At 46.5% G+C, this 56453-nt stretch overlaps 3 protein-coding genes across 5 annotated transcripts; all 3 read right to left on the bottom strand.

Annotated features, from left to right (window-relative positions):
* Positions 1 to 28408: 28408 nt before the first annotated feature.
* LOC125509991 (DNA repair RAD52-like protein 2, chloroplastic) lies at positions 28409 to 32207 on the bottom strand. Its single transcript, XM_048675074.1, has 4 exons — positions 31684 to 32207; positions 29592 to 29629; positions 29055 to 29146; positions 28409 to 28788 (listed from the first exon to the last, which is right to left on the bottom strand). The coding sequence occupies exons 1-4, from the start codon at positions 31977 to 31979 to the stop codon at positions 28642 to 28644; spliced, it is 573 nt and encodes a 190-aa protein (XP_048531031.1). The 5' UTR covers positions 31980 to 32207; the 3' UTR covers positions 28409 to 28641.
* Positions 32208 to 34115: 1908 nt separating this feature from the next.
* Positions 34116 to 37938, bottom strand: LOC125509990 (hsp70 nucleotide exchange factor FES1). The gene is made up of 8 exons (XM_048675073.1): positions 37563 to 37938; positions 37079 to 37170; positions 36380 to 36530; positions 35863 to 35990; positions 35142 to 35300; positions 34884 to 35066; positions 34554 to 34754; positions 34116 to 34462 (listed from the first exon to the last, which is right to left on the bottom strand). The coding sequence occupies exons 1-8, from the start codon at positions 37861 to 37863 to the stop codon at positions 34439 to 34441; spliced, it is 1239 nt and encodes a 412-aa protein (XP_048531030.1). The 5' UTR covers positions 37864 to 37938; the 3' UTR covers positions 34116 to 34438.
* A 2189-nt stretch (positions 37939 to 40127) lies between these two features.
* On the bottom strand, positions 40128 to 44601 carry LOC125509989. Of its 3 annotated transcripts, none has more exons than XM_048675071.1 (5): positions 44147 to 44601; positions 43673 to 43751; positions 42030 to 42136; positions 41329 to 41478; positions 40128 to 40883 (listed from the first exon to the last, which is right to left on the bottom strand). In XM_048675071.1, the coding sequence occupies exons 1-4, from the start codon at positions 44399 to 44401 to the stop codon at positions 41377 to 41379; spliced, it is 543 nt and encodes a 180-aa protein (XP_048531028.1). In that variant the 5' UTR covers positions 44402 to 44601; the 3' UTR covers positions 40128 to 40883; positions 41329 to 41376. The 3 variants fall into 3 exon arrangements, 2 of the variants coding, with proteins under 2 accessions (XP_048531028.1, XP_048531029.1); XM_048675072.1 differs by having other exon boundaries at positions 41329 to 41469; XR_007284431.1 differs by lacking the exon at positions 43673 to 43751 and having other exon boundaries at positions 40162 to 40883; positions 41329 to 41469.
* Positions 44602 to 56453: the final 11852 nt, after the last annotated feature.

Below are 56453 nucleotides of genomic sequence, written 5' to 3'. Positions count from 1 at the left end.
CGCCCCATCTGTTCGGACCGTGCGGTTCGGACGTGTTTTGGTCTCGAACGTCCTTTCTCGCCCGAAGTGATCACCGCCACACTCATGCCGGCCCACAGCGAACGCGACTTCACACTGGAGCCGTCATTAAAGAGGCGCGCCGGCCCAGAGCGGACACCACCTTGCGCTGGAGCTGACATTGAAGAGGTGTGCCGCCCGAAAATGTCACCCTCGCCGTCTCCCCATGCACGCCTCCGCGTTCAAACGACAATTCGTTTTGTCCACCTCGCTCCAATAAACATGAGCGGTTGCCGAGGAACCAACTTCGGTGCCACCTGTTTGTTCCTCTACCGCGCACCATTAATCACCTTGCCGCCTCGCTTACCATCCATCCGCAATTTAAACACCAGGCCTAGCAATAGCTGCATCCAACCTTTTTCGCTCCCTATCTCCTCTCACACCACACCCGCCATGGCTTCCTCGAGCTCCAAAGCTCTGTGGGATCGTCCGAACAGAAGAAGGAGATCGCCGCCATTGCTATGGAGGAGCCAATGGAGGAGGCGGTCGACGACGAGCCGGCCCATGCCGACATCACCAAGGGGGAGGCGCAGCTCACTACACCGACATGGTACTAGAAGGGTGGCAGGTCGCATTCGGCATCGCATGTCGACCAGGCGTACAAACCTCCACCTCTTCGACAAGCATCGACGCGCGGATGAGAAACTCACTACTAGCACGGGCATCGTGGCGGACGTGGACGAGCTGAAAGTGCGTTATATCGACTAGAGGGGGGTGAATAGGCGATTTTTATGAAATTCTTCACTGAGGATTTTGCCTGTGAGGAAATTCCTTAGCGAAGAACTACTAGCAGCGGAATAAGTACTCAAAAGTAAACATAACAGAATAAAAGTATAGTCATCATGATGAAATGAAGACAGGCACAGAGTACAGGAAGCGTAATCACAAGATAACACAGGATGAAGACAAACAGACTGAAGAAATTGAACTGAGGAAATTGAGAAAGTCTTCAGTCAAAGTCTTCAAACACAGATATGAACAAACACACAGCACAGTTATGAGAAAATGAAAGAGTTGAGGAAATAGAACCAGTAAGCTTGATGAAGACAATGATTTGGTAGACCAGTTCCAACTGTTGTCTCAGTTGTACGTCTGGTTGGAGCGGCTGAGTATTTAAACTCGAGGACACACAGTCCCGGACACCCAGTCTTGAACACGCAGATCAGGACACCCCTCACCGTATTCTCCTTGAACTAAGGTCACACAGACCTCGTCCAATCACTCGTGGTAAGTCTTCAGGCGACTTCCAAACCTTCACAAACTTGGTCACTCGGCGATCCATAATTCCTCTTGGATGCTCTAGACCATGACGCCTAACCGTCTGGAAGAAGCACAGTCTTCAAAGGTAACAAGCGTCGGATCCACTCAGGATCAATCTCTACATTGATGCTCAATCACTTGGGGTTTGTAGGTGTTTGGGTTTTGGGTTTTTTGGTTTTTCCTCACTTGATGATTTTCGCTCAAAGTCCTCAGAGGATGGGTTGCTCTCAAATGACAAGTGTCAGTTTCTCTCGGAGCAGCCAACCAGCTAGTGGTTGTAGGGGGCGGCTATTTATAGCCTAGGGAGCAGCCCGACATGATAAGACATAAATGCCCTTCAATGATATGACCGTTAGGTGGATAGATATTTTGGGACAGCTGGCGCATAGCACAGCAACGGTCGGAATTTTGAGTAGTAAAATCCTCAGGGCTATCATGTTCCTCACTGTGTAGGCAATCCGCACTGGCGAATTCCTAACTCCTCAGTCAGGACAAATTCCTCATAGACCAGAAGAACTTCGTCTCTGTCACTGAAGAAATTGACTGAACTGTATGAGATTTCCAATGGCTTCACTCGAAGGGATTGGTAGATGTAGGATTTTGAGTTGAGCATCACATGGAAATTTTTCCTTAGTATTTCCTCGACCCCCTTTAACAGTACGGTGTTTCCTATGACTCAAGAAAGAGAAAATGAAACTTCGAAAACAAAAGTCTTCTCGCTTCATGTTCCTCAAAAGAATACCAAGTCTTCAAGGTCACACCAATTTCTTCACTTTCAAAGTCTTCAGAATACCAAAATCTTCAGTCGAAGATATTCATTTTTAGGGGTCGACTTTTCCTGTAAATATCAAACTCCTCATAGACTTATAGACCTGTGTACACTCACAAACGCATTAGTCCCTTAACCTATAAGTCTTCAATACACCAAAATCACTAAGGGGCACTAGATGCACTTACAATATCCCCCTTTTTGGTGATTGATGACAATATAGGTTAGGTTTTCAACGGGGATAAACATATGAAGTGTAACTACTAATATTGAGGAATTTGATTGCAAGATATAGAAGAACTCCCCCTAAAGATGTGCATAGTGAGGAATTTGCTTTTGAAGCAATGCACACTTGAAGAGTTGAATCATGGAGATCTTCCCTTATATCTTGTAATTCATACATGCATTTAACATATAATATGAAGAATTTGAAATGCATGATGAAGTATGGTGACAGATGAAATTCAGCATGCGTGCAATAATATTTAACGAGGAATAAGCATGCAGAATAGTGCATCAAAAGTATCAGAGCACAGTGCATCAAAAGTATCAGAGCACCATCGGGTTTAAGATTACAACTCGATCCAATAAAGTTTCAGAAGAACGAGAGTTGTAACTTAGCAAAAAAACGCCCATATAGTAGACCCGCTTGAAGACTAACTCATATTTCTCCCCCTTTGTCATCGAATGACCAAAAGGATCGAAAATGAGGACTAACGCCCCTGAAGATAATCATGTTGATGAAGGAGCACCAGCGTTGTTGGGGTCATTTGTTGATGTAGGGCCTGCCACAGTGTCGTCCAAATCTTCATGTTCATCAGTGTCGCGTGATGAACAAAATGAGCTGGCCACTAGAGAAGGAACTTGGACCTTCTTGAATTTCTTCGGTGGAGGTGCAGACCAGTCAAAATCTTCTTTGAGACCCATGTTCTTTAGATCTTCTTCACCATATAGATGTGACAGGATTGCCCAGGTGCGACCGAAGACTTGATGGAGGTAGTAATGGTTTTTCTTCACTACATTATGTGTGGCAGTCATGTTGTGAAGAAGTGAACCAAACTGACGCTTAACCCATTTGTGATTTCGATCCACCTTCTGGTGAAGACTAAGTAGAAGTTCACGGTCAGTCATCACGCGCGGAGCAGTGGCTTGAGGAGTGGACTTGGGTGCATTGACAGAGTCATGTGTGGCAGAGTCATCATTGGTGGAATAAGATGCAGCTTTACGAAACTGACCATCCAATGGACGAATGCCTTCATTATTACAGCTGGTGCCTTGCCCTTTCCATCAACTGAGGAATATGTCTGCTTGAGGACTTCAATTGGGGCAAGTAGCTGAGGTGATTCTGGAAATCAGCTTTATAGTTGAGTGAAGACCTTGTCCTGAGGAATCTCATGATCCAAGGTGCATAAGGCTTCAGCTCAAACCGAGACAGTGCAACATTGGCCATAGTCCTCATGAAGAAATCGTGATAATTGACAGGAATGCCATGAACGATGTTGAATACCAGATTCTTCATGATGCCAACTATTTCCTCATCAGATGAGTCGTGGCCTTTGATAGGACTGATTGTCCTCGTAAGAATACGATAGACAGTTTTGGGCACGTACAACAATTCCTTCACAAGGAATTTGGTTCTTGGTGCTTGACCTGGCTTCAAGGGTTTCATCAGCACCTGCATGTAATGATGTGTGAGCTCAGGTTCACTGTAGATGCAGCGAGCTTCTTCAAGGGGAGGACTGAGTGGTAGAGCACGAAGCAATTCAGAGGCTGGTGCAGTGTAGTGAGTGTTTTCAGACATCCAGTCCAGCACCCATGAATTCACATCTTCAGCATCTCCGGTGATGTGCAGCGTTGCATAGAATTGAAAAATCAGTTCTTCATTTCAATCGCAGATGTCAGAGCAAAAGTTTAGCAGTCCAGCGTCGTGAAGAACACTGAGGACTGGTGCGAAGCACGGCAGAGATTCCATATCCACGTGAAGAATATGCTCATGGTAGAAGATCTTCTCCTTGTTGAACAGCACTGAGGAATAGAAATTGGCTTGACTAGCAGTCCAGAAACGCCTCTTCCTAATGAGAGCAGAGTCATATGGGTTGTAGTCTTCGAAGAATACGTGCTCGCCGAAGAAATCATCAGCCTTGAACTTTTGCTTGCGTGAGAATGGATCCTTTGGCTTCGGCAGAGGAGTGTCAGTGAGTTGCATCACGACCTCAGGAATCTCAATCGCAGGTTCTTCAGGCTGAGGAATTTCTGGTTCCTCCTCAGTGGCAGTCTGCGTAGTTGGTTGTTCAGCAGCAGCAGTTTCTTCAGCGCTAGTGGCTGGAATTTCCTCATGGACAGATGCAGTGGGATGAGTTTTTTTAGAGCCCATGTGAACAGTTTGTGTGGGGGACTGAGGAATTTGCTGTAGAGGGGTGAATATTGGAGAATTTGGATGCTGACTTTCCCAGAATTCATCACTAATTACGGGTGTGGAGCAGCCAATGTCCACATCTTCATCTTCCATTTCTTCAACGCCAGCCTCTTCAGCTGTGAACTGAGGCATAGGTGAGGAGATGATAGGTGTTGAAGGGATCACATCCATTTTAATTTCTTCATCCAATGGTTTAGACGAAGCAGCAGAAGGAGTTTCTTCATCAGATCCACTGGGGATCACATATTCTTCATCAAAAGGAACAAGGTCCTTTGATGGCCTGGTTGAGATGGGAACAACATCAATCGGTTTTGCAAATGAGCTTGTCATAGGTTTCATTTTCTTCGGAGCTGAAGAATCTGAAGCAGCTGATGCTTTCCTTTTCTTCACTTCAGCACGCTCTGCAGCCTTGGTCTTCTTCACATCTGATGCAGATGGAAGGATTGGAGTTGAAGTTGGTGCAGGAGCAGCTGAGGAATCTGGTTGATTTTCTTCAGGCACAACTGATGCAGTTGCCCTGAGTTCTTCAGTTTCTTCAGGCACACCACTAGTGGGTGCCCTGGCAATTTCTTCAGCGGCTGGAATGCAGTCATCAGCCCTGGAACTCACATTATCTTCAGCAGCCTGATTTTCATCAGCGGTGCTGGTATTTTCTTCAGTAGGCTGAGCAGATGCTTCAGCCTGAGAAATTTCCTGTTGCGTTGGGGCCGCAACATTGGAAGTGAAGTTATCCGCAAGTTTCACAAAACGAACCTTGGCTCCAAGCCAATCAACGCGATATGCGTCAAAGTCATCACTGAGTTTCTTAATCTCAGTCTGAATCGTGACAAGTTCTTCAGTTGTCATAGAGACAACGTTTTTCTTCAGATAGCGTTCTTTCTTGTACTGCGCTTTCTTGATCTGCCTGGCCTTCTCAAATTTCCACTTTTCTTCTTGAATGAAGTGGGTCAGCATGTGACTCTGGCCAGGAGTCAGCTTGAAGTCAGGCAAGGGAGTGTTGGGGTCCTTGTGCCAATCATCAATGTAGTCGAGGATCAGCTTGGGATCCAAAAGCAGTGGTACCTCTGATCCTTTGGCTCTAGCGGCCCTGACTTGCCTGTCTATGATGATTTCTGCAAGTTCATCATCATCAGCTTCGTCTTCATCAGACGGCACTTGGAAAGCGACTTGCTTCTTTTGAGGACTTGGGCGTGGACCTCGTCCAGTAGTGGCCTTTGTCTTGAGCAGTGAGGGACCAGCTGAGGAACCTGGTGCAGCTGAGGAACTAGCTGAGACACCTGAGGCAATGGAGATGCCGGCAGTTCTTTGGCACGAAGCGATATGCACAGGTGCTGAGGATTTGGTCGGAACAGCTGAAGGCTTTGGCAGAGGAGCTGAGGACTTTGGAGGAATAGGAGCAGCATGAGGAATTGGCCGTGAGGGCTTTGATGATTCTGGCCATGAGGGCATTGCTGAGGAATTTGGCCTTGAGGGCATTGTTGGTGAAGCACTTGGCTTGCGCGCAGGCTTCTTTGACATAGCCTTCTTGGGCTTGACAGCAAAGGCCTCAGCAGAGGCAGCAGCAGCGGCAGAATCTTCATTGAATTTCCTCACTGCTTCTCTGGCTTGCTTAGCCAACTTGGTTTGGCGCTTGGCCCATTCATCAGGATAGTCCTCATCGCACTTGAGGTTGGTGGGATCTGCTATTTGTCCAGGTGCCAATGGAGCTCTTGGGCATGGAGGATTGAGTGCGAATTTCTTTATGTATTTAGGAGTGACATATCTGTACTCCCTTCATTCTCTTGCCCATCTCCTCTCTATCTTCTGAATGCGCACTTTGCGCTCATTCTTGGTTTCCTCAGTAGGTGTGCAGTACCCAGCATATATGTCATCAGGGATCTCAAACGCTGTATTTACCTCAGGCCTCTTTCCTCCCTTCTGTGGCCTTTTACCATCAGCCATTTTCTTCAGTTGAGGAATTTGAACAATCGAATTCTCTGAAGAAGTATGCAACTTTTCTTCAGGGAACGCTGCAAATGAGTTAAGTTGATGAGAACCTAGTGATTCAGCAGCTGACATGTGTACATGTGAACAGAGTATAGTTGCGAGGAATTTGGAGAGGTTATATGCGTTCTCAGAAGGTTTTTCAAAAAGAACAAGTTTGAGGAATTTGACCGGATGAGTCTTGAAGATTTTCACTAAGCATTCTTTGTCTTAGGTTCCAGAGTTGTATAGATCGATGATCCACACAATTGAGGAATCTTGAAGAAAAATGATGCTTAGAGAAACAAATCAAGAACAGATGACTTTGTGAGGTGTTCAGTGTGTGAAGATATGAAGAAAAACACTTTTGAAGATTTTGTAGATAATCATTCGAATCAACGAGGGTAGTAAAAGTAACTTTTATTTACCCTGGATGAAGAACACGACGAACTGGAGTGAGGAGATGTGAAGTTCGTCTGTGCAGATCTTCCACGCCCTAACTTGGCGGAGGAAGACGGCTACGGCGGCGGCGGAGTGAAGATGTCCGCGGTCGGCGCGAGTACGTCGGCGACGAGGTCGAGGCAGTGAAGCTCTTCCTCACCGGCGGCGATGAAGTAGCGGCGGCGCTAGGGTTTGAGAAGCTCGAGCTGGAGAGAGAGGTCGAGCGGAGTAAAAGAAGTGAGGAAGGGAAGGAGGGGTATTTATAGCCACGATGAAAAACTGCTCGCCCGAAGAAATTGGACGAACGTGCCCCTGACCCTTCTCATTCGCATGACATGTGTCACCCACATTGTGAGAGGTGGAGATCGTGTAAGATCGTGGGTGAATGAAAAATGTATCATGGGATGCGGAACGGTGTGAGCGGCAAAACCGAAAATTTTGATAAGATAGGTTTTAAAGTTCCGTTCGCAATTTCTTCAGCTGACAAGAACACAGTGAAAATTTTGAACGAGTTTCAAATAGAACGCACATGAAGAATTTATGAACAGATTGGGTTGAGTATAGCATAGATGGGAAGGGTCCGATCACATTCACTTAGCAGAAAACCAACTTGAAGAAATAGAAATAAGTGAGTGCTGTAGAGGACCTAAACTCATATATATATATAGCCAATGAAGAAAAATGACGGAACCAGTGAAGACTATGCAAAGTTGAAGAATATGAATAATTGAGGAATTTCAAATTTTGGTGGTGGCGTGACCCACCGTATAAGAATGATGATTTCAGACACTGCGTACAATTATCGTAGGGTTTTGAGAATCAAATTCTTCGTTAATTTCTTTACACTAAGAGTGTTATTCTTCATATATTGAAGAAAAACGTTTCTTCATGTGTTGCACATCTAAGTCATCAATTTTGCATAAGTGTTAGGATGAGTGTCCTTTTTCAAAGAACATTCGAAGATTCTAGGATATTTAGCTCACACCGCAACTTGCTAAATCTCTTCTCATCCAAGGGCTTTGTGAAGATATCGGCTAGCTGTTCTTCAGTCTTCACATGCTCAATAGAAATGTTGCCCTTCAACACATGATCATGAAGAAAATGATGACGAATCTGAATGTGCTTTGTCTTCGAGTGCTGAACTGGGTTGTGAACAATCTTGATGGCACTCTCATTGTCACAGAAGAGAGTCACATTCTTCATGTTGACGCCGTAGTCCTTGATAGTTTGCTTCATCCATAGCAATTGGGCACAGCAAGAACCAGCGGCAATGTACTCAGCTCCGGCAGTAGATAGTGATATGCAGTTCTATTTCTTCGAGGACCAACAGACCAAAGATCGTCCGAGGAAATGACATGTACCAGATGTTGACTTGCGATCCACACGATCACCAGCATAGTCAGAGTCAGAATATCCAACAAGATCAAAAACCGAGCCCTTAGGGTACCATAATCCAAGTGTTGGTGTGTGAGCTAGATATCGAAGAATATGCTTCACAGCCTTATGGTGTGATTCCTTCGGTGTAGCTTGAAATCGGGCACACATGCAAACACTAATCATTATATCTGGCCTAGATGCACATAAGTACAATAAGGAACCTATCATGGAGCGGTATACCTTATGATCAAAGTCAATACCATTTTCATCAGTGCACAGATGGCCATTTGTGGGCATAGGAATTTTGATGCCTTTGTAATCTTGCATGCCGAATTTCCTTAATACATCCTTGAGGTATTTCTCCTGAGATATGAATATGCCATTGTGTTGTTGACGAATTTGAAGACCTAAGAAGAATTTCAACTCTCCCATCCTAGACATTTGATATTCTTCACTCATCATATAGGCAAATTCATCACTATAACGTTGGTCAGTACAGCCAAAGATAATATCATCAACATATATTTGGCACACAAACAATTCACCATCGTAAGATTTAGTGAAAAGAGTAGGGTCGAGTGAACTGGGTTTGAAGCCTTTCTTCATGAGGAGTTCCTTCAAGGTATCATACCAAGCCCGTGGGGCCTGCTTGAGGCCATAGAGGGCCTTGTTGAGTCTGAAGACTTTGTCAGGATTCTTTGAATCTTCAAAACCTGGGGGTTGAGCAACATATACTTCTTCCTCAAGCTTACCATTGAGGAATGCACTTTTCACATCCATTTGATATAAAGTGATATCATGATGGTTGGCATAAGCAAGTAATATGCGAATAGCCTCAAGTCTAGCAACAGGTGCAAAAGTTTCATCAAAATCAATTCCTTCAACCTGTGTGTAGCCTTAAGCTACAAGCCGTGCCTTATTCCTCACCACAAGGCCATTTTCATCTTGCTTGTTGCGGTAGATCCACTTTGTGCCGATGATATTGTGCTTGCGAGGATCTGGACGTTTGACCAGTTCCCAGACATTGTTGAGCTCGAACTGATGTAATTCTTCTTGCATGGCCTGAATCCACTCAGGCTCCAGAAATGCTTCATCTACCTTAGTGGGCTCTGTAATAGAGACAAAAGCATACTTCCCACAAAAGTTAGACAAATGTGAAGCTTTTGAGCGTGTGAGAGGACCTGGCGCTTTGATGTCATTGATGATCTTTTCAACTTGCATTTCTTTTGCAATGCGAGGATGAGCTGGTTGTCGTTGAAGAGTTTGATAAGCGTTTTCTTCAGCACCATTTTCTTCAGCATTTTCTTTAGGTGCATTAGCTCGACGTTCTTCATGTTCTGGAATGAATTCTTTAGCAGATTCTTCAGTAGGAATGACATCCTCAGTAGCCTTGAACTTGATAGTTTCTTCAGGTGCTGGTTCATCTATCACAGTAGGTAGGTGCTCTCTTTGCGAGCCATTAGTTTCATCGAACCGCATATCTACAGTTTCAACAACTTTGTGAAGAACGTTGTTGAAGACTCTATAGGTGTGCGAGTCCTTTCCGTAACCAAGCATAAAACCTTCATGTGCTTTCGGTGCAAATTTTGAGTTGTGATGAGGATCTCTAATCCAATATTTAGCATCGAAGACTTTGAAATAACTTACATTGGGTTTCTTATCAGTGAGGAGTTCATAGGCAGTCTTTTTGAAGAATTTGTGAAGATATAATCTGTTGATGATGTGGCACGCAGTATCAATTGCCTCAGTCCAGAAATGACGAGGCGTTTTGTATTCATCAAGCATAGTGCGAGCCATCTCAGCAAGACTCCTGTTCTTGCGCTCCACGACGCCATTCTGCTGAGGAGTGTAGGGAGCAGATAACTCATGAGTAATACCAAGTTCATCAAGATAGTCATCGAGACCAGAATTCTTGAACTCAGTGCCATTGTCACTTCTTATGTGCTTGATCTTCACACCAAAGTTGGTTGAATCCCTCGAGCAAAATCGTTTGAAGACTTCCTGCACTTCATGTTTGTAAGTAACAAGGTGTACCCATGTATAGCGAGAATAATCATCAACAATAACAAAGCCATATTGAGATGCTTCATTTGAAATAGCAGAATAATGATTAGGACCAAAGAGATCCATGTGAAGCAATTCAAACGGGCGAGTGGTGGTCATGATAGTCTTTGCTGGATGCTTGGCCTTCGTCATCTTCCCAGCTTCACAGGCTCCGCATAGGTGATCCTTGAGGAATTTGACATTCTCGATGCCAATGACATGCTTCTTCTTCGCAAGCGTGTGCAAATTCCTCATGCCTGCATGACCAAGTCGTCGATGCCAGAGCCAGCCTTCTGAAGCTTTTGCAAGTAAGCACACGGCTGGTTGTGGTCCTATAGAGAAATCAACAATATACAGATCTCCTCTCCTAAAGCCTTCGAAGACTTTGGAATTGTCAGCTTCCATAACCACAACACAACGGTACTTTCCAAAGGCAACAACCATATCAAGATCACAAAGCATTGAGACAGACATAAGGTTGTATCCTAAGGACTCAACAAGCATGACTTTGTCCATGTGTCGATCCTTTGTAATCGCAACCTTACCTAGACCCAATACCTGACTTTTTCCTTTGTCAGCAAAAATGATATGCTTCAGATGCGATGGAGATAATGGAGCATCTATCAATAGATTCTTGTCACCAGTCATGTGGTTTCTGTCGTGGATCTAAGACTGACAGTAGAATGGGGGGGGTAGGTATGAGGAGGCAAGATCCTAGCTATGGAGTAGTTGTACGCACGAGTTTTACGAGTTCAGGCCCTTCTCGGAGGAAGTAACAGCCCTACGTCTCGGTGCCCTGAGGCGGTCGACTGGATTATACGTGTGTGTGTGTGTGTGTGTTTACAAAAGTGCGAACCCCTGTCCCAGAGGAGGGAGGTGGCTTATATAGAGTGCGCCAGGACCCCAGCTCCCCTCCGTTACACAGAGTTCAATGCTCATAAAGGAAACGCGTTATAGGTAATGTCTACAGTAAATGTCATAAATGCTCATAATGCTATGGTTTAAGTCTTAACCCTTGCAGAGTGGAGGGTTCCTCATCTTCTAGTGGTCGAGTGTCTTCAAGGTGGTCGAGTGAGCGCATCTCCACGGTCGAGTGGATGATGATTTCTCTTCGACTGCTTCTGATTCTTTGTAAAGATGTCATTGGGGAGGGTATGCTGGATAGGTCCATGACCCTACCCTAGGTACATAGCTTCATCATTAGCCCCCTAATGGATTAGGGTTTGAGTGAGGAAGGGGTCGAGAACACTTCCGACCCACTCTTTGTGCCATGAATATGCCTTGTCCTGAAACAATGAGTTGAGGAGACGACATCGACTCCTTTCTCAATCGCCTTGGTCCATTCTTGGTTGTTGTCGAGTGAAATTTCATGGTTGAATTCCGAATGATGATGTAGAGGGTGTTTGTCTTCAGTCTGACAGGTTGTTCCGCTCTCCGCGGATCTCGCAGGATTCGAATTTTGGTAAGCGCGCCCGACGGGAGGAAACGAGGTTATCGGGACGGATTAGGTAAGTCTCCTCGATCCCTGCGCCACCTTTTTCACCACGTACTGCACGCGCGACTGTTGCGGGATTTGTTTAGATCGCTTGGGTCCACTAGTCAGCCACTCGGCGGAAGGTCTTATAAAAGGTCTCGGGCCAGGCCTCTGCTCCGCACACCACCATTCTCTTTTCTGTTTCTCCCGATCCCTCCGCCACTCTCGCTTCCGCCTCGTCGCCGGACCTCCGCTCGAGCTCGATCCGCCACCATGGGGAAGGACAAGACGGTGGCGTTGGAACGCGCGAAGAAGGCGACTGCAAAGGCGAAGGGCAAGCGGACCAGCTGGGGCGGATCCTCGTCGAGGTCCGGCCTATCGGCGGGCTGGATCCAGCGTGACTAGATCCGCTCGGCAATCACGCAGGACGACCTCGACGACCTGGTGGAGGGGGGATTGATCCCCCACAAGTCGGCTCGGCTCTCGGGGGACGAAACTGAGCCGCAGCCTAGAGAGGGTGAGTGTGTCCTCTTAACAACCCATGTAGATCGCAGATTCTCGCTGCCTCCCCACCTTTTCTTCCGGGGTTTTTTGAACTTCTTTGGGGCTCAGCTCCACCATTTCACTCCGAACGCTATAGTCTATCTGGCCGCTTTCGTGTCTATGTGCGAAAACTTCTTGGGCTGTCGACCGCACTGGGGGCTGTTCAAGCACATCTTCACTTGCCGTTCCCAGACGGTTAAAAAGGCCAAGTCGAGTGACGAGAGGACGCGGGTGATCCAGATGTGCGGTGGTCTGGGGATCCAGATGAGGAGCAAGAGTACTTTCCCAGCGATGATCCTTCCTGACTCGGTCCGGGGATGGCAGTCGACTTGGTTTTACTGCAAGGATCAGCCAACCCCTGGACAGTCGACTGGACTTCCTCCTTTCTCCTTGGCTCGAGTGGAGAAGCCTGCTCCCCTGAAGGTAGTTCCAAAAGAGAAGGCGCAGGTCAAGGAGCTGGTCGAACGGGTTGTCCAGCTTGTCCGCGACGGAGTGACCGGGATGGATCTGCTGGAGGTCTTTCTCGGTCGACGTATCCAACCTCTTCAGGCGCGCGACCATCCTATGTGGATGTACTTTGGGCTCGAAGATACCACTCGGATCCACCCGGAGGAGGTCAGCGAGGATATCTTGGAGAACTGGTTGAGGGGAATCACTGGCAACAAAGACAACCCTCGGGGATCCAGGAGGGTGATTCCATTCGACAACTCGCGCCAGCCGGAGCAGGTATATTTCTGTTTTATCAAGTATCTTTCCGATTCACCACGTGATGTCCCGTTTGTGGTCAACTGAATGTCTTTTGATTGTTATCCTTTCAGGCCCTCATTGAAATGTACTCGATGCCCAACGGAGTGCAGGACCCCGGCGCTGAAGAAGGGAGCGGGGGCGAGAGCGGCGAGGAGCATTCGGAAGCCGAGGAGGACGAGGAGAGCGATGAATCGACCGATGAGGAAGAAGTCGACTCGCCTCCTCGCAGGGAGAGGAGGTCCAAGCACACTCATGACCCGACATGCGCTCTGGACTTGGTGGCTGCGCCGATCGGGCAATCCTCGAAGCGCCCCAGGACGTCTTCCCCGACGCCGACTGAGAAGCCTCCAAAGCAATCCAAGGTCGCGCCGCTTCCAGCTCCGAAAGGGCCAAAAGCCATCTCTTCCAAACCGCCCAAAGCTTTGCCTCGGATCAAAGTGACCGTTCCTACTATCTCCGGGTAATCATCTGACTTGTCCTTTATGTGGATTCAATTAACTGGATGTAACCGATTGAATGCGGGCCTTTGCAGTGCTGCTACGTTAGGGACCTCTTCATACCAGTACCGGGACGAGGAAATGGAGGATGCGGTGACCTCTAACCCAAGTATGAACTCTTGCGATTTCGATTCTTGATCCTTTTAGGGTCGAGTGGTTCACTTGGGGATCGAATGTTCTGTCTTGCAGCTCCACCCAACATCATTGACCTTCCGGACGACGACGAAGATGTGGCTCCTAAGCTTAGGAAGAGCAAGAAGGTAACAACTGGCAGGGTGGCTCGGCAGGAACCAGCTGCAACGCCTCCCGTCTGTCAGGCTGAAGATGCGGGCAGGGCCGCTGTGACGTTCGCTGCACCCTTGCCGAGTGGGCATCCCACACGGTCGACCGCGCCTGTGGTTCCTTCAACTATCCATCTCCACACCGCGGAGCCTCAAGCAGCTGCACCTGGGTTGTCTGCACATTTTTTTACCAGCTACCCCGTCCCAGACAACCAGTCGGAAGCGGCTGCAGAAGCCATCCGACAGGCTGATATGATGATGGAGCGGGTGAAGATAGTGCACGAGAGCATTCAGGCTTCCTACGATGCTAGTGCCGCTCTTCGGGCCAACGTCGAGGTGAGTAGACTTTCCGACTGTTTTTGTTTTCGAAAAATCTTCTTCTGCACAATCTCATGTTGTTCGCGTTGAATTAGAGCACCCACTGGGTGTTGCTGTCATTTTTGGTAGTTTCGCTCTTCCACTCGGTATGGGCGAGTGGGGTCAGAACCGGTGGGGGCACGCCAAGTGCACCCACTGGGTGTAGTCCCCGAGACCGCGGTCGACTGCTGGCAGTCGACTGTGGTCTGAGTTCTTCTTTTCTTGACGGTGCAATTGTTCTTTCTCTCTCTTTTTTACTCCTTGCACTCGACTCCGGCGGGCCGGGCGAGTGGGATCAGAACCGGTGGGGGCATGCCAAGTGCACCCACTGGGTGTAGTCCCCGAGACCGCGGTCGACTGCTGGCAGTCGACTGGGGTCTGAACAGCTTGTTGTCCACTTCTTTAGGTTTTATTCATTCGGAAATGAACTGCTTTCGAACCTATCGATTCACCTGTCTCTTGCCTCTTGCAGAAGTCTTGTACTCTTATCTCCAAGTTTGCCGAACTCGAAGAGAAGCGGAGGCAACTCAACTTAGACTTGGAATTGGGTCAGCAAAATCTGAAAAAAGCTCAAGACGAGGCCGCTGGTATGGAAGGTAACTGATTGCCTACTAAATTTCAATATATCTCTTTGATTTCTTTTTTGATTCAATTATTTCTTTTGCAGAGAAAATGAAGTTGGCTCTGGACAAGAAGGACTCGGACCTCGCCGCCGCGCAAAAAGCAGCCCAAGCCAAAACCGCTCTCACAAAGAAGAAGCTTGCTTCGGTCGGAACACTTGAAGGAGAGGTGACTAGACTGACATCTTGTCTTAATGAAGCTAACCGCGAAGTGACCAGCCTGAAGAAGGATAAGGTCGTCCTGAACGAAAAGTTGGAGTCTGCGATCCGCAAGAGGAATGGCACAGAAGCCTATCTGAGGACCCTCGCCAAGAAGCTTTATCTCGTGCTGGGAGGTATTTCTTTTAATCCGACTGTGTTGATGTTTGCCATCGGATTTTGCTCGGTTGATTGAACTGACTCTTGGCTGCAGAACTTTGTCAAGACTTTGACGAAGAAACTGGGAGGGTCGAGACGGGCCTGGACCCTATCGCTTCCCCGGTCTGCGACGAAACTGCGATGAACGTGCTCCGACTGGAGTCCCGTATCGCCAGCGCCACAAGCTACCTCGCACGCCTGAAGGAGGTTGTCTCTCGAATCGACTCGACGCTTTGGCCGGAGGCGACGCTTCAGAATGATCTGGAATCTCTGATGACTCGACTGAACGAGATCCCTGACCGAGTGCAAGAATGGAAGAAATCCTCCGCCCAGTGTGGTGTTGACGTGGCGCTGTCCCTGGTGCGAGTCCATTGCAAGGAGGTTCGGAGGACAAGCTGGCTGCGATCAAAGTCGCTAACACCAAAAAGCACGACTTCCAGTCCTTCATGGAGACTTTCATTGCTGCTGCCACTCGGATCGCTGATGGGATCGATCTGGACTAATTTATGGAGCCTGCCGGTCCTCCTCCGGCTGAGTGAACAATCTTATGAAACTTGGATACACTTTAAATTTGCCTCGGAATGCCGAGTGGTTTCTATAACCATTAAACTCCTTCGGGCTTGGTGCCCGAGTACTTTTGATTCGCTGCTTGGAACCTTTTAGTATTTATCTGAATTTGGTTTATCTCCGAATGTGCTTGTGTTTGCCTTCGGACGGACTTTGCTTTCTGCACCTCTTCGTCCTTGCGGATAGGGATGGAGCGGACGTTGTATTTGTGCCGCAGCTCCGAAGGAGAAGGTAGCAGTCGACCTGCACCTCGTCGTCCTTGCGGATAGGGATGGAGCGGACGTTGTATTTGTATCGCAGCTCCGAAGAAGAAGGTTGCAGTCGACCTGCACCTCGTTGTCCTTGCGGATAGGGATGGAGCGGACGTTGTATTTGTGCCGCAGCTCCGAAGGAGAAGGTGGCAGTCGACCTGCACCTCATCGTCCTTGCGGATAGGGATGGAGCGGATGTTGTATTTGTGCCGCAGCTCCGAAGGAGAAGGTGGCAGTCGGCCTGCACCTGATTGTCCTTGCGGATAGGGATGGAGCGGACGTTGTATTAGTGCCGCAGCTCCGAAGAAGAAGGTTGCAGTCGACCTGCACCTCGTCGTCCTTGCGGATAGGGATGGGTCTCAAACTTAGGCGAGTACTGGACTGCAGCTAAGCCCTCGAGTGGGAGGATTGCTCTCCACTCGGTAGGATTTTTCCAAACTTAGGCGAGTGCTGGACTGCCGTTAAGCCTCTCAGTGAGAGAACTTAGGCGAGTGCTCGACTACAGCTAAGCCCCCGAGTGGGCGGACTGCTCTCCACTCGGTAGGATTTTTCAAACTTAGGCGAGTGCTCGACTGTAGCTAAGCCCCAGAGTGGGAGGACTGCTCTCCACTCAGTGGGATTTTTTCAAACTTAGGTGAGTGCTGGACTGCCGTTAAGCCTCTTAGTGAGAGAACTTAGGCGAGTGCTGGACTGCCGTTAAGCCTCTTAGTGAGAGAACTTAGGTGAGTGCACGACTGCAGCTAAGCCCCCGAGTGGGAGGATTGCTCTCCACTCGGTAGGATTTTTCCAAACTTAGGCGAGTACTGGACTGTCATTAAGCCTCTTAGTGAGAGAACTTAGGCGAGTGCTCGACTGCAGCTAAGCCCCGAGTGGAAGGATTGCTCTTCACTCGGTAGGATTTTGTTCGAACTTAGGCGGAACGGATTCGCGACTAAGCCCACCCACTAGGGGATTTCAGGAGTGAATAAGAACAACACAATCGAATGAGAGAACCGTAAGCTCTTGTCTTTGATAAACGAATTACAAAAGGTGTTGCTTATTACATTTTATTCGAACGAGTGTTTAAGTATAAAAGGGGCGGAGCAGCTCCGCGTTCCAAGCCCGTGGCTCGTCTTTCTGATGCTCGATACTCTAAAGATGGTATGCTCCATTGTGGAGAACTTTGGTGACGATGAAGGGGCCTTCCCAAGTTGGAGCGAGCTTGTGTGGTTTCTGCTGATCCACTCGAAGAACCAAGTCTCCTTCTTGAAAGGCCCGACCCCTCACATTCCTGGCGTGGAATCGACGCAAATCTTGCTAATAAATGGTCGAGCGGATCAAGGCCATCTCTCTTTCCTCCTCTAAGAGATCGACTGAATCTTGCCGGGCCTGCTCTGCTTCTGCTTCGGAGAAGAGTTCAACTCGGGGTGCGTTGTGGAGCAAGTCACTTGGCAGGACAGCTTCAGCTCCATAGACTAAGAAGAAAGGAGTTCTTCCAGTCGACCGATTAGGAGTTGTCCTTAAACCCCACAGAACTGACGAAAGTTCATCAACCCAAGCACCTGCTGCGTGTTTGAGATCACGCATCAGTCTGGGCTTCAGTCCTTTGAGAATTAGGCCATTGGCTCTTTCTGCTTGTCCGTTCGACTGCGGGTGAGCAACAGAAGCATAGTCGACTCGAGTGCCCTGAGAGGCGCAGAAAATTCTGAACTCATCGGAATCGAAGTTCGATCTGTTGTCTGTGATGATGCTGTGTGGGACTCCATATCGGAACATCAATTCTCTGATAAAACTGATAGCGGTGCTAGCGTCAAGGTTCTTGATGGGTTTGGCTTCGATCCATTTGGTAAACTTATCGACTGCAACGAGCACGTGAGTGAATCCGCTTCTGCCGGTCCTTAGCGGTCCAACCATATCCAGTCCCCAAACAACGAAGGGCCAGACGAGGGGGGTCTGGTCTTCAGGGCTGACGCTAGCTTGTGAGACATATCGGAGTAAAATTGACATCCTTCACATCTGTCGACTATATCTTTCGCCATCTCATTTGCTCGTGGCCAATAGAATCCAGCTCGGTATGCTTTAGCCACGATGTCCCGAGAGGAAACATGGTGACCACAGGTCCCCGAGTGGATTTCATTGAGGATCATTCGACCTTCTTCTGGTGTTATGCACTTTTGACCGACTCCAGTCACACTTTCTCTGAACAGCTGCCCTCTTATCACAGTAAAAGCTTTAGATCGGCGGACGATCTGTCGAGCTTCTTCTTCATCCTCTGGGAGCTCTTTCCTGAGGATGTACGCAATGTAGGGCACCGTCCAGTCGGGAGTAATGGCCAAAACCTCCATGATTAGGTCGACCACAGCTGGGACCTCGACTTCAGTCAGATCCGTGGCGCTCTTGGGTTGTGGGGGCTCTTCAATGAAAGGGTCTTCTTGAACTATCGGCGTGTGAATATGCTCCAAGAACACATTGCTGGGAATGGCTTCTCTCTTGGAACCTATCTTTGCCAATTCATCGGCTGCTTGATTTTTCAATCGGGGGATGTGGTGGAGTTCTAATCCCTCGAACTTCCTCTCAAGCTTTCTCACCGTGTTGCAGTAACCAGTCATGGCTGGGCTTCTGACGTCCCACTCCTTCATCACTTGATTAACTACCAAATCTGAGTCGCCATAGACCATGAGGCGACGGACGCCGAGTGAGATGGCCATGCGCAACCCATACATGAGTGCTTCATACTCTGCTTCATTGTTGGAGGAATCAAAGTGAATTTGGAGGACATATCTGAGCTTGTCTCCTCGGGGGGATACCAGAACTACTCCAGCACCAGAACCGTTCAACATCTTGGATCCGTCAAAGAACATGGTCCAGTGCTCCGAGTGAACTTGAGTAGGCAGTTGCTGTTCGATCCACTCGGCGAGGAAATCTGCTATTACTTTGGGACTTGATAGCTTTCTTTGCCTCAAACTTGATATCCAAGGGAAGGAGTTCAATCACCCATTTTGCCACTCGACCAGTTGCATCCCTGTTGTGCAGAATCTCTGACAATGGAGCGTCGCTGACGACTGTAACAGAGTGATCTAAAAAGTAGTGTGCAACCTTCTTCGTGGTCATGTAAATTCCATAGACAAGCTTCTGGTAGTGAGGATATCTCTGCTTTGACGGGGTCAGGACTTCAGAAATATAATAAACTGGGCGTTGAACTTTGTACGCTTTTCCTTCTTCTTCCCGCTCGACCGTAAGTACTGTACTGACGACTTGTCCAGTGGCTGCTATATAAAGCAAAAGAGACTCTTTGCTGATTGGAGCAGCAAGCACTGGCTGGGTGGAAAGCAGGGCTTTTAGCTCTGCAAATGCTGTGTCAGCTTCTGGAGTCCACTCGAATGCATCTGATTTCTTCATCAGTCGGTAAAGAGGCAGGGCCTTTTCACCGAGGCGAGAAATGAATCGACTTAGGGCGGCCAAGCAACCAGTAAGCTTCTAGACATCATGCACACGCACAGGGCATTTCATCCGAAGTATAGCGCCTACTTTCTCTGGGTTAGCATCGATTCCTCATTCGGAAACAAGAAAGCCGAGTAACTTTCTGCCTGGAACTTCAAACATGCACTTTGATGGATTGAGCTTGATATCATACCTTCTGAGGTTGGCAAAGGTTTCGGCGAGGTCGGTCAGCAGGTCAGAACCTTTACGTGACTTGACCACAATGTCATCCATGTATGCTTCCATATTTCGACTGATCTGAGTGAGCAGACACTTCTGAATCATTCGCATAAATGTGGCTCCGGTGTTCTTCAAGCCGAATGGCATTGTGACATAACAGAAGCACCCGAACGGGGTGATAAAAGCTGTCTTTATTTCATCGGGTCCGTACAGACGGATCTGGTGGTACCCGGAGTAGGCATCCAAAAAGGACAAACGCTCACACCCAGTAGTCGAGTCGACTATCTGATCGATGCGAGGGAGAGGGAAGTGATCTTTCGGGCAGGCCCGATTGATATGCTTGAAATCGATGCACATGCGGAGTGAGTCATCTTTCTTTGGGACCATGACAACATTGGCTAACCACTCAGAGTGGTAAATCTCTCAGATAAACTCAGCTGCCAAAAGCCGAGCCACCTCTTCGCCGATTGGTTTTCTTTTCTGGACGGCGGACCGTCGAAGATGCTCTTTGATTGGTTTCACCTTCGGGTCGACTCGCAAACGATGCTCAACCAGTCCCCTGGGAACACCTGGCATGTCAGAAGGCTTCCATGCAAAGATGTCCCAGTTCTCACGGAGGAACTGGATGAGCGCTTCTTCCTATTTGGAGTCGAGTGTGGTCGAAATGTGGGTCGGAGCTGCATTGGGGTCCGTTGGGTGAATGTGAACAGACTTTGTCTCGCCAGACGACTGGAATGTTGAATACGTGGCTGGCTTCTTGGCTCGCAACAAGTCACTTGGGTCTGCATTTTTCTGGTATTCTTGCAATTCTGCCACGGCCATCTGGGCATCGGCGATCTTTAAGCCCTTCTGGAAACACTCTTCCGCCTTTTTCCGATTACCAGAGATAGTGATCACTCCTCTAGGACCAGGCATCTTCAGTTTGAGGTACACGTAACAAGGTCGAGCCATGAATCGTGCATACGCTGGTCTGCCCAGAATTGCATGATACGCACTCTGAAAATCCACGACTGCAAACGTCAACTTTTCTTTGCGGTAATTTTTGGCATCACCGAAAACCACGTCGAGTGCAATCTGACCGAGTGACGCAGCCTTCTTGCCTGGGATGACACCATGGAAACTCATGTGTCTTTCACTGAGTCTGGACATCGCAATGCCCATTCCTTTCAGCGTTTCTGCGTACAGAATGTTCAGGCCACTGCCACCGTCCATCAGGACCTTTGTCAGTCGAGTGCCTTCGACCACCGGGTCGACCACCAGCGCTTGCCTCCCAGGGGTGGCGATGTGCGCTGGGTGATCAGACTGGTCGAACATAATGGCAGTCTGCGACCATTTCAAGTAATTGGGTGTCGCCGGAGCGACCATGTTCACTTCTATGTTGATGACTTTCAATCGACTCTTGTTTTCAACATCAGCAAAAATCATCAGAGTGGAATTCACGTGAGGATAACCATCATCATCTTCCCCTTCACTCTCAGCCTTGTCTGCCTCCTTCTCCTTTTCCTTGGGCTGTTTCTCTCGGAACTGTTGGATCAGGAGTCGACACTGTCGAGTGGTATGCTTTGGGTAAATGAAATTACCTTCTTCGTCTTTTTTGGTGTGGATATGGCACGGCAGATCCAACACGTCATTTCCATCTTGATCTTTTACCTTCTTGGGGTTCCACGGCCCTTTGGGCTTCCCCTTGAACTTTCCTTGAACCACAACCAAGGCCTCACCTGGAGTAGCTGGTTCGGCCTTGCGTTTTTGTTTCCGACTGGAGTTTCCTCCTCCAGCTTCGTGGGCGACTGCCTTGTGCTTGCCGCTCCGCAGTCGCTCCTCCTCTTCACCATTGGCATACTTGGTGGCGATTTCCATCATCCGAGTCAAAGTCATGTTCCCTGTCCGACCGAATTTCAGATTCAACTCTCGGTACCTGATGCCTTCCTTGAAAGCACAAATTGCCTGATGATCACACACATCTTCCACCGTGTGGTGCAGGATGATCCACCTCTGGATATAATCTCTCAAAGTTTCATTCGGTTTCTGGACGTAACACTGTAATTCCGTCAAACCCGCTGGCCACTTGCAAGTACCCTCAAACATTCTGACAAACACTCGGGCGAGATCTTCCCAAGTATAGATACTGCCAGGCACCAACTGATTCAGCCACGCCCTAGCCGAGCCCTCCAACATCAGAGGAAGGTGTTTCATGGCCACCTCATCATTGCCGCCACCAATTTGGACAGCCACTCGGTAGTCTTCGAGCCAGGTGTCACTCTTGGACTCTCCGGTGAACTTACTGACTCCAGTCGCCAACCTGAAGTTGGGGGGAATCACTGCAGCTCTAATAGCTCTGCTGAAGCACTCTGGGCCAGAGACATGCACCCTGTTGCTGGTTTGCGGGCCTCTGTCATGGCCATCTCGGTGAGCTCTGTTTCTGTCGACCAAGCCTTGTACGAGAATAGATCTCGCATCAAAGCCTGGCTCCCTGGGGTCGACTGGAATACCTCTTCCGACACTGTTAGGCCGCCTGTCTTCATGTGGCCGCGGCACGTACGACCCACTCCTTGGAGGAGGCGTGGGCACTCGACGGCGACCATCGCGATCGGCTCGACGATCATACTGCTCCTGATTTCTGTACTGATCATGCCGCTCTCCACGTCCCTCACGCCTCGAGGGCGATCTCGGGCTATGGGCCAAATGGACCATATCTGCGACCACATATCTGCTATGGATCCTATCCCGCGACTGAGACACGGCTGTATTCTGCTCTCCTGCTGCCCGGAGCAAGGCCCTGATCTGCGCCAGACCTCGGCCAGCTTCTGACTGGAAAGGTTGAATCGACTCTGCTATCCGGGCCGCAGCTGTCAGGTTTTGGATCGGTGTTCGGTATACCTGAGCCGGAGGTGGAAAAAGTTGGCGTCGGCTGGACTTAGGAGCACGTTGACGTGCGCGATCGTCGAGTGCGCGTTGTAGGTTCTCCAGCCGAGTGCGCTCAGCCAGATTGGCCAAGCGAGCTTGTTCCAAGGCCTGGGCCTCGGGCGTTTCTCCAACTATAGGAGTATGCAGGGCATCCGTGTTTCGGCAACGAAGTTCTTCTCTCTGCTGCGAGGAGAGAGGCTCGGGGCGGTACTCCTCGGGAACGCGCGACGGATCGCCGTTCCCGTCACCTCCGTCTTCACGATCGAATCTAGGAGGACCGCGTGGTCCATTGACCATCAGGACTTCCGTTGTCGAGTCATTGCTGCCGCACTCGGATGCAGTCTCTACGGAGCCAGTCGACAGATCGAACAGGCCGTAGAGAGACTCGTCGGGCTCGAGCGCCGCGACTTGAGGGGTGGCCGACTGGCGGGCCATCGCATGCTTCACCCACCGTTGAACCCTCGACCGGCCAGTGCTCCTATTCCGGCGGGTCGCAGGGAGGGGGAAAGCCATAGGAGTCGACTGGTACTGGGTCGACGGTTGCCGCAGGAGGACGCCGCGGACGCACGCGTGAAAGTGCGTTGCCCCACGGGCGGGGAGCGCATCGACGTCGAGTGGTGCCTCCTGAAGCCAAGCGGAGTCGTCGGCGACAAACACAAGTGCGCCGAGACGGATCTCGCGGCCCTCAGCCAAACCTCCGCCTGGAACCATGATGATGGGGATCGGAAAAATTGCAACTTCTGCAATAAGTCGCTAAGACACCTGCCCCACGGTGGGCGCCAACTGTCGTGGATCTAAGACTGACAGTAGAATGGGGGGTAGGTATGAGGAGGCAAGATCCTAGCTATGGAGTAGTTGTACGCACGAGTTTTACGAGTTTAGGCCCTTCTCGGAGGAAGTAACAACCCTACGTCTCCGTGCCCTGAGGCGGTCGACTGGATTATACGTGTGTGTGTGTGTGTGTTTACAAAAGTGCGAACCCCTGTCCCAGAGGAGGGAGGTGGTTTTTATAGAGTGCGCCAGGACCCCAGCTCCCCTCCGTTACACAGAGTTCAATGCTCATAAAGGAAAGGCGTTACAGGTAATGTCTACAGTAAATGTCATAAATGCTCATAATGCTATGGTTTAAGTCTTAACCGTTGCAAAGTGGAGGGTTCCTCATCTTCTAGTGGTCGAGTGTCTTCAAGGTGGTCGAGTGAGCGCATCTCCACGGTCGAGTGGATGATGATTTCTCTTCGACTGCTTCTGATTCTTTGTAAAGATGTCCTTGGGGAGGGTACGCTGGAAAGGTCCATGACCCTACCCTAGGCACATAGCTTCATCAGTTTGTACATCCACTATCAAGGACCCACTCAGTGGCTTTGGGTTGATCATCCTGCAGATGAATTAGTGCAGCTTACAAACTCATATACTTCATCGGTGAAGAATATGACATCAATTCATCAGATCAATTTCATCAAGTAAAAGAACTGATAAAGCGATATGAGGACGTGAGAAATGAAAGTTCATTTCTTCATGATTAGCCTGCGTCCTATCAGGCATGCTCAGGTCTGCAGCAAATTCTTCAGACAATTACGTGCGTCTGGAGACCTGACCCTGCAGAAGAGATTAGTTCTTTTTCTTCACCACCCACATCTGAAGGGGTGGCAAAGAGTTCATCATTCTGCGAGCTCCATACAAAAAGGATGGCATAGAAGCCAGTCCATTTCGTTTCACATAAGAGGGGTTAGAGTAAGCATAAGAGTATGCAGAGAAATTCTTCGAGGACTTATGGACATAATGATTTGAAGAATAATGCACATATCCATAATCCTTAGATCTTCCCTGCGAAACAGACGGGTTAGCACGATGATGTTCATATGAGGACTTTGATCCTTTTGAGGAATTTGATCCATGTGAGGAGTTTGGTCCATATGAAGAATTTGATCTGGGGTTCCTATTCTTCACAGGTGGCGTCATGATGACATTCACCTAAAGATTTTCAAGGCATCTTTTGGGAACCCAGATTTTCTTCATGGGGGAGTCGTTCCTGCAGTTAGTGCCAACATATCTAGCAAATACTTCACCATTCTGATTTTTGAATAGCTTATAGTTGGAGTCAACTGACTCATCATCGGAATGAGGAGATTCACATGCAAATCCAGATAAGTTAGATGGATCAACTGGAGGTCCCTTTGCAGCAACCCATGTAGTTTTGGGGTACTGCTCAGGCTTCCAATATGTACCATCAGCATTGAGTTTCCTCTCAAAGGCAATACCCTCTTTCCTAGGGTTCCTGTTGAGAATCTGCTTTTTAAGCACATCACAAAGAGCCTGATGCCCTTTGAGGCTTTTGTACATGCCTGTCGTGTACAATTCCTCCAGCCCTGCATCGTCAGTGATACTAGCAATGTCCTCAGATGAGGAATTAGTGATAGCAGAGGCATGTGAAGAATTTAAAACATTAGCAGCATTTGAACATTCAGGTGAAGAATTAGCAGATTCACGTTCAATGCACTTCAAGCATGGAGGAACAAATTCTTCCTGAGAAGCGCTGATTTGTTGAGCAAGTAATGAATCGCGCTCCTTCTGAAGATCTTCATAACTCACTCTTAGCTTTTCAAGATCTTGCTTTCTTTGAAGAAATTCATAAGAAAGCTTCTCATCATCAGACAAGAGAGTGTTATGTTGATCTTGAAGGGTGTCATACTTAGTATGAAGTCTCTGAAGACTTTCAGCCAAAACTTTTGACTGATCCATTTCCTCACCAAACATATCATCGCTCTTGTTTAGCATATAGTGAGCTTTTTCTAAAGCTCTTTGTTGTTTACTAGCAAGGGAAGCAAGTTTGACATAGCTGGGTCCAAATTCATCACCAGATTCATCATCACTGGACTCGGATAGGTAGCATTCAGTTACCTTAGCATCTTTTGCCATAAGGCATGATGCAGAAGATGATGATTCTAGTTCGAATGTCATCGTTTTGAGAGATTCCTTGAAGTCCTCAAACCAAGGATCATGACAGGTTCGATGACCTTCATAGACCTCAGAGAGACGGTCCCAGATGAGCTTCGCATGATCGAGATGCATGATATTCCTGAACTGATTTTGTGACAGACTGGAGCAGATGACATCCTTCGCCGTGAGGTTGAGAAGAGTATACTTGCGAATGTCATCAGCATCCGCCATCTTGCACAGATCAGTCAGGCCAATCTCATGGACCGTCCACAACTCGCTGTTCATCGCCATGAGGCGTTTCTTCATCATGGCCTTCCACTTGGGATACTCGTGACCGTCAAAGATGGGGCATGTCACCTTCGTCATACCTGCGGTCGACATAACTAAAACTCCAGGCGGATAAACCAAAATCACACAGAACAAGGGAGTACCTTGCTCTGATACCAATTGAAAGTGCGTTATATCGACTAGAGGGGGGTGAATAGGCGATTTTTATGAAATTCTTCACTGAGGAGTTTGCCTGTGAGGAAATTCCTTAGCGAAGAACTACTAGCAGCGGAATAAGTACTCAAAAGTAAACATAACAGAATAAAATCATAGTCATCATGATGAAATGAAGACAGGCACACAGTACAGGAAGCGTAATCACAGGATAACACAGGATGAAGACAAACAGACTGAAGAAATTGAATGAGGAAATTGAGAAAGTCTTCAGTCAAAGTCTTCAAACACAGATATGAACAAACACACAGCATAATTATGAGGAAATGAAAGAGTTGAGGAAATAGAACCAGTAAGCTTGGTGAAGATAATGATTTGGTAGACCAGTTCCAACTACTGTCTCAGTTGTACGTCTGGTTGGAGCGGCTGAGTATTTAAACTCGAGGACACACAGTCCCGGACACCCAGTCCTGAACACGCAGCTCAGGACACCCAATCCTCACCGTATTCTCCTTGAACTAAGGTCACACAGACCTCGTCTAATCACTCGTGGTAAGTCTTCAGGCGACTTCCAAACCTTCACAAACTTGGTCACTCGGCGATCCACAATTCCTCTTGGATGCTCTAGACCATGACGCCTAACCGTCTGGAAGAAGCATAGTCTTCAAAGGTAACAAGCGTCGGATCCACTCAGGATCAATCTCTTCAGTGATGCTCAATCACTTGGGGTTTATAGGTGTTTGGGTTTTGGGTTTTTTAGTTTTTCCTCACTTGATGATTTTCGCTCAAAGTCCTCATAGGATGGGTTGCTCTCAAATGACAAGTGTCGGTTTCTCTCGGAGCAGCCAACCAGCTAGTGGTTGTAGGGGCGGCTATTTATAGCCTAGGGAGCAGCCCGACATGATAAGACATAAATGCCCTTCAATGATATGACCGTTAGGTGGATAGATATTTTGGGACAGCTGGCGCATAGCACAGCAACGGTCGGAATTTTGAGTAGTAAAATCCTCAAGGCTATCATGTTCTTCACTGTGTAGGCAATCCGGACTGGCGAATTCCTAACTCCTCAGTCAGGACAAATTCCTCATAGACCAGAAGAACTTCTTCTCTGTCACTGAAGAAATTGACTGAACTGTATGAGATTTCCAATGGCTTCACTCGAAGGGATTGGTAGATGTAGGATTTTGAGTTGAGCATCACATGGAAATTTTTCCTTAGTATTTCCTCGACCCCCTTTAACAGTACGGTGTTTCCTATGACTCAAGAAAGAGAAAATGAAACTTCGAATACAAAAGTCTTCTCGCTTCATGTTCCTCGAAAGAATACCAAGTCTTCAAGGTCACACCAATTTCTTCACTTTCAAAGTCTTCAGAATACCAAAATCTTCAGTCGAAGATATTCATTTTTAGGGGTCGACTTTTCCTGTAAATATCAAACTCCTCATAGACTTATAGACCTGTGTACACTCACAAACGCATTAGTCCCTTAACCTATAGATCTTCAATACACCAAAATCACTAAGGGGCACTAGATGCACTTACACGAGCAGGACACACTTCTCCTATACTACATGCCGCCCACGACATCCGTCGCGAGCTTTGATGCTAGCGCATCCCGCGGGCGAAAAAAGAAGCTGCCTTGGCGAAGATCAACGAAGCGGCGACAGAATTTGACTAGGGCACGGATGACATCGCCAGCTTCGTGCCGACCACGCCCCGACGGCACGACGAGGAAGCGGGCACGTCCACGGGCGCTGCCGCGCGGCGAGGAAGAGCAGAGCATGGGAGGCCACCGGTGCTTGGGTGCCACAAAGGCCACCACTCCCCCCCCCCCCTCGTTGAAGCTAGGCTTGGCGGGCTCATCATCGTCGGCCGATTAGCCGCTTGCCTGCTTTGCAGAGGTGGAGTTTCACTTTCCGTGGCTCATGGCCGGTCAACCATCATTTAGACTAAGTTCGAATAGGGTTTAATTCATATATGTCAAAAATCATCTGATTTTATGTAAAAATTATCCAAATTTGAATGAAATTCTTCTAATTTATTTAAATTTGCATTGCTTATCTTTGTCAAATTCCATTAGAAATGTAACCAGACATTTGCTGCTACAGTTGGATGGCATGTTGCGCTGTCTGATTTGAGGGTAAGCGTAGGAGTTGCCCTAAGTTTCTAGATGATTCATGTGATTATACTCAATCCTTTAAGGAACCTAAATGAAAATCAAGATGCAAAATGTGAAGCTAAACATGAAGATTTAAAATGAACTTTGTGTACTTTTGGTTTTACCAGATATCTTTGTTGTGCAATAAAATCATATCATTTGCAAAAAGGAAAAATGGTTTATATATGTAAAAAGGGTGGCAACAAAAAATAAACAATTTCTGTCAATGTGGTGTTGCCTATTCAAAAGATCATAAGTGCTGCAAGAGAAAACAAAAAAAAAATCTCCAAAAACTACATGAAGGCAGAAAATGCACCAGAGAAGTAACAGCACATTATTCCATATGTTCTTTTCCTTTCTCTAGCTGGATAAATCTTGCGAGCCTACACCGACAACAACAACAAAAACGTAACAGAAGGAACAATTTACAGGCTTCTTGCACAAGAATTAGGCACCAGCGAAGCATTTCCAACTCTCCATGGGCGTGCCTACCCACGTTATGACCAGCTCCATTGCTGAATGAATCTCAAAGTTGTCGTTCCTCCTACGGGATCTCACCCTGGTGGTACAGGTACAGGCCGAAACCAAACCGGGCGCAGGCCTTGCTGAATGCTGCCTCCTCCGCAGCCGCAACAGCGTCGTCGTTACGTCCCTCGTGCACCTTTGCCGTGCCTGTGGCATCTCTGAAAGCCTATACCATGCAGTTACGAGTGCTGAGTTTAATTGCAAGAAAATGAGAAGTAAAATGAAAGGTTGTTTCAATGAGTCCATAATGATGATCGACTAAATAAAATTGGTACAGAGGGTTCGACTCGACTCTCCATGAGTTGATGTATTACCTCACCAATTTCCACTCTATGTTAACTCAAAAAGTTGACATTCGAAAGCTATTAATCGAGAATATATGCTGGACAGATAGATGCTAGTTCTGCCAAAAAGAAAGAAGAGAACATACACCTCTCCATCCGTTCCTTTCAGAATCACTCGATAGACCACGGTCACAGTTCCACTGTTGGAATAAATAACATCACGAACTTCACCACACCAACCTGAAAATATAGTAATCATTGATCACTTCTCTTTACTCCACCTGGTAATTTCTGTATTTGATGTTTCACATTTGTTTTCCTCCTATTTTACTATGTGGGTATCTTCAAGTGTTGATGTATGATCACAGTAGTTCAATTATCAAATCTAACGAAACGCAAAACTTTTAGTAGCTGAAACACGGCACCGTCACCAAACACAATGTCAGAAGAGTATAACGAGCCATCATTCTGGTTCTCTATAACAAACTAAAAGGTAAGGCATGATAAAAGCTGGTCACGTGTTCTTGATAAGATGGTATTTCTTAATATGAAGTTTGTGAGGACAAGTACATGAACCCAAATACAGACTTGGAACTAAAGTCCAATTGAAACAAATAGAGAGGAATTTACAAGGAAAGTAAATTTTAATCGCAAATTGGCATTTGTAATTTTAACGAGAAATCACCTGGTGCATAAAAGCTGAGCATTCTGTTGGCATGGTACCTGCACAATCAGAGATTAAAAAAAAACTGTAAGGGGAAAGGCATCACCTACATATGTTTCTCTATCAAACTTTGTTAAAAAAAAGTAGCCATAGTAGAAATCAGAGTTATGTCAGTAAAATTATTGCCAATGACTGATATTGTACGTCAGTGTTTGTCAGGCTTACTTCCACTGTATCCATTAATAATAAAGGGTCACTGAATCCAAGTAATCATCGCAAGCTTAACATGGGATATGTAGCTACAGCCTTTCTTATCAAAGGACTAGGAGCAGCAAGTTAATTATTCCACCCTTCATCCAACAAATCCAACCCATGGCAAAAGAAATGCCCTAAAGTAATCATGTTAATGAGTGGACAGGACAAGCTTCAAGATCAGGGGATCTAGATAGGAACAATCTTTTATCAAATGGAAAAGGTATCTTGGTTGAATGTTTTAGCTTAAGAGGTCTTCAGATAGGCTAGACACGTCACTCTTCTGACAAGAGGTACATGACAAAAGTAACTCATACTTGAGCTGCACTCTACTCTCCTATTATTTAACCTCAGAATAGTTTCTCCACTGGCTAAGATAGGCTAATATCATGGTGATTTATTTGATTTGGCATAAAAAGCATACAGACACCACTGTATTATTTTCTCTTTACAGAAAAGGAGACCAAAATGATGTAAGTCAGCTGACAGCGGCCGAATTTAACAGTCACGAAATGATTAGTAACCGTATAATGTTCCAGCTAAAAAACTATGTAAACTTCATTGTTTTATCGAAAAATATACAATATTTTGTAGATTTAAAACCAGAGGCCCACGCTCCATTTTAAAAGCAACATAGGCACGGTGGTGTTACAATATGACGATATGCAGCGAACACATAACTGCAGCTGTTATCCTCTTATACAAAGTCCAAAGTACCAGAGCTCTTCTGCTAAAAGGGCTGTATACGTAAACTTTAGTGTTTTATCCGAAAAATTACAATAGTTTTTAGATTTAAAACCAGAGGGCCACGCTCCATTTTAAAAGCAATATCGACGGTGTTAAGAAAAGATGACATGACAGCATACACATAACTGCTGCTGTTATCCTCTTACAAAGTCCAAAGTACCAGAACTCTTCCGCCTTTTATTTAGTTAGATAGATTAACAGGAGTGTCCAACCTGTCCTTGTCTAAGACGCATCACTTGATCAACAACACCAAATAATTGACCACTGACTTTTAAATAACCTTATCTACCAAACCCTGAAAGTGGAACAGAAGAAAAGTGGCTCAAGTAACCTTCCAGTCTATCGGATGTTTCGGACCTACCAACAAAGCAAGCAACAGCCTAAAGTTGCAGAACATTAAACTATCTAATCACAAGTATGGTCAATCTAGCAAACTTATTTTATTGGCCAAGAGAAAGTTATGGATTCAGACAGATGAAATCATGCAAAGCAGGTCAGGTCTTCTTCACAGCCATCCTATCTTCATTTGCTCGTCTGTCAAATCTAGCAGCTCCTAGTTGGATACTTGGTTTTTTTCGAGGACAACAGTGAACCTACTATGCAAGAACGACTAGAGAAGGAGTGAACTGAACTACTGTGCGAGGTGGAACTTGGATGAGCTACCAAGGTATTAATCCTGCAGTAGAAAAGCTATGCCACCACCAAATGCGTTTGTCCGGACCGTTTCAATTTGTCCAAATCCAATCCCACCACACGAATTCAGAGGGTAAACAATTAGAGAATGAAGAGGCAGTACTCAGTAGGCGCGGCCTTGAAGTCGCAAAGTGCAGCAACTAAATCCTAGCAAAACTCTGCGCTCACAAAACTCCCACGAAACTGTGGAGCATATTTTGAGTGAAACGGATTGATAATTAGGCGCCCACGGTGGGCAAGGTCGGGTCACGCCTTCGTCTCTAGAAGGTAACCAACGCCCAGCGACCGGCCATGGTGGCTGACGGCGAACAGCAGTAGTAGCACGCAGGCACGCAGCTAGGACGCGGAGGAGCAGATCGAATCGAGCGGAGAAACGAGATGGTGGCTGGGGTCCGGGAGTTAATGAGTCGGGTGGGCGTACCATGGGACGGTGTTGGTGTCGGGGTCGATGATCTTGTCGGGGACGCGCTTGTTGAGGTCCCTGAGGATCTCGACGAGCGGGCGGGTCATCCCGGTGGGCTTGTCGAGCGGCACGACGTAGTTGGTGGTGGGCACCCCCTTCCCCACGCCCCCGTCCAGCCTCGCCGCCACCCGCGCGCCCCGCCCAAGCCGCCGCCGGCCCTGCCCGGACCGCCAGCCTGCGCCCGCGCCCGCCCCCCTCGCGGGCCCGAGCGGCGCGGCGAAGGGGCGGAGCCCCGTGGCCGCCGCGGCCTCCATGGTTGACTCTGCGGAGGAATGCGATGCGCGGTGCGTCCGTGGTCGATCGTGCGAGCGGTGGGAGGGGCGGAGAGGAGAGGTCAGAGGGAGGCGGGTTCTGGAAGGGGGGGGAGGGGAGGAGAAAAGGACCGGGGGTTCCGGCTCCTGTTCCGGGGATGGGAAGTGGCCAGCCGTGCGCAAGCGGAAGCGGAAGGTTTGGTTGCGGCGACAACAGGAGCAGCCGGGGAGTGGCTTGGCTACCTACCCGTGCGCCAAGGCTAGTGGGCGCGCCCCGTGCGCCGCGCCTGCCAACTAGAGTACTACTACTACCACCGCTTCCGTTAAGAGCAAGTATAATAGTCCTATTCAGCAGGCTACAAGGGATTTCACATCAGTAAAATTCTGAGCTGGAGGAGAGTAAAGGCAAGAGAGAGAAGAGAGCGAGCGCTTCGCTAGTCGCCTGGCTGCAGCACAAGACGCGAGAAAGTTTCGCCCGCTTGCAGCCAGAAGCCAGCGACAACGCCGCTGCTCCCAATCCACTGTGTCCCATCGTCCAATCAACTTTTTTTTCTTTCTGCCCATGCATGCAAACATTGATTACCCTAACCATCCAACAACTTGTACAAAGCCAACCTTACTATACCAGACTTTTTCTATGAAGGCTATTGCTGATATGGCACTCATATAGAGCCCGTTGCCGGCGTTTCTATTAGAGCAAGTACAATACGATGATGTAGGCTGGCTATAAGACATTAAATATTATATTTTTGCTTAGTTGAAAGAAAGAGAAGAGGAGAGAGAAGAGAAGCAGACTATTAGTTAACAGCCGGCTGCAACACGTGCTCCTAGGCACTTTGTGAGAGAGTGAGGTGAGCCATGTATTAACAAAATAATACATATTTATATCCAGCTATTGTACTTATTGATTATAAGCTTGGCTATATATAACGTGGCAATGTCATATAGTCAGCAGCGGGCTATATTATTAACCATGCTCTTAGCCATGCTCTAAAGCGTCAGAGGGCCGAGGCCGGCGCGGGGTTGGTGAGCCGCGCAGGTGGGGCGTACGGGGACGAGACGGATCGGCGTCCCATTCCGTGGCACGTGCTCCGCTGAAGGCTGCGAATGCCATATGTGCCCGTTGAATCGCCGCAATTCTGGGACCCATGCCATGCCAACGACAGCGTGTATTTTTTGAACGGACACGCGACTGTTTCCAGCCGCAGCGTGCGTGCGTGCGTGCGTGCGACCAGCCGGGTTCATGGACCCAACAAAACGTACCCACCCTTCCTCTGTGCCCAAGGCCAAGTCTACTGTTAGTAGTACAGCACTACATCACCATCTCAAAATGCAGGTGACAGCACATGACAATGATGGTGTGTTCCACTAAACCCATTGCAAGAGCTTAGGCCAACTCCACCGCACCACCCTAAATCTATATTCATTTTGTCCAGATTTTGTCCGTATGGGGTAGAAATAGGGAGAACAAACGCCGGACAGAGGCCGCACAAACTCGCTGCACGCAACGCTACTACCCCATTTTCACCCCATACGTGGTGGTCGTGGGTGCACGTGGTGGGCCAGGTACAGAAAAGGAGAGAGTGACATGTGAGGTCAAGGCGGACACAGACGGACGATGAGGACGCGAAGACGTCCGCTTTCTGTCCGCTTTGGCCCCAAACCGAGAACAACTTTGGTCTGGAAATGGGACAAAAGCGGACACGGGCCGGACAAAACGTCCGTATGCTCCCATGCGCTTGGTCGTTTGATTTGGCCCCAAACCGAGAACAACTTTGGTCTGGAAATGTGGGACAAAAGCGGACACGGGCCGGACAAAACGTCCGTATGCTCCCATGCGCTTGGTCGTTTGATTTGGCCCCAAACCGAGAACAACTTTGGTCTGGAAATGGGACAAAAGCGGACACGGCCGGACAAAACGTCCGTATGCTCCCATGCGCTTGGTCGTTTGATTTGGCCCCAAACCGAGAACAACTTTGGTCTGGAAATGGGACAAAAGCGGACACGGCCGGACAAAACGTCCGTATGCTCCCATGCGCTTGGTCGTTTGATTTGTCCGTTTTACCCCAAACGAACACAAACGGACAATTTGGGGTAGAAATGGGTCACGCGGTGGAGTTGGCCTTACTACCTCTGCAGCTAAATATAAGACGTCTTTGCACTTCTATAACAGGAGGATCATCGTGTCTTCCAGTAAAAAGGATATCTTCCAAGAAACACAGGGGGGTGTCATAGCTTGCTGTGCAAATGGGAAAACTAACCCATATCATCATATCAAGTGTCTCTAACCTATCGTCCCATCGAATCCTACAACACTATAACCCTCCGGCAAAAGTAAGAAGGGACTCAGCTCAACAGCCAGACTCTTCTGAAAACAATCTACTCTTTCAAAAGTTTGGCAGCCAGCACTGATTCACTGGATCGGAAACGCCTGCCTGTTTCCCTTGCGTTCATCCGAGTGTCTATAACGCCGCGGTAGCCGTACCCTGTAGGCCACCACAAGCGAGTTAGCCAGGATCGCACAGAGTCACAACTGTCAAGATAAGTATAAAGAACGCTTGTAAAAGTTAAATTTACCGGCTTGAGCTTCTGTTGGAAGAGCATCTCTACTTCTCTCCGGAGGGCATCAACCTCCCCGGCGTACTCCTTCTGCTCCTCTGATGGCAGCTCCTCCAGCTGCACCCCCAGTCTGTACAGCACACTGTCTAGGCCGCATGACTCCAAGTCTGTAGCGTCCGTCGAGGGAAGCTTCAGTAGACTCCTAATGGCCAACAAAACCTGCGGAAAAAGCCATTGTCAGTCAAGAGCACACAAGGAACAACTGTCATTAAGAGTGCAGACTATGAGCTGGTAACCAATGCTAATCATAATAATGGTCCACAAAACTGAGGGAGACACTCATCTTACCTTTTCTTGAAGGTCAAGGTCAAACTTTGATAACATATCGGTGACTGACTTCAGCAAAACGCGTTCACTTAAGAAAGTGAGCCCTGAGTTTCCAGAATTTAGCTGAAAGTCCGCCAGGTCTGTTATTAGAAACACCGCCTTCTTCTGAAGCCGAAGATCAACGCTGTTGCTTCCCAATATGTGCTGCAAAAAGTGGGGAAATTTCGTCACAGCTGAACCAGTTATGTGCTTGTATTTCCAAGATAGGATTTTCAATACCTGCAACATTGCGTTCCCATTTTCCAAAGCGAATGCCTCCTGACCATTTACGTTATTTCTGATCAAAGCCGATATGGCATACATTGCCTTCGCAGCTTCTTTTGCCGAAGTGGAATAACCCATCTTCACTAATCTTGCCAAAGCTCCATAACCAAGAATCTGACCAAGAAAGAAACAGTCAGCACATGTTACATGGCTAGAACAGAAATTGATTATAACAAGTACTCTCTCCGTCCGGAAATACTTGTCATCAAAATGGATAAAAGGGGATGTATCTAGACGTATTTTAGTTCGAGATACATCTCTTTTTATCCATTTTGATGACAAGTATTTTCGGACAGAGGGAGTACTTCAACAAGAGGCACCCCTGTGCTTTGTGGGGAAACACACAAGGGAATTGGCTCTTAATAAAATGATATACACAGCTGACAATCAGTTTGAAAAGAAAATAGAAGAAACTACCACGAGGGTATAGCAATGGTGAAATAAGAGACATATAAACATCATTTTCAAGCATATTTAATGAAGTTAAAAAAGAAAAATCTACAGTAGCATTAATTCACTTATTTTAACAACACAGAAACTACACATTTCACTCACTAGAAAAGAAAATTTACTGTCGAAATCTGCATAATACTATTATAATGAAGCGGACACTCTCCAGAAACAATATACATCATTGAAATCAAAATACTCCTTTGTGCACGATTAATGGCATTACCTGGCTTTGGACAAGGGCATTATTCTGACTGGCTGTACCCAGGATCCATGCAGAGGTGATCCGTATTTCTTCATTTGCATTGTTAAGATCTTGAATCACAGGAACAAGGCCCCCAATTTTGTCAAGGTCTGGCCACAGATATATGAGCAAGATACAGTTTCAGGAAATCTCCGAAAAGGTCACACACACACACACACACACACACACACACAACTCTAAGCCTTTGTTGCATCTAGTTCTGGCTCTCCTTTTCTTTCTTATGCAAAAGCTGGTAAACTACATATACACTTGATACACGGAGCACCCTAGTAAATCACTACAAAGTCTACAACAGTTGTTATGCCAAACTGTAGATTATTTCCTTGGCATAAACCCTAAATGTTATTAAAAGTTAGATGTTTCAGTTATACTACAGAGTTATAGGCACTTAGGCAGATAACTCTGGTTGATTTGCACAGCAGTGAGATACTCACATAGTCACATATTGATGCACGAATAAAAGGAAATATAAATTTACCATTGGCATTATCAATGGGCTCAACAAGAATTAAAAGCTCTTGCAATGCACGCTGGCGATCCTCCAGTGAAATTGACGCATTGTTTAAGTCAGCAATTGCAATCTTCATTAAGTCAGCATCTGATGGCATCTTTAACTTCTCCATCAAGTCCTGTTAGAAAATCGATGAGATTTAGCATAGCGTGCAATCATGCTTATGCTTTGTGTCTCATCTATATACCATGTACCAGCTGTCTTCCTAATCATAAAACTCAGTTCCCAAAAGAATGCATGCCTATCTTATCTAGTTAGCATAGGTTTCTCGGGAAAATTAACATATGTATTACATAACAATGTTTTATCTTTTGTTTGACATATAACAATTGTAACGGAAGGCATAATGAAACCTTGGAAAGTTTAAACATGAATACGTCAGTGGTGAGTGGTCATTAAAGATATTAAGGCAAATACACAATATGACAATAAATAATAAGTTTGTTAAATTGACATCAGAGCAAATGTGATGATCATCCAAATCACAGCAAGCACACATCTGAAGCTATAGAAAAAACACTTCAACAACTAGGTATACTGTACAATGCAGCTGACCAATCCAGGAAAGCACTACTAAGTTCTGATGTTAATACAAGCAGACATTGCAAGTTTATACATACGACACAACAAAACCCAAAACATGAATCCTGAAGCAGCATTTCTCACCTTAATCTCATGCCGCCGCTTGAGCAGCTCATCCTCAGATAACTTCTGCACATCCGCCGCCTCTTCTTTCAGTCTTCCTGGATCTGAATTTCCTGCCTCACCAATAACAGATAGAACTCAGTAAAATGCAGCAGTGTCTCCAAAACCAACCAGACTTACAAGTTTACAGTGCAACTGCAGCCTCAAGCTGCAAGTTCCTACATCTTAAATTAACTTCAGCTTATCCACTAATAAATGAAGGATAGATTGCCAATTTTCATGGGACTAGCTACTGTATTCTGTATTTATTTACAACGTCAAAAGCCTGACTAAAAACCAGTAACACTTCGGGAGAATTCGTTGCAATCCAGTTACTAAGCAACAACCAGCAAGCAACACTACAGCTGAGAAGTCCCGCTACTCATAATCCAACATTTTCCAAAGCGGATCGAAACAATTGATCGTAGAATCTGATTATCTGAGGGGGTTTGGGGACTTCCCGTACCGATGGCCCACTGCAGCATGCTGTCGAGGGAGCCGAAGCCGCCCGCGAAGTCGTCCTCCACCACCGAGCCCCCGCCAGCGGCCTCCCGCTCCGCGGCCAGCTCCCCCTCGTCCTTCCCCGTCGCCCACTGCGTCGCCGCCCCCCGCGACCTGTTCTCCCCGTCCCCCTCCGCCGCCGCCGCCACCGCCGCGGAGGCCATCGCCGCCGGAAGGAGCAGAGCCGCCGACAGGAGAGCAGCTGCGAGGAGGAGGTTGCGGCGGCGGTGACCGGATCGCCCCGAGTGCGGCCTCGCCTTCGCCATGGCCACGGAGCAGCAGGAGTGGGGAGGGAAGAGGGTTCTTCGTTTTTTCTGTTTGGATGGAATTTTCGAGATGTGTCGAGGTGGTCTCTGCATTTTGTACGGTTCGGTAATTGCGTGGTTTCTCGTGAGTTCGTGAGGAACACGGTATTCGCGCTGGACTCCGATCGCAGCGGGTCGAGGGACGGGTTTGTGAGGACTGCAGTTGTTTAGGGGGGAATCTGGATAAACGCGACTGCGTGGAGCCCCTGGTTCGGTGTTCGGAACACTCTCATTGGCTCGGTGACATCACGCCGGCGAAGATACGCGCTGACCGTTCGTTCGGAAGTGGACGGCGCGATGACGCATCGCGTTCGGGCTCGCTTTTACTGTACGATTTTGCGCATGCTAGTGTGTTTAAAACTGTTTTCACGAGAAGTACATGGATGAACTCGGGTACATATGAACCCATTTTGGAAAACACATTTTGCAATGTCAATTTTTTTTGAAAAAGGGTGCACCCGAATATCTCCATATTCCATGTGTGTGCAGAAAGTTTCACAGAAAAATAACTTTTTTTTTAGCCTATGCAAAAAAGACAAAATTTTGTGCCGTGAAACGCTATTTAGAAGCAGTAAAATTTGTCTTTTTACTGAGACAAAACGAAAATACTTTTTTACACAAAATGTTGTGCCGTGGACGTATCTTTGCCAACATGTATGCATAATTTATTTTTTAGAATTTTTGAACATTACAGAACACGTAAAAAGTACATTTTTGAAAAACGGGTGCAGATGCCCCCGTGTGCAGATCGCCCACTCTCTTTTCACACCTTATTCAATATCTTTCTTTTTGCAAGGAAAGAGATTATATATTACTCCCTCTGCTTTATAATATAAGACGTTATTACATCTAATATGTGACATTATGGGACTGGGACGGATGGAGTACGTAGCTAGCGATAGAGTTACACTCATAGTTCATAGCGTCAGCAATTTCCGGGGCAAAATTCTTAAGCCAGACAACACTTTGTTTCCATCGTGGTCTGCTCCGGCTGTCGGACGGGTCGCCTTGTCGGTTGACAGGTCATTTGCCTCAGACGGGTCAGCGGATGCAGGAATGATTCCCAGAGACTAGGATGGACATATGATTTTTGCTGCTTACTGATATCTCTTTTTTGTAATGACGCTTTGGAAGCGGAACTACATGCAATAAGATAGGCCTCGCGTTGGATTTGGAACGATCAGACCTTCTGATGATTATCCAATCTAATTCTTCGTTGGCGCTTTGTTCCTTATCCACATATAGTCTTGCTAAATCGACATAGTCATTTAGTTTCAGAGATTAAGCATCTACTTATTGGTAGAGAGTTTGTTCGTTTAAAATTTTCTATAGCTCAAAACAAAGTAGCTAGCAGATCGTCTGACGAACTATGGTAGAATAGAGTGTAGTATGGCTTGTTGGCTACAGGATTGCCCACCTTGTATCGCTGAGCTTTTGTCAGCTGGCTGTAACTCTGCATCTATGGAATAAAATTCTTTATCCTTGCAAAAAAAAACACTTTGTTTCTTTTTTTTCTTTACCTAGCTTTGCCACACCGTGGTTCCACCATATTGGCATCACGGCTGACCTTTAAAATTCTTACATCTTTTTCCACGATTTTCCCACTGGGCGGTACTCGAAGCGTAATGGGGTGAGTTTGGTGTCTTGACATTCACTAGCCCGAGGGCTTCCATGTCATCTGTATCTACCTCGATCTGCCGGGGGAGGGGGCATACAACGCCAGACTGAGGCCCTCCTCCATGGTCGCTATTTGGGCCTCAACCGCATTTGCAATATCTTGGAGACGAGGCGTTATCTTATACTAGGACAACACCCATGCGTTGCAACGGGACATGCCTATTCTGTGCAACACCAATCAGTTACAAATAAGAAGTAATTTTGACAACATGACTTATCTCCAAAATAAAATAAAATGCAGTAGTCATAATAGTCCTGCGGTGATGGATAAATGAGGAAACTGACTTTGATTTCCTGCCATAATCGACTTACACTGGCTCCAGATCGACATACAAGGCCCTTGAAACGTGTTGAATGCATCCGTTGCAACCCGGCCCAACACAGCTATCACTACGAAAGGATGGCACAACTTAGGATTGGGCAACATAAAGCAGGACTTTATCGTTGTTACAAACCAAGACACTTGTTAGTATGAAATCCAGAGAAGATTGTTTTAGGAAAGTAAAAATAATACTGGGTGCACTATCAATTCATAAAAGTACCCAGATGCCTACTAAAATTAAACTGGATCAACAAATCATCTAGCAAAAATCCCTGAACATTACACCTTTTCATCATTCGCCAATTCAATTATGAAAAAACAAATCATCAATCAATGATATGAAATAGTAGCAGTATGCTGCATTTGGGCTATAGTTTCTGCAGCTGATGGAGCAAGTGCAAAAGATACCCAACACTCCACACGGCAAGGCACATCTTATTCCCTATTTTAGCTTTTGGACCAAGACCACACAGAGAGACCCGTCGTCCATGGCAAGAACTGTCCTGGCAAGGATTGAAAAGATTCAAGGCCCTACAATGGCGATGGATCCCAGTGCTAGCTAAATATGTCTTCTAATCTACTGAATGCCTGAATGCAATGCCCTAATCACGGAGCGGTGACTTTTGAATGTGATGCACTAATCTCACGACTCCTCATGTGGAGGCGGCAGATTAGCGTGCCAGGCCGCCACCGACGTCCGAGCTCTATGCAAACTTGTGGGATCCTGGGGGAGTGAGCGCCCAGGATAGTACAGCACCTATGCATACACACACACACCAGTACAAGAAGTTCTCCGAAACGTCGCAGAACAGCGGATCAAGCCACCGTGTCGACCGCCGAGCCCTCCTTCCACGCTGCCGCAGATCAGTCGGTCGCCCCGTCATCGTTGACCGAGCTCTCCATTAGTGCCACTGTAGAGCAGCCTGCCACATCGCCGCGCCAAGCTCTCCATCCGACCCACCACATAACTTTGCCTTGTACTCTAAGAATATAATAGTTAGCAAATCAATTGGTTGTCAAGAAATAAACAAGCGACTGTCTTCTGTATATTAATGTCAGTTGTTCAATGAAGATGGCTGTGCATTGTGGAATTACTCCACTCAAAATACTGGAATGCCCAAACTGAAGACCTAGACACCTAACAACTATTTTATAGAGAACCCCACATAGTTCTTTTATAGAGAACTTCGCAAACCTCGACTAATATATATCATGCAGGGAAAGTATCAATCATATATATCTTCAGAATCCCCATACACATCAAGAAGCATTATATCCCTTTTCTTACTGTTAAATCATTCTTATTTCCTCCTTGAACCAAACTCGCCATGCCTATATCCTTCGAGCCAAGGGAATATTGTACTATGCAGAGGAGAAGATTAACACTCCATATTGAGAGAACAAATCAAGTTTAGTATAGGTGGTACCAGTGCCATGTTTGAGATCATGTCGTTGCTGCTGAACCTTGTACTATGTCATCTAGCAGAACACGTAATTCCTTTGCCTCGTATATATTTCCCTTGATGCATGGATGGAGCTGAACATGCCCTGAACTCTGCTCTCCTTTCCTGTTTTGACTTCAATAAACTTGAGTACATAGTATTCACACTACTACTACTGTACAACATATAATTGATATTTTACTGTGTGAAAAGAAATTAAGTCAAGACCCTGAAGAATGCTACAAAAATATCTAAATGTCCACAGCGATGTTCTTAAATTCTGGACAAAGCTTGTAACCCAGATGTAGATTTCAAGCTGGAAGTTTTATGCACAATCCTTCATATTTGGCAAGAAAAATAATATCAATGAGCTTCTAGCTTCTGCACCAACGAATATATACCAGAATCTAGCCTTTTGTAGCCAACCAAACCTAGAAAACAAAGTTTAGAGGGGGGTGGGAGGGGGAAATAGTCTGTCCACTTGCTCTGTAACATTAGGAGCCATGATACGCCAGTTTTCTGCTCAACTATTCGAAGTATAAACCAGTTTTACTACTGAGTGCCAACTCGAGAAACAAAATCGCATATGTCATCTTACAACGTAGCAGTAAGCGTTAATTAAGAAGCAATATCTCATATTGTGTAGCTAGAGGAAATGAACATATCAGTCATGAAAGTTGACTCACAGTATTCTTCCTGGGGGCATCCAGCCCTAGTTGATAGCAAGAATTCTTCATGCAATCTTCTCCTTGTTGGTCACCTTTCCGCACGTCACCTATGACATAGTCATAACCTGCACGGGCGAGTGCCAAGAACCCAAAGTTCAAGATCAAATTAAATTAATCGCCAAATAACAACTTAGAACTTGTGAAGAAGCACAAAATGCTAGAGTCCAGAAATAGAGGCAGATTAATTCTACTAAAGTTTTAAGATATTGAAATATTTTTGGTTTGATAACATGTGAATAGAAATTTCGAAAAAATGGTGGCAAGTCATACAACAGACAGATAAATTTGTCCAAGAACTGATCCTCCATGTCCGGAGAGAACAATCACAGCTACATGGAAGATTTCAACATGTTTAATTGAAAAACTTTGAGCATATTAACATCCTCCGAAGTCTGAATCTCTCCACCTTCCACTCTATGGGCATTGTCTTCCATGCGATAAATGTAACTACTTCGCATGAAAGGTATAATATAAACTCCCAACAGAAGGTCAGAATTAACATGTTCAAATCCTGCACTTGTATTGATGGACAAAAGGTTCATGACTTGCACACAGACAACTCTTGTGGGCAAGAAAGGGACCCATTCGTTGCTGCTTCTTTGTTTCTCTGATCAGCTTTTGCTAGGACTGAACTAAAGAAGAGGTCATTTAGATTCAGAACCTAAAACCTTGCTCGTTGTAGAATCCTTCTCTGAATTCCAAACTTTTTGCAAGAGCAGTCATTGTAGATCATAATTTACCATGTGATTCATCGGAAAAAGAAAAGGAATGGAAAAATGCCATGCTACAAACATAATATAACTGAATATCGCATTGTCATATACAGTATTATATTTAGAGAAGTAGTACATAAATAAAAGGGAAGCAATATACATAAATAGCAAGATATTCTATGATACACACACATACACACACATCAGGTTTCTGATGGTCCACACAATATCAGAAATAACAATATATATCTAGAAAAGAACTATGTAGGGTTCTGTTTTCTGATCAATTGAGAAAGCCACAGCCTCCTTCCCACGAGAGAGCATGATCCATGAATTGCAGCAGCTAGCCACTACAACATGAGAGGATCATAGTAGCTCGGCAACCGTCGGTGACCCAAGTGCAATGTAACTAACTGCTTGTGTGACCTTAATATGATTTAAATTGATGTACCCAATATGTTTGTCAAGAAAAATCCGAAAACAAAACTGCTTGTGCGACCATACGGATTAAATTGCTGAATCTCAGTATAGTGGAAAAGATATTAATAACCTACAGGGTAAGATTTCCAATCCTAATGTTTGCTAGCATGCATAACAATGTGACTCCCAGCATGCACCAACAATACGAAAAGATTAGAGCTGGAAGACATCTGAATTCCTAATACAGAGAACATGATGAGCAAAAACTAATTCAAGTTGAACAGAACCAAATCCTACAGCTCACCCATCTTATGAGGTAAGGGTTCCTGCTTCCAAAATATAATTTTCTTTGCAAATTCAGATGACCATTATAAGAATAATTAATACATGGCATGGCCATAAATTATATCCGGAACAAAATTTGTTGAAGCAAGAACTTGAGCAACTATTTCCAACTGTGTGGGTTACCTCTGATCTCTGTGGGGATGAAAAGGTCCTCAGTGAAGGACGAAGCGGCCACAGTGGATCCATGACCTGAGATGGCATCCTGTAGATGCCAAACCATAGAATATAGAGCATGTTTACCAAAAGATCCGCAGCACCTCCGATAGCTCAATTTGGTCGGATGAAGGTAAACAACAATTAAAACTAAAAAGGCGCAGCAAAGATAAACGGAAAAAAGGTGCATGGAGGTGCTGTGTCTAGGCAAAAAAAAAAGGTCAACACCTAACTGTAACTTCTTCATACAATTAAAGAAAATCTGCAGATATACATTTGTCAAGCAATAGGAGTCGGCGTACCCATGTGTCTTGAGACTCCACATGATGTAAATTAATTAGCAAACCATTATTCTAGTAACCTGGTTCACTCCCACCATCATAACATGCTTTGAATCATATGGAAGGAGATTTAGTCTCATGATGTATTCATGTGAGAGTTTACCTTAAGGATCTGTGACTGAAACTGGCTCGGACAAACACACAAACACCTTGTGTGCAAAAAATAACTGAGAACATACACAAACACATGCTCGTCCAAATTTGAGGTGGAGGGCGGTGCAGAGGGGACGGCCAGGTCGCCGGCAAGTGCAACGACGCCCAGCTCGCGGTGGCTCTGGTCGAGCGGCGAGCGCAAGCCCTCCTGGGCGGCGCACAACAAGGAGCTCGGGCGCGCGGGAGAGAGGAGGAGCTCGGGCATGCGGACGCGGGGCAGAGGGGGAGCTAAGGTGGAACGGTGGTGCAGGGTGCTGCCATTACCGGCGTCGTCCGGCGGCCGGCGGTCACCGGATCGAGCGCCGCGCGGGCCGCGGGCCTCCTGGCGGCTGGGATCAGGAGGCGAGGGAGAGAGGAGAGCCCGTGCAGCCGCGCTCGTGTCTATTCACTTTTTTCATTTACAACCCCGGATGAAACGGTTTTTCACTTTAAAATAGGGATTGCGGGTTGATTTCTTAGAAACAGAGGGACTTTGATGCAAAATTACTGACATACGACCAGAAGCAGTATCTGCTTTATTAGTAGGGAAAGAGGGAAAGAAATATTGGTAAATCGGGGCGACTGTTTTTGACATTTAGGACATCCACAATATATGGCCAAATACTAGTTCCAAATGGCAAAAATAGTGTTTGGAACCAACTCTCATTGTTCTACAAGCTAAGAGCATCTCCAGCCGTTCGGTCTTCCAGGGGTTTGAAATAGCGCCATCTCGGGGCGAACCGGCGATAAATTTGGCGTGGGGGCAGTTGGTTTCGCAGCCGCCGCCCCAAGGTCGCCCCAGACACCGTTTTTGTTAAAACCAAACTCGGCCGAAAATTGGGCAAACACGACACAAATTCGGGTAAACTAGACGATTTCATTGATATTTGTACAAAAAATAAAAAAACATAATTTAAAAACAACTAAAACGCCAACTGAAGCGCCGCCGCCCGCTTTCTACATGTCGAGCAGCCCGTAGAACTTGGTGTAGTCGCCGCCGCTGTCCTGCGTGCGGCCGCCGTCCCTACTGCACCCCCAACCAGAGGGCGTGGGGGGTTGGACGGACCGGGCGCCTCGTCGTCGCTGTCGTCGAGGACGACGACGCCGTCCTCATCGCGTCCGCGGCGTCGAGCGGTGATCTCCTCGAGGGCGCGGCGCTGGCGCGCCATCTCCTCGCGGACATAGTCCCCCCGCGCCCATTTGAGGGCGGTCTCGTCGGCGGCGGCCATGGCCTCGTGCTCCTACTTCACGGGGAGAAGACCCGGCTCAGTCTTTGGCCTGACGCGGCGGGAAGGGGAAGGAGAGGAGCCATGGCCGTCCTCGTTGATGACGAGGGCACCGCCACGGGTGCGGCGCCTGATACGTCTCCAACATATGTATAATTTTTGATTGTTTCATACTATTATATTATCTGTTTTGCATGTTTTATATGCATTATTATGCTATTTTATACTTCATTCGTCCTAAAATTCTTGTCTTAGATTTTTCTAGATATGGATGTATCTAAAACTAAAATGTGACTTGATACATCTGTATTTAGACAAATCTAAGACAAGAATTTTGGGGCGGATGGAGTATTATTTTTGGGACTAACTTATTAACCTAGAGCCCAGTGCCAGTTTCTGTTTTCCCTTATTTTTGAGTTCTCGGAAAAAGAATAACAAACAGAATAAAACTTCACAATGATTTTTCTTGGACCAGAAGACACCCAGGAGACTTGGATTCCAAGTCAGAAGAGCTGCAAGGCGGCGGCAAGGGTAGAGGGCACGCCCTAGGGGGGACGCCCTCTACCTTGTGGGCCCCTCGGGACTCATCTGACCTAGCCCTTCGTCCTATATATTCACATATATTCCAAAACCCTTCAGGGGAGTCATGAAACCACTTTTCCACCGCCGCAACCTTCTGTACCCATGAGATCCCATCTTGGGGCCTTTTTCGGCAATCTGCCGGAGGGAGATTCGATCACGGAGGGCTTCTACATCAACCCTATTGCCCTTCTGATGAAGCGTGAGTAGTTTATCTCAGACCTACGGGTCCATAGCTAGTAGCAGATGGTTTCTTCTCTCTTTTTGATTCTCAATATCATGTTCTACTCGATGTTCTTGGAGATCTATCCAATGTAATCTTCTTTTGCGGTGTGTTTGTCGAGATCCGATGAATTGTGGATTTATGATCAGATTATCTATGAATATTATTTGAGTCTTCTCTGAATTCTTATATGCATGATATCTTTGTATTTCTCTTCGAATTATCGATTTAGTTTGGCCAACTAGATTGGTTTTTCTTGCAATGAGAGATGTACTTAGCTTTTGATTCAATCTTGCGATGTCCTTACCCAGTGACAAAGTAGGGCTAGTGAGTCACGTATTGTATTATTGCCATCAAGGATAAAAATATGGGGTTTTCATCATATTGCTTGAGTTTATCCCTCTACATCATGTCATCTTACTTAATGCGTTACTCTGTTCTCTTGAACTTAATACTCTAGATGCAGGTAGGAGTCGATCGATGTGTGGAGTAATGGTAATAGATGCAGGCAGGAGTCGGTCTACTTGATACGGACGTGATGCCTATATGCATAATCATTGCCTTGGATATCGTCATAAATTTATGCTTTTTTATCAATTGTTCGACAGTAATTTGTTCACCCACCATATTATTTTCCTTCATGAGAGAAGCCTCTAGTGAAACCTATGGCCCTGGGTCTATTTTCCATCATATTAGTTTCCGATCTACTACTTCACAATATTTTCTTTTCAGATTTATAAACCAAAAACCCCAAAAATATTTCATCTTTTGTTTAGTTTTATCTATCTCTATCAGATATCACATTTGCAATTGATCGTGAAGGGATTGACAACCCCCTTATCGCGTTGGGTGCAAGTGTTTGGTTGTTTGTGCATGTGCATAGATTGGGGACTTGGTTGTACCTCCTACTGGATTGATACCTTGATTCTCTAACTGAGGGAAATACTTATCTCTGTTTTGCTGCATCACCCTTTCCTTTCCTCTGCAAGGGAAAAACCAACGCAAGTTCAAGAAGTAGCAGCGCCTGAGCGGCGTCTCCCGCGGCTCCGGCTTGAAGGGGCGGAGCGCCGGCGAGCCGGAGGAGAGGGAGCCCGACGACGAGGATGTCGTCGTCTCCATTCGTCGCGGCGTCCAGGAGCTGCCATGGCGATGAGAGAGGTGTTGGGGAACGTAGTAATTTCAAAAAATTTCCTACTCACACGCAAGATCATGGTGATGCATAGCAACGAGAGGGGAGAGTGTGATCTACGTACCCTTGTAGATCGACAGCGGAAGCGTTTGGTTGATGTAGTCGTACGTCTCCACGGCCCGACCGATCAAGCACCGAAACTACGGCACCTCCGAGTTCTAGCACACGTTCAGCTCGATGACGATCCCAAGACTCCGATCCAGCAAAGTGTCGGGGAAGAGTTTCGTCAGCACGACGGCGTGGTGACGATCTTGATGTACTACTGTCGCAGGGCTTCGGCTAAGCACCGCTACAATATTATCGAGGACTATGGTGGCAGGGGGCGCCGCACACGGCTAAGAATATGATCACGTGGATCAACTTGTGGTTTTCTGGGGTGCCCCTGCCTCCGTATATAAAGGCTCAAGGGGGGGGGTGCGGCCGGCCTAGAGGTGGCGCGCCAGGAGGAGTCCTACTCCCTCCGGGAGTAGGATTCCCCCCCCATCCTAGTTGGAATAGGATTCGCAGAGGGGGAAAAGAGAAAGGGGGCCGGCCCCCTCTCCTTGTCCTATTCGGACCAAGGGAGGGGAGGGGCGCGCGGCCCATCTTAGGCTGCCTCTTCTCTTTTCCACTAAGGCCCACTAAGGCCCATATAGCTCCCGGGGGGTCCGTAACCTCCCGGTACCGGTAAAATCCCGATTTCACCCGGAACACTTCCGATATCCAAACTGTTGGGGAACGTAGTAATTTCAAAATTTTCCTATGCACACGCAAGATCATGGTGATGCATAGCAACGAGAGGGGAGAGTATGATCTACGTACCCTTGTAGATCGCAACGGAAGCGTTGACACAACATAGAGGAAGTAGTCGTACGTCTTCTTCCCGATCCGACCGATCCAAGCACCGTTACTCCGGCACCTCCGAGTTCTTAGCACACGTACAGCTCGATGACGCTCCCCGGGCTCCGATCCAGCAAAGCTTCGGGGATGAGTTCCGTCAGCACAACGGCGTGGTGACGATGATGATGTTCTACCGACGCAGGGCTTCGCCTAAGCACTACAACGATATGACCGAGGTGGAATATGGTGGCAGGGGGCACCGCACACGGCTAAGGAACGATCACGGATCAACTTGTGTGTGCTAGGGTGCCCTCCTGCCTCCGTATATAAAGGAGCCAAGGGGAGGGGCGGCCGGCCAAGGTGGGCGCGCCAAGAGGGAGTCCTACTCCCACCGGGAGTAGGACTCCTAGTTGGACAAGGAGAGAGAGGGGGGAAAGAGGAGGAAGAGAGGAAGGAAAGGAAAGGGGGGGCGCCCCCCTTCCCTTGTCCTATTCGGACTAGGAAGGGGAGGGGCACGCGGCCACCTCCTGCCTCTTTCCCTCTTCTCCCTCAAGGCCCATGTAGGCCCAATAAACCCCCGGGGGGTTCCGGTAACCCCCCGGTACTCCGGAAAAATGCCGATTTCACCCGACTGATCAAACTGAAGGAAATATGCCCTAGAGGCAATAATAAAGTTATTATTTATTTCCTTATATCATGATAAATGTTTATTATTCATGCTAGAATTGTATTAACCGGAAACATAATACATGTGTGAATAACAAAGTGTCACTAGTATGCCTCTACTTGACTAGCTCGTTAATCAAAGATGGTTATGTTTCCTAACCATGAACAATGAGTTTTTATTTGATTAACGAGGTCACATCATTAGTGAATGATCTGATTGACATGACCCATTCCATTAGCTTAGCACACGATCGTTTAGTATGTTGCTATTGCTTTCTTCATGACTTATACATGTTCCTATGACTATGAGATTATGCAACTCCCGTTTACCGGAGGAACACTTTGGGTGCTACCAAACGTCACAACGTAACTGGGTGATTATAAAGGAGCATTACAGGTGTCTCCAAAGGTAGATGTTGGGTTGGCGTATTTCGAGATTAGGATTTGTCACTCCGATTGTCGGAGAGGTATCTCTGGGCGATGACGGTTATGATGATGCTACCGTCACAGGGCTTCGCCTAAGCACTATGATGATATGACCGAGGTGGATTATGGTGGAGGGGGGCACCGCACACAGCTAAGGGATCAATGATCAACTTGTGTGTCTATGGGGTGCTCCCCTCCCCGTATATCCAGGAGTGGAGGAGGGGGAGGCCCGACCCTCTACTATGGCATGCCCTGGGGAGTCCTACTCCCACCGGGAGTAGGATTCCCCCTTTTCCATGTAGTAGGAGTAGGAGAGTAGGAAAGGGAAGAGAGAATAGAAGGAAGGAGGGGGCGCTGCCCCTCACCCCTAGTCCACTTCGGACTAGGACTTAGGGAGCGCACGGCCTGCCCTAGGCAGCCCCTCCCTCTCTCCCCCAAATCCCATTAGGGCCCATATACTCCCAAGGGGTTCCGGTAACCTCCCGGTACTCCGGAAAATGCCGAACTCATCCGGAACCATTCCGATGTCCAAACTGTTGGGTAACGTAGTAATTTCAAAGAAAATCCTACGCACATGCAAGATCATGGTGATGCATAGCAACTAGAGGGGAGAGTGTGTCCACGTACCCTCATAGACCGAAAGCGGAAGAGTTAGCACAACGCGGTTGATGTAGTCGTACGTCTTCACGATCTGACCGATCAAGTACCGAACGCATGGCACCTCCGAGTTCTGCACACATTCAACTCGATGACGTCCCTTGAACTCCGATCCAGCCGAGTGTTGAGGGAGAGTTTCGTCAGCACAACGGCATGGTGACGATGATGATGTTCTACTGACACAGGGCTTCGCCTAAGCACCGCTACGATATGATCGAGTTGGATTATGGTGGAGGGGGGCACCGCACATGGCTAAGAGATAAAGAGATCAATTGTTGTGTCTATGGGGTGCCCCCTCCTCCGTATATAAAGGGGGGAGGAGGAGAGGGCCGGCCAAGGGGGTGGCGCGACCTAAGAGGGGGAAACCTACTCCAAGTAGGTTTGCCCCTCCCTTTCCTAGTCCAAGAAGGAGTGGGGAGGAAGGAATGAGAGAGGGGAAAGCAAGGGGGGCGCCGCCCACCTTTCCTTATCCTGTTCGGACTTAAGGAGAGGGGGCGCGCCTCTTGCCCTGGCCGGCCCCCCTCTCTCCACTAAGGCCCAACAAGGCCCATTAGTTCCCTGGGGGGGGGGGGTTCCAGTAACCCTCGGTACTCCGATAAATGTCTGAAACCTTCCGAAACCTTTCCGGTGTCTAAACATAGTCGTCCAATATATCGATCTTTACGTCTCAACCATTTCGAGACTCCTCGTCATGTCCGTGATCACATCCAGGACTCCGAACTACCTTCGGTACATCAAAACATATAAACTCATAATATAACCGTCATCTAACTTTAAGCGTGCGGACCCTACGGGTTCGAGAATTATGTAGACATGACCGAGACACGTCTCCGGTTAATAACCAATAGCGGAACCTGGATGCAGATATTGGCTCCTACATATTGTACGAAGATCTTTATCGGTCAGACCGCATAACAACATACGTTGTTCCCTTTGTCATCGGTATGTTACTTGCCCGAGATTCGATCGTCGGTATCTCAATACCTAGTTCAATCTCGTTACCGGCAAGTCTCTTTACTCGTTGCGTAATACATCATCCCGCAACTAACTCATTAGTTGCATTAATTGCAAGGCTTATAGTGATGTGCATTACCGAGTGGGCCCAGAGATACCTCTCCGACAATCAGAGTGACAAATCCTAATCTCGAAATACGCCAACCAACAAGTACCTTTGGAGACACCTGTAGAGCACCTTTATAATCACCCAGTTACGTTCTGACGTTTGGTAGCACACAATGTGTTCCTCCGGTAATCGGGAGTTGCATAATCTCATAGTCATAGGAACATGTATAAGTCATGAAGAAAGCAATAGCAACAAACTAAATGATAAAGCGCTAAGCTAATGGAATGGGTCACGTCAATCACATCATTCTCCTAATGATGTGATCCCATTAATCAAATGACAACTCTTTGTCTGTGGCTAGGAAACATAACCATCTTTGATTAACGAGCTAGTCAAGTAGAGGCATACTAGTGACACTCTGTTTGTCTATGTATTCACACATGTATTATGTTTCCGGTTAATACAATTCTAGCATGAATAATAAACATTTATCATGATATAAGGAAATAAATAATAACTTTATTATTGCCTCTAGGGCATATTTCCTTCAGTCTCCCACTTGCACTAGAGTCAACAATCTAGATTACACAGTAATGATTCTAACACCCATGGAGCCTTGGTGCTGATCATGTTTTGCTCGTGGAAGAGGCTTAGTCAACGGGTCTGCAACATTCAGGTCTGTACGTATCTTGCAAATCTCTATGTCTCCCACCTGGACTTGATCCTGGATGGAGTTGAAGCGTCTCTTGATGTGCTTAGTTCTCTTGTGAAATATGGATTCCTTTTCCATAGCAATTGCACCAGTATTGTCACAAAAGATTTTCATTGGACCCGATGCACTAGGTATGACACCTAGATCGGATATGAACTCCTTCATCCAGGCTCCTTCATTTGCTGCTTCGGAAGCAGCTACGTACTCTGCTTCACATGTAGATCATGATATGATGATTTGTTTAGAACCGCACCAACTGACAGCCCCAACGTTTAATAAAAACACGTATCCGGTTTGCGATTTTGAATCGTCGGATCAGTGTCAAAGCTTGCATTGATGTAACCATTTACGACGAGTTCTTTGTCACCTCCATAAATGAGAAACATATCCTTCGTCATCTTCAGGTATTTCAGGATGTTCTTGACCACTGTCCAGTGATCCACTCCTGGATTACTTTGGTACCTCCCTGCTAAACTAATAGCAAGGCACACATCAGGTCTGGTACACAACATTGCATACATGATAGAGCCTATGGCTGAAGCATAGGGAACATCTTTCATTTTCTCTCTATCTTCTGCAGTGGTCGAGCATTGAGTGTTACTCAACTTCACACCTTGTAACACATGCAAGAACCCTTTCTTTGCTTGATCCATTTTGAAATTCTTCAAATCTTTGTCAAGGTATGTGATTTGTGAAAGTCCAATTAAGCGTCTCGATCTATCTCTATAGATCTTGATGCCCAATATATAAGCAGCTTCTGTGAGATCTTTCATTGAAAAACTCTTATTCAGATATCCTTTTATGCTATCCAGAAATTCTATATCATTTCCAATCAACAATATGTCATCCACATATAATATCAGAAATGCTACAGATCTCCCACTCATTTTCTTGTAAATACAGGCTTCTCCAGAAGTCTGTATAAAACCATTAGCTTTGATCACACTATCAAAACATTTATTCCAACTCCGAGAGGCTTGCACCAGTCCATAAATGGATCACTGCAGCTTGCACACTTTGTTAGCTCCCTTTGGATCAACAAAACCTTCCGGTTGCATCATATACAATTCTTCTTCTAGAAATCCATTCAGGAATGCAGTTTTGACATCCATTTGCCAAATTTCATAATCATAAAATGCAGCAATTGCTAACATGATTCATACAGACTCAAGCATCGCTACAGGTGAGAAAGTCTCATCATAGTCAATCCCTTGAACTTGTCGAAAACCTTTTGCAACAAGTCAAGCTTTATAGACAGTAACATTACCGTCAGCGTCAGTCTTCTTCTTGAAGATCCATTTATTTTCAATGGCTTGCCGATCATTGGGTAAGTCAACCAAAGTCCACACTTTGTTCTCATACATGGATCCCATCTCGGATTTCATGGCCTCAAGCCATTTTGCGGAATCTGGGCTTACCATCTCTTCTTCATAGTTCATAGGTTCGTCATGGTCTAGTAACATAACCTCCAAAATAGGATTACCGTAACACTCTAGTGTAGATCTTACTCTGGTTGACCTACGAGGTTCAGCAACAACTTGATCTGAAGTTTCATGATCATTATCATTAACTTCCTCAATAATTGGTGTAGGTGTCACAGGAACCGGTTTATGTGATAAACTACTTTCCAATAAGGGAGCAGGTACAGTTACCTCATCAAGTTCTACTTTCCTCCCACTCACTTCTTTCCAGAGAAACTCCTTCTCCAGAAAGATTCCAAATTTAGCAACAAAAGTCTTGCCTCCGGATCTGTGATAGAAGGTGTACCCAACAGTCTCTTTCGGGTATCCTATGAAGACACATTTCTCCGATTTGGGTTCGAGCTTATCAGGTTGAAGCTTTTTCACATAAGCATCGCAGCCCCAAACTTTAAGAAACAACAACTTTGGTTTCTAGCCAAACCATAGTTCATAAGGCGTCGTCTCAACGGATTTAGATGGTGCCCTATTTAACGTAAATGCAACTATCTCTAGAGCATAACCCCAAAACGATAGCGGTAAATCAGTAAGAGACATCATAGATCGCACCATATACAATAAAGTATGATTACGACATTCGGACAAACCATTACGCTGTGGTGTTCCAGGTGGCGTGAGTTGCAAAAATATTCCGCATTGTTTCAAATGAAGACCAAACTCGTAACTCAAATATTCTCCTCCACGATCAGATCGTAGAAACTTTATTTTCTTGTTACGATGATTTTCAACTTCACTCTGAAATTCTTTGAACTTTTCAAATGTACAGACTTATGTTTCATTAAGCAGATATACCCATATCTGCTTAAATCATCTGTGAAGGTGAGAAAATAACGATACCCGCCACGAGCCTCAATATTAATCGGACCACGCACATCTGTATGTATGATTTCCAATAAATCTGTTGCTCGCTCCATAGTTCCGGAGAACGACGTTTTAGTCATCTTGCCCATGAGGCACGGTTCGCAAGTACCAAGTTATTCATAATCCAGTGGTTCCAAAAGTCCATCAGTATGGAGTTTCTTCATGCGCTTTACACCGATATGACCTAAACGACAGTGCCACAAATAAGTTGCACCATAATTATCAACTCTGCATCTTTGGGGTTCAATATTATGAATATGTGTATCACTACTATCGAGATTTAACAAAAATAGACCACTCTTCAAGGGTGCATGACCATAAAAGATATTACTCATATAAATAGAACAACCATTATTCTCTGATTTAAATGAATAACCGCCTCGCATCAAACAAGATCCAGATATAATGTTCATGCTCAACACTGGCACCAAATAACAATTATTCAGGTATAAAACTAATCCCGAAGGTAGATGTAGAGGTAGCGTGCCGACCGCGATCACATCGACTTTGGAAACATTTCCCATGTGCATGGTCACCTCGTCCTTAGCCAATCTTTGCTTAATCCGTAGCCCCTGTTTCGAGTTGCAAATGTTAGCAACAGAACCAGTATCAAATACCCAGGTGCTACTTCGAGCATTAGTAAGGTACACATCAATAACATGTATATGACATATACCTTTGTTCACCTTGCCATCCTTCTTATCCGCCAAATACTTGGGGCAGTTCCGCTTCCAGTGACCAGTCTGCTTGCAGTAGAAGCACTCAGTCTCAGGCTTAGGTCCAGCCTTGGGTTTCTTCTCTTGAGCATCAACTTGTTTGCCATTCTTCTCGAAGTTCCCCTTCTTCTTCCCTTTGCTCTTTTTCTTGAAACTGGTGGTCTTATTGACCATCAACACTTGATGCTCCTTCTTGATTTCTACCTCCGCAGCCTTTAGCATCGCGAAGAGCTCGGGAATTGTCTTATTCATCCCTTGCATATTATAGTTCATCATGAAGCTTTTGTAGCTTGGTGGCAGTGATTGAAGAACTCTGTCAATGACACTATCAACAGGAAGATTAACTCCCAGTTGTGTCAAGCGATTATGATACCCAGACATTTTGAGTATATGTTCATTGACAGAACTATTCTCCTCCATCTTGCAGCTATAGAACTTATTGGAGACTTCATATCTCTCAATCCGGGCATTTGCTTGAAATATTAACTTCAATTCCTGGAACATCTCATATGCTCCACGACGCTCAAAACGTCATTGAAATCCCGGTTCTAAGCCGTAAAGCATGGCACACTGAACTATCGAGTAGTCATCAGCTTTACTCTGCCAAACATTCTTAACGTTGTCATCAGCATCTGCAGCAGGCCTGGCACCCAGCGGTGCTTCCAGGACGTAATTCTTCTGTGCAGCAATGAGGATAATCCTCAAGTTACGGACCCAGTCCGTGTAATTGCTACCATCATCTTTCAACTTTGCTTTCTCAAGGAACGCATTAAAATTCAACGGAACAATAGCACGAGCCATCTATCTACAATCAACATAGACAAGCAATAAACTATCAGGTACTAAGTTCATGATAAATTTAAGTTAAATTAATCATATTACTTAAGAACTCCCACTTAGATAGACATCCCTCTAATCCTCTAAGTGATCACGTGATCCAAATCAACTAAACCATGTCCGATCATCATGTGAGATGGAGTAGTTTCAATGGTGAACATCACTATGTTGATCATATCTAGTATATGATTCACGCTCGACCTTTCGGTCTCAGTGTCCCGAGGCCATATCTGTTATATGCTAGGGTCGTCAAGTTTAACCTGAGTATTCTGCGTGTGCAACTATTTTGCACCCGTTGTATTTGAACATAGAGCCTATCACACCCGATCATCACGTGGTGTCTCAGCACGAAGAACTTCCGCCACGGTGCATACTCAGGGAGAACACTTATATCTTGATAATTTAGTGAGAGATCATCTTATAAAGCTACCGTCAATCAAAGCAAGATAAGATGCATAAAAGATAAACATCACATGCAATCAATATAAGTGATATGAGATGGCCATCATCATCTTGTGCTTGTGATCCCCATTCCCGGAGCACCGTCATGATCACCATCGTCACCGGCGTGACACCTTGATCTCCATCGTAGCATCGTTGTCGTCTCGCCAACTTATGCTTCTATGACTATCGCTACCGCTTAGTGATAAAGTAAAGCATTATTGCATTGCATACAATAAAGTGACAACCATATGGCTCCTGCCAGTTGCCGATAACTCGGTTACAAAACATGATCATCTCATACAATAAAATATAGCATCATGCCTTGACCATATCACATCACAACATGCCCTGCAAAAACAAGTTAGACGTCCTCTACTTTGTT

Source organism: Triticum urartu, chromosome 5 (genome assembly GCF_003073215.2).
Source record: "Triticum urartu cultivar G1812 chromosome 5, Tu2.1, whole genome shotgun sequence".
In the NCBI taxonomy this organism is placed as follows: Eukaryota; Viridiplantae; Streptophyta; class Magnoliopsida; order Poales; family Poaceae; genus Triticum; species Triticum urartu.
The sequence above is the reverse complement of the archived record's forward strand: the minus strand, read 5'-3'. Positions and strand labels throughout refer to the sequence as shown.

What these genes read in the sequence shown, in the direction of transcription:
- LOC125509991 (XM_048675074.1), bottom strand. Translation starts at nt 31,979, where the DNA reads ATGGAGGCCGCGGCGGCCACGGGGCTCCGCCCCTTCGCCGCGCCGCTC. An exon ending in GACACCAACACCGTCCCATG is followed by an intron (nt 29,630 to 31,683) that starts GTACGCCCACCC and finishes CTGATTGTGCAG; the next exon opens with GTACCATGCCAACAGAATGC. An exon ending in GCTCAGCTTTTATGCACCAG is followed by an intron (nt 29,147 to 29,591) that starts GTGATTTCTCGT and finishes CTATATTTTCAG; the next exon opens with GTTGGTGTGGTGAAGTTCGT.
- LOC125509990 (XM_048675073.1), bottom strand. Translation starts at nt 37,863, where the DNA reads ATGGCGAAGGCGAGGCCGCACTCGGGGCGATCCGGTCACCGCCGCCGC. An exon ending in AGCGGCGGCATGAGATTAAG is followed by an intron (nt 36,531 to 37,078) that starts GTGAGAAATGCT and finishes ATTTTCTAACAG; the next exon opens with GACTTGATGGAGAAGTTAAA. An exon ending in GCCCATTGATAATGCCAATG is followed by an intron (nt 35,991 to 36,379) that starts GTAAATTTATAT and finishes ATCTGTGGCCAG; the next exon opens with ACCTTGACAAAATTGGGGGC.
- LOC125509989 (XM_048675071.1), bottom strand. Translation starts at nt 44,401, where the DNA reads ATGCCCGAGCTCCTCCTCTCTCCCGCGCGCCCGAGCTCCTTGTTGTGC. An exon ending in TTCAGTCACAGATCCTTAAG is followed by an intron (nt 43,752 to 44,146) that starts GTAAACTCTCAC and finishes TGGCATCTACAG; the next exon opens with GATGCCATCTCAGGTCATGG. An exon ending in CATCCCCACAGAGATCAGAG is followed by an intron (nt 42,137 to 43,672) that starts GTAACCCACACA and finishes TCGCCCGTGCAG; the next exon opens with GTTATGACTATGTCATAGGT.